Source organism: Cricetulus griseus, chromosome 5 (assembly GCF_003668045.3).
Source record: "Cricetulus griseus strain 17A/GY chromosome 5, alternate assembly CriGri-PICRH-1.0, whole genome shotgun sequence".
Lineage (NCBI taxonomy): Eukaryota > Metazoa > Chordata > Mammalia > Rodentia > Cricetidae > Cricetulus > Cricetulus griseus.
In genome coordinates this window covers 37,876,363-37,936,918 of record NC_048598.1, presented here as the reverse complement: position 1 = coordinate 37,936,918, position 60,556 = coordinate 37,876,363, and the positions used below count along the sequence as shown (strand labels likewise).

At 42.7% G+C, this 60,556-nt stretch overlaps 1 protein-coding gene across 1 annotated transcript; it reads right to left on the bottom strand.

Moving 5' to 3' along the window:
- Window positions 1–20,689: 20,689 nt before the first annotated feature.
- On the bottom strand, window positions 20,690–58,916 carry Rgsl1 (regulator of G protein signaling like 1). Its single transcript, XM_027417350.2, has 16 exons — window positions 58,776–58,916; window positions 57,449–57,610; window positions 54,767–55,734; window positions 52,888–52,950; window positions 51,810–52,035; window positions 51,131–51,238; window positions 45,074–45,173; window positions 37,108–37,301; window positions 34,891–35,008; window positions 34,172–34,283; window positions 32,318–32,447; window positions 28,373–28,550; window positions 24,888–25,026; window positions 24,539–24,663; window positions 22,852–22,961; window positions 20,690–20,971 (listed from the first exon to the last, which is right to left on the bottom strand). Exons 1-16 carry the CDS (start codon window positions 58,873–58,875, stop codon window positions 20,856–20,858), a joined length of 2,949 nt encoding a protein of 982 aa, XP_027273151.1. The 5' UTR covers window positions 58,876–58,916; the 3' UTR covers window positions 20,690–20,855.
- Between the last annotated feature and the right edge of the window lie 1,640 nt (window positions 58,917–60,556).

Genomic DNA, 60,556 nt, shown 5'->3' with positions numbered 1-60,556 from the left:
AAAAATACATATATACTTTGAGTCGATTAGTCACAGAAAGAAAGGAGAAACACTACAATGAGTAAATGAGCAGCAGACACTCCCTGTCCCACTCAGCTCTCAGTTGTCATCCTATTGCTAATTTTGTTATGTGAAGCCATTTTACTTATGAGTTTTCAGCTTGTAGGCTTTCAAGAAATTAAATGGGTAAAAATTTTAAACCTCACCTCTTGAGTATGTTAGGAAAAAACTATCTCTTCTACCTTGAGTACTACAAATGAAGAAACTAAAATGATACCACAAATAAGAACTATACAGGGGGAGACGAAAAGACGTACATGCCCAAAGTGTGGGTATAAGAAATATTATCGTTTTAGCAATCATTTTATGCTTATAGATAGAAAAAATACTCGTAGAAAAATAGAATTTTAAATATTCTTTAGATAAAACTGGGATGTTTTGTGTTGGTGAAACATCCTTGCTAAGAACAGGCCCCTGTATAGTCAAGAGAGACATCCTGCCAAACAAGGCTCCTTACAGGCAAGAGACCTCACTTGCAGGGGAACTGAGGCACTGCAGAGGTCATACAGCTCTCGCAGAATGCCCCACACTGCCAGTGTCACAGGAAGAAATCTTTCTAAATGTTTAGTGCTTTACTTAAAATTTTTTTGAGATTATAACTACGTCATTTCCTTCTTTCCTTTCCTCCCTTCAAACTCTTCCATATACCCTCTTGCTCTCAAATTCATGACATCTTTTACTCATTTTCATACATACATATAATACATACATAATAATACATACATACATACATACATACATTTCCTAAATTCACAAACACACCCTGCTCAGTCTGGAGAATGCATGTGTTTTCAGGACTGACCATTTGGTGTTGGATAACCAACTGGTGTGCTCTTCCCTGGGAAAACCATTTCTCCTGCTCTCTGCATTTCTTGGTTGCTTGTACATCTTTTTTGTAGGGTTGAGACCTCATGAGTTTTCCCCCTTTCAGGTAGCATGCCCATTGGTGTCATTACTGTTCATCTCATGTTTAGGTGACAGAAGGAGTACTCTGAAAATCCTTCTAATATCACTCTAATACCAAAATCAGGTAAAGAAACAACAGAAGGAAACTACACCAATATCCCTGATGAATATAAATTCAAAAATACTCAGCAAAATACCTGCAAACAGACTATTGACACATCCAAAAGATTATCCATCATGAACAAGTTGGATTAATCCTGGTAATGCAGAGATGGTTCAACATATGCAAATTGATAAATGTAATAAACAGCATAAATGTGCTTACTTAAAGATGAAAATCACATGGTTATCTCTACAGATCCAGAAAGTATTTGTCAAAATCCAACATGACTGCATGATAACTGCATGTAGGGACTACATTTTATTATTATTATTATATTATTATTATTTTATTACTACGTTTTATTATGTCAACATAATAAAACCCACATTCAACGTCATCCTAAATAAACAAAAGCTTGAAGCAATCCCACTGAAGTCAGGAATGAGACAGGACTGTTCACTATTCCCACACCTCTTACACACTATGCTCAAAGCACTAGCTGGGGCAGTAAAGCAAGTGAAGGAAACCAAGGGGAAAAGGAGTAGAACCATCCTCGTCTACAGATGACATAATATTATATGTGAGAGATGCCAGAGTCTACAAGAAAACTCCTAGAGACAATAAACAAATTCAGGGTATGGTTTAAGGAAGGGCACCTTGTTCTTTAAAAATGTGAGAAGGACAAGTTGGGAAGGTGGCTCAGTGGGTCAAAGTGCTTGGTGTGCAAGCATGAGGGTTTGAGTTCAATTCTCAGAGTTCATGTGTGAGCCAGGTATGTAGGGCAAGTGTCTGTAATCCCAACATTCCTACCTGGAGATGGGAGGTGGAGACAGGAGAATTCCAAGAGGCTTTTGGGACTGCTGATGTTGTATTTAAAGCTAAAATAAAACAAAGGCCCTGTTTGAAATGAGGTGGACACACACACACACACACACACACACACACACACACACACACACACACACACCATTATTTCCCTGAGATATTTGGATAGACATTGAGAAAAAAATTTCATTCAGTTGTCACCATCACAGACATTTCATTGGGAATGTAGCTCACATTAGTTACTGTGCTAAGCAAGGCGTGGTTGGCCTTGTCATGCAGAGGTACCAGTACATGTTAAGAACTTGCTGGACAAACAGTATAGATGAGAGGGCAAAAGTTATAAAGCTACCATTTTCCAATCTTGCATTTTCTAGTGCCCAGAGCCTTTGTGTGTGATATCCAGAGATGTCAATGACTATGCCAGAAGATGCTGTCACTCCCATTATGTAGAAGAGACAACTGATGCTCGGAAAGTATTGCTGGGATGCCATCATTTGTACACACAGTAAACAGAAATGTCAGGATGGCCACCCAAGTTGGTGCGGTCTTAGAAGGTAGTCTTTCTGGAATAGCAAATGTGTAAATTGAGGCAGGTGGAACAGGTCATGTCTCTGTTCAGATATGTGAGGATTTTCTCAGTCCTTCTCCTCAGCAGCTGTTAGGTGACTATTTCTGGGAAGACAGGAACAAACGCCTATCCACCCCAGATAGGGCAAAGATGACAGATCTAAGAAACAATCCCATCCAGGTATAGCCTCATGAATTAATGAGTTTATTGGGGTTAAATACTAGGCATGGGTGAAGAACTACTTACAGAATTATGGGTGTCTCAAAGGCAGCTGTGTTACAAAAAGAATCCTGCCCCCCATCATTGGGGATGGCTCATAAAAGCTGGCAGTCCCACAGAAGGGTCTCACTCTCCCAGGAAATTTTTACTGTTTATATGGCCACAGCAGAAGGTTTCTAAATTTCCCAACTTTCTAAATCTCCCAACTTTCTGAGTCTCCCTCCTCCTTTCAATTCATAGGAAATGACTGGACAACAGCGGCCTGAGGGTCAAGGCTACCACTGCCTTTCTTATAGTGTGTGTGTGTGTGTGTGTGTGTGTGTGTGTGTGTGTGTGTGTGTGTGTGAAGCACATTCACATGAGTGCAGGTATCTGTATGTATGGTGTGTGTGTGTACAGGTCAGAGGACTGCCTAGGATGCTGGTCTTTACTGTCTACATTGCTTGACAGGGTGTTTTTTTTTGTTGTTTTTTTGTTTTGTTTTGTTTTGTTTTTAATCACTTCTTTGTACCCAAGGCTAGATGGCCTCCAAGTTTGTAGGAATTCTGCCTCAGCTACCATCCTAACATAGAAGTGCTGGGTGTATAGATTTGGCTTTACTTGGTCTAGGAATTTGAACTCAGATCCTCTTACATCAAGGGTTATCTCTACTGAGCCATCTCTCCAGCCCAATTATGCTGTTCTGAATCACCATCTTGGGCTGAATGAAGTATAAGCCCTCAAACCTCCAGATGGTGTTTGGAGATGAGGCATTTAGAAAGCCGTTAGGGTTAGAAGAAGTCTCAGGGTGGGATCCTCCTCACGAGATCTGTGGCCTAATCCATACAAAGGAAGGGAGAACAGTCTTTTCTTTCTCCTTGCCAGAGGGTATAGAGAATGAAGACAACTTCCTGTCCACCACAAGGAGAATGAAATGGCCAACAAGTACTTCTTGGACTTTCAAACCTCTAAAACGGAAAGGAATGTAGTCTGTTTCAGCCACCCAGTCTAAGTTGTTTTTATGATAACACCTAAACTGGTATGTGCCCTGGTTTTTCCTCAGGTTGCGTGACTATTTTACCTTTTTACCTAACTGACAAAAACAACCACTTAGCACACAACAGGCCAGCCCCATGTTTATAAACTTCCTCTTTTTGGTCACAGGAAACAAATATTACAGGAAAGAAAAAAATGATGCAAGCTCTCATCTCAAGCAAACAGTGTTTGTAGTTTCAGGTCACCTTATGGTCTGTATATGAACCTCAAATACTCTGCCAAGGGGGCAGGGCTGGGTGGGAAGAAACAAGGTGATTGGGTTGTTTGAGACTCTAGAAAACCTCTAGCAGATTGGATGTAAACAATGTTTATTTTTATTCTTAAGGCAACAAAAAACAACACCATTGCTATGCTGGTCACCATATTGGTATTTCACATTGAACCCATGAGTCCCAAGGGGATTTGAAATCTATAGTAGTGTGGGCACCAACCTACAAGAAATATGGAGATTTCCCCTTTCTATTTCCTCAAAAAGGCTCTCTTGCCTTTGAGTATCAAGGTGTCCTTTTCTCCATGGTGTATGTTTTATAGCACTGAGGTAATCAGTGCTTTGCTTGCCTTTTTAAATAGAGACCCAGGGATAATGTCTCATACAGGCAGAAGGTTTGCTTCTGGTCTGTGGGAGCCTCCGTGGCTGGGCAGCTCAGGAAGTAAGAGAATTATGTCATGAGTCATCGACAAAACAGGCCTATCCTGCCCTCAGTGTTCAAATATTAGATATTTCACAGGGTGAAAATCAAGTCCTGACCTCTGACCTCACAAAACCTGTCTAGGTGTGGGGCTGGGGCGGAGGTGTTAATAAAGGTACGGTATAGAAACAGTAAAGATATAGTTTGCTAGATGGGAATAATGAGCAGGAAGAAAATTTAAACATGATAGACAGGGGCTGGGCAGTCAGGGCAGATGAAAGTTAGTATGACCTTGACCCCTTTGCTTATCACTCCTCCCTCTCTATAACTGGATTCCAGGAGTTTGTCTCGTGCTTAGCTGTGAATCTCTGCTTCTGCTCCCATCTGGGTGAAAGCTCTAGGATGGCATTTAAGGTGGTCATCAAATCTCATTATAGGGGAAGGGCAGTTAAGGTAGCCTCTCCACTATTGATTAGATTCTTAGTTGGGGTCATCTTGTAGATCTCTGGACATTTCCCTAGTGCCAGATTTCTCTGTAAACCTATAATGGCTCCCTCTATTGATGTGTCTCTTTTCTTGCTCTCCTTCTCTATTCTTCCCCCAACTCAATCTTCCTGATTCCTCATGTTCTCCTCCCCCTTCTCCCCTTCACTTTCTCCTCCCTCCCTCCTCACCCCCCATGCTCCCAATTTGCTCAGGAGATCTTGTCCCTTTCCCTTTCTCCTGGGGACCATGTATGTCTCTCTTAGGGGCCTCCTTGTTTCCCTGAGGTTGTGGATTTTAGGCTGGTTATCCTTTGCTCTATATCTAATATTCACTTATGAGTGAGTACATACCATGTTTGTCTTTTTGTTAGTGGGTTACCTCACTGAGGATGATTTCTTCTAGTTCCATCCTTTTGCCTGCAAAATTTCAAGATTTCATTTTTTCCCACTGATCAGTACTCCATTGTGTAAATGTACCACATTTTCTTTATCCATTCTTCAGTTGAGCACCATTTAGGTTGCTTCCAGGTTCTGGCTATTACAAATAAAGCTGCTATGAACATAGTTGAAGAGATGTCCTTGTTGTATGAATGTGCATCCTTTGGGTATATGCCTAAGAGTGGAATTGCTGGATCTTGAGGTAGACTGATTCCCATTTTCCTGAGAAACCACCAAACTGATTTCCAAAGTGGCTGTAAGAGTTGGCATCCCATCAGGGAGTGTTCCCCTTTCTCCACATCCTCTCCAGCATAAACTGTGTTGGTGTTTTTGATTTTAGCCATTCTGACAGGTATAAGATGATATCTCAGAGTTGTTTTGATTTGCATTTCCCTGATGGCTAAGGATGTTGAGCAATTAAGTGTTTTTCAGCTGTTTTAGATTCAGAAACAGCTACCCTGAGCAAGTGGAAGTTCATGGACCCCAGTCTGACAGCTGGGAAACCAACATAGGACTGAACTAGGCCCCCTGAAAGTGAATGGCAGTTGGGAGGCCTGGGCAGTTTATGGGGCCTCTGGCAGTGGAACCAGTATTTATCACTAGTGCACAAACGGGCTTTGGGAGCCCATTCATTCCCTGTGGAGGGATACTCTCTCGGCCTAGACACATAGGGGAGGGCCTAGATCTTGCCCCAAATGATGTGTCAGATTTTGGAGTGTCCCTGGGGAATGGATGGGGGTGGGATGGAAGGTTGGTGGGGGGCATGAGAGGACAAGAGGGAGAGGGAAGTGGGATTGATATGTAAAATAAGATTGCTTTTAATTTAAATAAAAATATATTTTAAAAAAGAATAAAAAGAAAGAAAGAAAGCTAATATGGCAGTCAGCTGAGCTGCAGCCGAGTGAGCTAATTAAGTGAAAACCTGAAGGAAGCAAGAGAATAAGATGCAGAGACATTGGAGCGATCAAGGAATTGGAGCAGCAAGTTCAAAGGTCCTGGGCCATGCTCACACCCAACCTGCTCATGGAATATAAAAGCATGGTTATCACAGAAAGGGCGTTTCAGAGAGGCTCGCAGCAATGAGGAAAGGAAACCAGTGAGCTTGGGCTTCTAACATGTGAGATAAGAAGCCGTTGTGGACTGTGGGCAAGGAGTGCATCTAATGAAAAGAAGGATACATTTAAATTGCAAGAGTGGGGGCTGGAGAGTTGGCTCAGAGGGTAGGAGCACTGACTGCTCTTCCAGAGGTTCTGAGTTCAAATCCCAGTAACCACATGGTGGCTCACAACATTGGTAATAAGATCCAGTGACCTCTTCTGGCCCGCAGGTATACATGAAGGCAGTAATAGATAAACAATATTAAAATAAATAAATTTCAAGAGAATCACTTGGGCTTCACTGTGAGAAGACTGCAGTGGACAGGCAGGAAAACAGAAAGGTCAGTTAGAGACATTAGATGATAAGATCCAGTGCCCCCTTCTGGCCTGCAGGCATACATGAAGGTAGTAATAGATAATCAATATTAAAATAAATAAATAAATATCAAGAGAATCACTTGGGCTTCACTGTGAGAAGACTGCAGGGACAGGTGGGAAAACAGAAAGGTCAGTTAGAGACATTAGATGGTTGGTTCACGCAGAGGGTTTGTTTGCTAATGCTGGTTGAGAGAAGGGGCGTTGATTTCAAGCAGTCAGACTGTGCATGTGTTTGGAAGGATGTGTCAGTAGGATTTGCTGATGGAGGCAAGGCTGGCAGGAGGGATGGGGAGTGTGGGTCAGTTGTGGGTATGCTGGCCTAAGGGAAGGGAGACAGTGGACTGCGCTAAACTGCATGGAAATGATTTTGGAGGAGTATGTTTAGAGGAAAGACCAGGGCATCCATTTGGGATATGCTAAATGTGATGATTAAGAGCAAAGGCCATTTGGGACAAATCAAGAGTTCAGAGACAGGCTGGTTGGGGACATGAGTCAGCTAATGGCATTAAAAGCCTGTGTCAATAAATGATTATTGAGAGAGTGAGAAAAGGAAGGTATGTGACTTTTTCCCTTCTGCTTTCATCCCTATCTCCCCCTATCTGGCTACAGAGAAGGTTGAGATGAGTTTCTAGTGGCTGCCTGACCAGGGACCCAGTTCAAAAGCGGCAGTTCTGCTACTTAAAGTAAGAAGAGGACAATGAGCAATGACTTCCAGCCCAGAGTTTTCCAGTGCATCTAATGAGAAGACAGAGCAGGCAGCCATGAGGAAGCGGCAAGAATGGGAAGAGCAGGAGAAAGATGCTGACGGCTGAGATGGAGGTACCAGGAAATTAAACAAGATGTGATGAGCTGCAGGCAGCTGTGACACATTCTGTTCTCTCTAGACAAAGGCCCTTGGTCCCAAGGACATTTCTAGAGAGTCACACAAAAGTGCCATCTTGCCAGAACTGGTTATGTAATGAGTTATTTAACAGTCACATTCTTTTTTGCATACTCATGGTTGGTTCTCCAGATATCATTAGCTGCCACCTTAACTAAGTTGTTTTGGATATCCATACTGGTGCCGTGTTATCTAAACGCTTCTGTGGCCCTTAAGGCTGTTATTCCTGTCAGGTGCTCTGTGGATGCATAGAAACTGCCCTTAGAAGGTTCACCATCTAATCAGGGAGGTGGTCTATGAATCAACAGCCATTTGGTGTGGTGGGTGTGGTCCTAGGGGACAGAAACAAGCTAGAGGCTCCATCTTCTGGTGTTGGAATGCTAGGAAGCCTCTGAAAAGAAAGCAAGCCCTTGGGAGGAATAAAGTCATTGGTGTAGATGACGGTTCATGCCCTTGAGGCAGAAGATTTATGGTGCAAAACAGTTTGGACTGACTGGAGACTAGGATGGTGGATGGAGGAGGTAGGAACCAGGTCCTTTGTGGCCTTAGATACTGTGCAAAAGACTTTTTGGGTTTCATCTGAGATCAACAGATGGAAGTGATACACTCACATTCGCCTTCAGGAAAATCACAGGGAGGAAAGAGATAGGAGGAGGTGGGAAACAATGCCTCGGGCCACTTTCCTTTAGTTTTCAGAGTAGGAAGTGTCCCACTCCTAAGAGGCTCACACATCTGGGGTTAGCCTAAAAATTTGTTCTCTTCACTCCTTGTGTAATCATCACAGACAACCACCTCTTTGGTTCCACTTCTAAGTCTGATCTGAAAGACATGACTTCTGATTTTGTATGTATGTATGTATGTATGTATGTATGTATGTATGTATGTATGATGTATGCATGCATGCATGTATGCTGTCCTTCATGAAGAGGAGATCCTCAGAAGACCTGAGTAGCACATATCTGAAGATTAGGAAAAGCAGCAGAGGACTACAGCTGCAGATGGGAAAAGGAGAGCTTATCAGGGAGCTGTAAAATAAACAACTGAACCATCCAATACGACAAGCTTGGTGACATCATCTTTAGACAATGTGATGACAGCAGCTGGGGTCTGATATTAGGAAGGACATCACACATGCTGGTCAACAAGGCAAGATTCATGAATAACTCCCCAGAACTAACAGCAAAGTGGCATGCGGGACCAAGAGGCTTACTGCAGTATCCACAATTTTAACTAATTTAGAACTAAATCTTGATGACAGGTCTAGAGTCTTAGCAGGTTCTTTGGGAGCCAAATTTGAAGGGTTAATGACCCCTCACACTGTGTCAGGAAATAGCCAATCCTTCTTGAGTCCCCACTGAGTACCTTACCATGTATTTGATGTTTATAACATGAGGCAGCCTTACTCTCTGTGTATCAGTGCTGTTAAGACAGCACTTGGAAAAAAAGAAAAAAAAACAGCACCTGGATATACATTTTGGATATAAATAGTCTTTGGGGATAGGCACCAGGGTCCCCATGTGCTCAGAGAAAGAAGAAAGTATGTTAACTGTGTGATATTTAAATTTATTAATATTTTCCTCCCAAAGACTTCAGTCTATTTGGCCAAAATGGGTTTGCTTTAGGGCCCTTACCTGTTGCTTTTCAAGTTGCTCTTTCTCTCCACCAACCTTGCTACTGAAGAGTTATATGGTAAGCAAGAGTGTCCTGATATATCATGTTTTTGAGCCCAGTTCTGGGCAACATGTCCTATGAAATGGGCACTCTGGTGACTTTTGGCTCTTTGTCTAGAAGCTTGAATGAAGCCAGTAGCTAGATCTGTGTAAATTAAAGCATTTTATAGCCATTGCTGTCTGGAAAAGGGTCAACATAATAGTCTTCAAGTCCTGTGTGATTGGACAGCTCTGTGTATCTAGCTCTGTGTGGGTCAAAAAATGCACCTAGAAGCATGAGTGCAGTTCACGTTGGGATACAACCACCAAGGCACTATATTTTAGGCATAATCCATTCTCCATGTCCCATCATACTCTATCATCTTTACATCTATCTGAGTCTTCTGGACCCTCAGGACCCGGTCCACTGTTTAGGCTGGGAACAGCACCTGTACCTTAGTGAAGTCATCTGCTCTCCTATTTCTAGGGCAGAGATCTTAACAAGATACATGTACACACATGAGTACATGTACACTCAGTGATGTCTGTGGATCATGTAGCTCTTCCCACACTTCTTGCCACATGGAGACTCTGGAGAGGGGCTTTCCCAATGTAGATAACCATTCTGCCTCCCTCATGCCATTCTCAGGGTAAGCCTCTGTAAACAGCCCAGGACCATGGCTCCTGAGCTTCTACTATCCACACCACCTGTAGCTCCACTCACTGGTTGCTCTGATTTTCTCCTGTGTTAATCCAGAATGAGTGGCAGTTATATTGCCTCTGCATTCCAGGTTCTCTCTTATTGGATCTGAAGACCAATAGGCATGGGAATGGTACTGGTGGCTGCTGGCTGGAGAACTTATTTCTAGGTTCTTGATATCTTGTTCAAAGAATTGAACACACACACACACACACACACACACACACACACACACACACACACACACACGCACACACTTAACACAGCAAAGTATCAAGGTTGTTGTTTGTTTGTTTCCCCAGAAGCAATGTGAAAGCACAGAGTAGATAAATTTCAAGAGATCAGCCAGCTCTGGGCAAGGCTTACTCAGGAGCCCCTGATCACTCCCTGGGGCTTCCTTTTGTGTGTGCAGGAGAAAAAATGGTTGCTAGGGGCAGGTGTAGGTGGTTTTGTGTTTGGATGACTAGGCTTGGATTGTGTATGTCTCTTTTCACCATGTATATTTTTTCCCATGATGCAACTGGTTTTCATCAAATGCATTCCCAATCTTGCACAGGCATTAGACAGTACATAGGGGGTTTCCCTAAAAATGCACTGAGAGAGAGGGCATGGTGGCTTTAATCCAGCACTTAGAAAGCTGAGGCAGGTGAATCTCTGTGATTTTGAGGCCAGCCTGATCTACATAGTGGGTTCTAGTTACATAGTGCGGTCTCATCTAAAAGACAAAAACAAAACGCAAATTCCCTCACAACACACCAAAATAGTCCAAGCTGGATCAGCCCATTGCCTCTAGCTCTGGGATGTGTTCCAGGATGTATTTGTCCACAAAAGGGAGAAGGGACCATTGCTTTGTTGGGAGAAGGATATACATGTAACTTGAGGCAGGTAGAGGGGCTTTGGATTGCCAAGTGAGTCCCTTTACCTGACTCATGGATGGACTGACCACCAACTCTGGCTGTTAATACAAATGCTGCTAATCAAAGTGGGAGTCTGTGGTGCAGCAGGAGGAGGCTGAAGAAAGAGGCTTCTAAGTGTCCCTTTATAGGAAGGCCAGTCCACACTGTGATGGGTAAAGTCATGGTCAGTAGTTTAAGGTATTGCTAAAAATTGTTTGGGGGGATATGCCTGTTCTCAGTTCCTTTTCAGAGCTGTGACCAAGAACCTAGAGGTACTTTTTGTCCTTGTTTTTGCCAGAGAATCTACTTCATACTATCATCATTGGTGACAAGTCACTGAACTGGTAGAGGAATGCCAAGAGCCTGACCCTTTTATTTTCAGATGCTTCTTGCTGGGATATATAACCATTCCATACATGGTTATATTGAAAGACCCCTGTCCCTTAGCCCTTTCTTTCTCAAGTTTGTCTCCTCTTCCTCCTGTCGGCGGCTTCCCCGATCCCCACCCCCGGTGGCCTTTCCCCGCCCGGCCCGAGAACAAGCACCGGGTGGGGCCGGCCCGAGAATGAGCACCAGGTGGGCCAGCCCGAGAACGAGCACCGGGTGGGCCGGCACGAGGGCGAGCACCAGGTGGGTCAGCACGAGAACAAACACCGAGTGAGCCGGCCTGGAGCCCTGCCCCTGAGCCCCCGCCCCGCCCGAAGAGAAACACTCCGTCCCAAGGTCTCCGCCCCCAAGGTCAGCCATCAGGAAGGGGGGGGGAATTGAGTCTGCTGTACCAGACACCAGACACCAGACCTTGAGAATATGCTGATCTGGAATGGCTCTGTGTCTCATTTGAACCATCCAATGGAAATGATTCTGTATTTCGCCTTATTTGAAAGACTCTGTGTTTCACCTCATTTGAATAACTCTGTACTTTGCCTTATTTGAATAACCCTGTATAGCGCCTCATATACATTGACCAATGGGAATAGCTCTGTATAATGCCTCATTAGAATTATCCAATAGAATCCCTGCTCCTAGCTTGCGCCTTTTTCCCTATATAAGGACCCCTTTCCCTTGGCTCGGGGCGCTTAGCCACACAAAGGCTAAGTCGCCCCGGGTACCCGCGTCTCCAATAAAGCCTCTTGTTTTTTGCATCCAGTTCGTGGCCTCGCTGATTCCTGGGTGTGTGGGTCTCCCTCTACGAAAGTACCTCTTCGGGGGTCTTTCAATATATCCATTCTTAGTAAATAGACTAGGCAGAGTCTTACTGAATAATGACAGTCTTTTAATAACCCAGGAGCCCCCCAGATCCCTAGCCATTCTTTACTTCAGGATACATGGGGAAGGGCTGTATTTTATCCTGTCCCATGCCTTGAGTCAAGTGGTTCTTATCCAACCAGACCAGGCCTGGGAATTTCATGCTGGTCTGAGTTCTGAGTTCCAGAGCTTTATGGAGTTGACTACTCAACTTGTCATATAGAGTGAATTCAGTCTCCCATGAGTCCCCTTATCAGGTAGCATGACATCATTGATATGACAGAAGCAGATCTTGTCAAAAGAGAATGAGAGAAAGGTGAGGCCGGCTTCCAGCCATCATGCTGAGACATTGATAGGACTGTGTAGGCACACCAAGGCATGCCTGGAATGCGCCCTGCCTTTCTCTCCTGCGTAAACACAATCTAGTTTCACAGGTCTGTAGTTATTCTCCAAGTTCTAGCTGGATTTTAAAAATTTTATATAACCTATCTAGAGCTATTGAAGGTACTAAACATGCCATAAAATCTCAATCTCCTTTAATTCTTTTATAGTCTCTCCAATCTCTACATGCCTACCTGAAAGTTTGCAGAACCTGCTGTTTACTCCCTAGAAGCCATAAAGCTAATAGCTGTAAAGCTAGTACTTCTCCATCAATATTGCCTTTACTACCTGAACTTTGAGTCCAACCCTACCCCTTCTTCCTCCCCGATCCCAGAGTTCTGCACCCGTCTTTCCCAAGAGAAAAACCATCCCAGAGAGTTTTCCAGGACAGGGACATTAGTGCCAAATACAGAGTTGGGGTTTTCTCAAGTGCAACAATGCTTGTTTTATTCTGATGGCCTTCCCTTGATTTTGAGGAGCCAGCAAACAGAGAGATATTGGTCTCTGGTCATCCCTACAGTCCTTATTTTGGGGTGACTTCTGTACCATCTCCAGTCACAGAGGATGAGGAGATTCATCCTCATAGCCAGCAGTGAGTGCCAGAGGGAAGAGACAGAAAAGACAGGTTGTTTGAATTTAAGTTTTTTCCATGAAACTACCAAGATGTTCTTAGCTTTCCCTGTCTGTTCTTGGGTGGTTCTGGTGCGAACCAAAGAATAGGCCATCTGATTTCTTGATATCCTAACTGACTCATTTCTTTTCTTTCTCATTTTTAATTGCTCATTTTTTTTTTCTGACCAGACTTTGTACAATAGGCCCTCTGTCCTCAGCACATTTCCCCTCTCTCAGGCCAGCAAACAGCCTTGCCTACATCTTACGTGTCTTATTCAACAACTGGGCTAACAAAGCAGAGAAAGGGGACATACTAGTCTTTTGAAAGATAGTTTCTTATTCATTCTTTGATAATTTCATAATGTACAGAATATATTTTGATCATATTCATCTCCCCTTCTCTCTTCTTATTTCCCTCTCACTCCCTTATGGGATCTCTCTTCTTCCCAATCCACCTCTCTCCTACTATTATGCATATATTTTTAATAACCCAGTGAGTTTAGATAGAGTTGCTTGCATTGTATGGATGTGGGGTTATTTACTAGATCCTGGGCAACTTAACAGTGGCTACACCTCTGGAGAGGACATACAGTTCATGAGGGAGTGTCATTTTATTTTTATTTTTTATAATTCTAGTGTAAAAATGAGCTATATTGGTTCCTTGAAACTCCTAAACATGAATGGCTCACTGCATGTCTGGTTTCCAAGGAATGCTGTGGACTTCCTCAGTGCTGTTCTATGGACTACATTTCCTGTCGGTCCTCTTGATTTGGCTATGCCTTTCTCATGCTTAAGCTAATTCAATCTCAGCAAGTACTCCAGCAAGATAGCTGTTCCCAACCCCATGGCAATGATAGGGTATCCCATAGCCACGAGGCAGGCAAAAAGCACTTAACATATAACATGCTCCTCCAAACACAGTATAAAATGGAAAGTTGGAAATTTCCCAGGATGCTTTCTTTGCCATGCTCATTTGCTTGGTCTCCTGGATGGCTTCCCACATGCTCTGTAACAAGCTGGTTGCCATATGGAAAGATAGAGGCAGACAGACAGATTCCGAGCTGTACAGAATCCAATCTATAGGCATCTTGTTGACAAAAGCCTGGCCCTGGGCAGCAGGAAGACCAAGTGAACCTGTGTGATTTGAATCAGAAAAATGAGAACGTAGAAGTGGTCAGGGCAAGAGTGACTTCATCCCATCCTGAATGTGCCTGGTTTATCTCAAGCTCACGTCAAGAGTCAGGCAATTTGTGGGCACCAAGGGCTGGTTGTAAAGCTCCAAACACCAATCTAATGGTTCTGTGTATTTGTAAAACGCTGAGAAACTATTCAGGGGAACTGGCCAAAGTTACAGAAGCAGTCCTGATGGTTATGTTTCAGAGAAGATTCAGTCATATACCCAACGTCCATTTCTTATACACCAGCAACGAACAAGCAGAGCTGGAAATTAAAAACCTGGCACCATTAATATTAACTCCTCCTCAGATGAACTGCTTAGTTACAAATAATAAAGTACATGAATAAGAAGCATAGGGGGAAAACTCTGAAATCAAAAGAGAAAATTATCCCATGTTCATGGATAGGTAGATCCACCATTGTGAAATGTTAAAAGTTGGACATAGTACAAATACTGTTAGGACAACAGTTTTTTCTTCATCCTTTATAAGAGGTCCCTTTACTCACTGGCCTGGGGTTATCCTAAACTGACAACAGCATTTCTCTCCTTCCTATGTTTTCTTGTGGCCTCTGTCCTTTCCCACATGCGTGCTTCCAGTTCTCAGCATATGAGTAAATTTCTAAATGTTTGGACAAATGACTTGTAATGGTATGTATTTGTGGGACACAGTGTGATATTTCAACTCACATATATAATATGCACTGTCTGTGTCAAGTCATTCTCATGTACATGGCCTGATATTTATTATTTCTTTGTTGGGAACATTCAAAATCTTTTCTACTATTTAGAGGTATATTGGTATCAGCTATAGTTACCATACTACATTATAGAATTTTTGGACTTCTCTCTTTCTATTTAACTGCACTCCTGTACCTTCTGCTAACCACCTCAAGTCACCCTGATTTCCCAGCTTCTGGTAACTGATTATCTTAACCCTTATTTCTGTCAGCTCAACCTCTTTAATTTCAATATACGAGTGAGAATGTAGGATAGTAAATTGGGGGTATCCTTTATTCTGGCTAATGACCTACAGCCCTGATTACTGTGTAGGGGTTAGGGATGGCACCCCAAGGTACTGTACACACATGTCACTCCCTCTTCTTGAGGAAACATCTGGATCCAGTGGCAGTAGAAATGGGGGACAGATGTCATCTCACCCTTCACATCGCTCTGTGATGTGTGAACAGGCAAAGACTCCTCTGAAGGTGGAGGCAAATACTTCAGTCTCTCTTGCCTTTCTTCTTTCCATCTCTTTTGGTCACTCCTTAATCTGAATGGGATGTATGAACTTCCTAAAAAAAGAAAAATCAAAGCTCTCAAAGCACCAAGAATTACTGGACTATAAAGATATCCACAGAAGAAACAGTTCTTGCTGTTCCCTCTTTGCTTTGTCTAGCATGACTGTGATTGATCACTGATTTATTCTCCAGTAATAGGTCAGAAAACTCTGGTCAGAAAAGGCAGAAGTGTGACTTCATGGCTTATTGTTTCTACTATCTCTCCAGCAGTGAGCTCATTTCATTTACTTGTGTATTCAGGACCTATTGATAAGGAAATTACTAATGTGTCACTGTGTCAGGTACTGGAGGTACAAAGAAAAATAGGACATGGCCTTTGTTCTATAAATTATACAGCCCACACCTCTAGGCAAAGCTATAGGAGCTTATCCCTCTGTTAATGATCAATGAGAGAACAACCCAAAGATCTTTCTCTCAAATGAAGGAAACACATCTTTCCTTTCCTCAAGTGAGACTCATCTACTGCCAACATGTAGGATTTCAGTCATGTCTTAATCCACCTGGAGGGTATCTATCGTGTAACCCCTAAGTCAGCATTTTATTAGACCCTCATCTGTCACCTTGTGGGTACCCTCACATTCTCTCTGGTCTCATGCTCAGGCCTCTTGCTCTTTTTTGATTAAGTTATTTCCTGGGACCTTAATTCCTCTTTATTCCTTTCCTGGGATTTTAATTTTAATCTGATTTTTAACAATTAGAATTCTGTTTCACCATCATTATTTTGTTATGAATTGAAGTCTTCTTCTTAAGCTTCAGCCCTGTGGGGCAAGCAGAGCCTCATTTCTTTCTTCTCAGTCTTTCTTGTGCTGAATGCCTGACTTGGATGGGCCGTCTTGGGGGGCTTTGAGGCACTCTTACTTGAGCCTTACCTTCCTCTGACCTCCTCTGAGGCCAAGTGTGCCTACTGTCTTTCTCTACCTGCATCAACCCCAGCCTCATTAGATGGCTTCAGTCTCAGGCGTCATAAGCCCTGTTGTAACACCATAATGTGCTTCATCCTATGCAAAAGTTCAGGGTAAAGGCTACCAGTATTGGACACTTCTGCGGGGATTTGAAAGGATTCTCTAGTAATTGTAATTACTTAGTAATTCTGTATTCTGTAATGCATAGAACCACTGAGATAGTTGTTCAGTTCCTTCCAGTTGAGGGCCTGTTCATAAATTCCTGTCATTTTACTCCTGACATAGAATAAGTCTAATTGCTCTAAAATGAAGGCCATTGCTTAGGTGCTTTGGTTAAAATATGTTATGAAAATCCATTAATTGCCATGTGAACAGTACTCAGGGAAGAGCAACTGTTTCCATGCATGGAAGCTGCAGGGATGTTTACCATGGGATGAGAACACAACAAGGAATGGAAAGTGGCACATTTGGAAGTAACACACTGGCTTCTTCGCCCATCTAAAAGTCAAGATTTACTGAGACAATGGATGGGAGTCATTGTGCAAATGGAGCTGAGAGTCATAAGCCTCACTTCCTGTGGTACTCAGTGACACCATCCATCCATCCATCCATCCATCCATCCATCCATCCATCCATCCATCCATCATGAGATTTCTCAGCAACTCAGAGCTAGGACTTATACAAGGCTATGGAACTGTAATGTTTTAAGTCCAGGTCAGGTGACTTAACCCACCAACTCATAGACCCCTCCAGCCCCCCAGTCTCATGGAGGACACAGGGGCTGTCTCTCATACTCTCTGCCCACATCTTACCCATTGCAGTCTGATCTTGCAGTGTCTGGGTTGTCCCCAATCATTCTCCTATTTGATCTTTGCAGATGGTGCCAGGACATTTCATTTCTGACCAAAAAGGGTTCTTTCTGTCCATGTTGGAAGGCTGCTAAGGAATGATTTGCCTCTGTTCTGGCCCTGACTTGATTAGTTTCTCTCTTTTTGGATGTAGGGCAGTTTTATTCTAAAAGAAGAGACAAAAGGGGGAGCAGGATGAGGCTGGGGAGATGGTTCAGTTATTACAGTGCTTGCTACCCAAGCATGAGGACATGAGCTGGGATTCTGAACATCTATATCAAAATCCAATTGTGACAGCGTGTGCCTGAAATCCCAGGGCTGGGGAGGCAGGGACAAGATGATCCTTAGAACTCACTCACCAGCTTAGAACTCATCCACCAGAATGGGTGAGATGCTGCTCAAAAAAAAAGAAGGTGGAAAGTGACTATGGAAGGTACCCAGTGTTAGCCTCTGGCCTCCACATGCTCACCCACAAATGTGCACGTGCACCTGTACACATGTGCATATGAACATGAAGGTGTATACATACATCAGAGAGAGAGAAAGAGAAGCCAGCCAATAAATTAATAACTGAAATTACACAAATGCTGGCGTGTTGTAATTTCCTTGGAAATGGCAATAATCATAAATGAAAATACTTTGAAATGCCTGTCCTAATGGGAGGTGAGCAAAAACCCCCACAGAGATCTCTCTCCCTGACTGCGGGGATGCCAGGTATGCTAAGTTCCATTTGGTTCTACGTGCAGGGAAGTTGTCGGAACATGGAGCTGCACTCTGGGAAACTGATCCTGTTACCCATTGTGCATGTAGACAGAACATCTCTGGACCAAGGGTTTCTAGCTCACACCTACCTCAGGGCAGAAGGAACCAACTGCAAGGAAGAGATGGCAGGTCTGCCTGGCTGGGTGAGGTTGCTAGATGAAGCTTAAGACAGATGCAAAAGGGAAAGTCAGAATGCATGGCACATGTCACATTCCACCAGAAGGAAGCCCCCCGCCCTTCCCCCCGCTGCTCCTGTACTCTTACAGGGATCAACTTCTGTGAATAGATCAGAAACTTTTTTTTTTTTTTTGGCTTCTAATTGATGTTTATTTCTGTATTCAATTATTTTCTTGCCATTTGAGAAAAGATTTTTACTTAACAGATTATGTGCTACATTTTTAGGTTGTGGCATATGATAAAACTAAACAGGATGATGCAATTGATGATTATAAACATCATCTAACCCTCTGTGTCTTAGTCACTGTTCTGTTGTTATGAGGAGACACCATGGCTGAGGCAACTTATCTAAGAAAGCATTTAATCAGGGCCTTGCTCCCAGTTTTGCAGAGTTAGTCCATGATCGTCATGGTGGGAGGTAGCTAGGCATGGAGCTGGAGCAGTAGCTGAGAGCTTTACATCCTGATCCACAGGCAGCAGGCAGAAAGAAAGACACTGGGCCTGCCATGGTTTTTGAAACCTCAAAGCCAACACCTAGTGACACACTTCCTCCTACAAGGCCACACCTCCTAATCCTTCTTAAACAGTTGCACTTCCTGATGACTAAGCATGCAAACATATGAGCCTATGGGGGCCATTCTCATTCAAATAACCACAATGTAATGTGTTTTGGAAATACTTTTTTTTTTTTTTGCTTTTCTGAATACCAAGAGGTGCCATGTTGTAATAGCATTATAACATGAATATCAGCCCTTATACTTTTATTTTTTGGTTGCTTAAAAAATATACTGCTATTCTGGGAAGTAAAATAAATAAATGTTTATGAATGAGTATAATTAGGAATATTTTTTAATCTAAAGTTTAAAGGGTTCTTCTCTTCCTCCTTCTTCTTCCTCTTCTCCTTTTTGAGACAGTGTCCCTCTATGTAGCACTGGATGGTCTAGACCTCACTATATAGACCAGGTTGGCCTCAAACTCACAGAGATCTGTCTGCCTCTGCCTCCTGAATGCTGGGATTAAATGCATGCACTACCATGGCTGGCTCTATTTTATTATTTTTAATTATGTGTATCTTTGTGTGTGTATGCCATGTGAGAGCACAGAGAGAGAGAAAGAGAGAGATGTCCGATACTCTGTAGCTGGAATTATAGCAGTTGTGGGTGCTGGAAGTTGAACTCGGGTCCTCTGTAAGAGTAGTACATGTTCTTAATCACTGAGCCATTCCTCTTGCCCAGCAATATTTCCTATTTGACAGCTATTAGGATCTAAATTTAGTGGTATCTTCATTCTATATAAATGTATATTTTTATAAAATAGTATGACAGTAATTTTATGACTTTTAGGTGTTGTATTATAATGGCCTCATACATGGTTTAAATCAGTAAGTTTCTTGGGTTTGAAATGTATTGTTAGTATAGAGAGGGTACATTGTGTTAGCTTCTACTTTTGTAGTAAGACACTTTTAGGTGCAAAGTTGCCTGCTTTCACTTTCCAGGGAAGGGGCTTGGTGAATGAAGGTGAACTCTAATGCTGAAGGGGTATCCTGAAGACTCGTATTGTGGGATTCACGTTTTCTTCTATTAGAAGATCTTTCATCTGGATGTAGAGGCCATAATGTCAGTCATATAAACCCATGGGAAGTAAATACGGAGATCAAAAATGAACACTTGAATCACATTTATACCGACATTTTGCATCTTAGAGAAGCAGAAAAGAGGTGACCCAACTTCTTCCCCAAACAAAAGCTAATAATTGGGAAAGAATGGGAGGTCTTCTGGGAGATGCTGTGTAGAATAAAGGCAGTGTGATGCTCAGGCGTGAAACTGACTCCTAGAGCTGGAAGATGGGAAAGAAAACGCATGTACTGTGCTCCCGACAAGGGAGGGGAAGACCAGCGGACTTGCTACAACAATGAGGAGCTCAGTAGCGGGAGTCTCCAGGAAGCAGGAGGCATGGGATAGAGGTGCTAACCAAATCAGTAGGCAGACCCTGTGTAAGGAGAGAGCATGTGGTGGTCTCTTAGCAAAGATGGCTTGTGATGCCTGAAATGAAGAGGCACGGAGAGCCTCATGCACCTTTCTCAAGGGGCTACAAATGAACCGCAGAGACATGATTAGTTAAGTGGAGGGGTGCAGGCCAGAAGTACTCCTCACCCCCTCTACTGCTCCCAAACAGTACAGCCTTGAGCAATTTATTTCCATTGGAGGACCTTAGTCTTTTTTTTTTTTTTTTTTCTGCAGAATTTTTTTTATTTGAATTAGAAACAAGATTGTTTTACATGAAATCCCAGTTCCCTCTCCCTCCCACCTCTCCCCTACCCCTCCCCCCCCCCCCAACTAAACCCTACCTATCACATATCCTTTCTGCTCCCCCTGGACGGTGAGGCCTTCCATAGGGTGTCAACAGAGTCTATCGTATCCTTTGGGATAGGGCCTAGGCCCACCCCCGTGTGTCTTGGCTCAGGGACTATTCCTCTATGTGGAATGGGCTCCCAAAGTCCGGACCTTAGTCTTTTTACAGGTAATAAGAGAACGGGCTGATTTGGACTCTGAAGCCCAATCCAATTGGCCAGAGAACTTGTGCAGTCAGTGAAGCTCCAACTCACAGTTTTGGATTGAATTTGTCAATACGTCCCGCGTCTGTTGAGGTCGAAACCATTCGACACCTCTGAGCAAGGTGAACCTTAAGACAGCATGTTCACCTGGAAAGAGAGAAGAAAAACCATCACCCCAAAACACAAAACAAAACAACAAATCTTAAGTAAGGGAAAAGCTCTTGTTTAACATGCACAGGTTATGATGCCAGTGATGAAGCATTACTGGCCACAAGCCTTTGTACCTGTGATGGGGGTTCTGGGCTGAGAATGGGAAGAGGACCTCAGGACGCCTCAGCTCATGTGACTATTGATGTCTAATGAACTGAGCCTCCACTCTCTGCTGACCCCCCCTTGAATCAATCCCATTTGTGGAAGCTTCCCCTTGTTGGGGTATTTTAGGGGCAGAAATTTCCTTAGGCCTTTTCCTTTCATGAGTTGCCAGCTTTAGCGGGGCAGATCCTTGCCATGAGGGACCCCCCTCTTTATCTCAATGCAGACCAGGCCTTCCTTAGGTCTCCTTTTCTCTTTTAGCTCAAGACTTAGGTCCAACAATAAATTTCTGGGGGGCCAAAATTTCCATAACCAAAAGCAACTTGGGGAGAAAAGGGTCTATTTCATCTGACATCTTACAGTCCATCATGAAGGGAAGTCAACAGGAACCTAGAGGCAGGAACTGAAGCAGAGGCCGTAGAAGAGTGCTGCTCAATGGCAAGTGCTCACTCTGCTTTCTTATACACCCCAGGACCACCTGCCCAGGGGTGGCACTGCTCCTACTGTAGTGGGCTCTTCAGAATCAATCAATAATCAAAAAAAAAATGCCCTAAAGACTTGCCTACAATAGCATTTTCTTGTCCAATGGCATTTTCTCTATTGAGGGTTTCTTTTCCCTGATGATTCTGTCTTGGGTGAAGTTGAAAAAACAAAAAACAAAAACAAAAAACCCCAAACCTAACCAGCACAAAGACCAAGAAAATGGTACCCGAGGTTGAGAGGGCTAAAGAGGTAGAATGTTGTGTGTGTGTGTGTGTGTGTGTGTGTGTGTGTGTGTGTGTGTGTGTGTGTGTGTGTGACTTTTATATTGCTGTGATAAAATATCATGACCAAGGCAACTTATAAGTGTTTAATTTGGCTTACAGCTACAGAGGGTTAGAGTCTATGACAGCAGGGTGAAGAGCTCACATCCTGATCCACAACCATGAGGCAGAGGTACACTGGGAATGATGAGTGACACATTTCCTCTAACAAGGCCACACCTCCTCCAACAAGGCCACACCTCTTAGCTTTTCTCAAACAAATAATTCTACCAACTGGTGACTAAGCACTCAAAAATATGAGCTTATGGAGTCCAGTCTCATTCAAACCACAATATATATGTGGTACATACACATATATACACACACGCATATATATACATACTCACATACATACATGTGTATATACACATATATACATGCACATATATATGCTCTTTATATAGACTAATAATAAATATATCTCATTAATAATCATAGCACCCAGAGATAATCCTGCCAATACTTTTGTGTTTCTCCTACATCTTCATAAAACTATGTGTGTGTGTGTATGTAGGTGCATGCATGAAAGCATGAACATTTATTGCAATGTATCTAGTTTTCACACCTAACTCTATAAAATAGATACTTCTTGAATGGCAAGTTTTCCATGGTGATAGTTGGATCAGAGCCTCTCAAACAACAGCCGAAGAGGTTCACCACTGCCAGGTGATCAGCATGAGGGTTGAGACAGGTGTGCCCAGGAGCATTGTGGGAACCCCTTCTAGGTTTTGTCTGGATAGCACTCCTCATCACTGATAGGACACATGTTAGCACCAGTACTCCTGTTTCTCAGAGGACCAAGTTAAGATGCTGACCACTGCACTAGGCACCGTCTTTGTGCTGTTAGGCCTTAGAGTTAGCTCTTCACATCTTTGGCTGGAGAAATGGGGCTGTGGGCTGAGGTGGACTCACCTCCACTCCATGGTGGGTATTTGTATGTAGACTTGATAGGAGTTCTTCCATCCTTAAACTTCTTCCCCATGTACTCCACATAAGAGCGTGTTGCCCTCCAGACACAAAACCTGTGGGAAGAATGGTTTCCGGTCACATAGAATGGCTGGAACAAAGAACAAGAGGGCAGCTTGGGTGGGACCAGGCTTTCTCCTGACTACTTTAGCATGTCTGTTGGTGTTGTCCTGTCCTTGTTCAGCTCATGTTTGAACAGTCATGTTGGTTAGTCTTTATGGGTGTAGCTTCTGGTGTTGCTAGGAGACATCATCTCACAGAAAACAATACCTTTATTTTAGTGAAGGGTGCGTTTTAAAAAATGTATTTTTATTTATGTGTATGTGCCTATTTGCCTGTATGTGTAACATATGCACCCAACGCTCACAGAGGGGGCAGAAGAGGGAGTCATATTCCCCATAAGTAAAGTTATAGGTGGTAGGTGGTTGTAAACTGCCTGATGTGGAATTGATTTCAGGTGTTCTACAAGTGCTTTTAACTACTGAGCCATCTCTCCAGCTCCAAGGCCACAATTTTTTTTTTTTTTAAAGAAAAAGGGAACACTAGTAGCTAGATTTGCAATATGATGCAAGCATCCTCATTAGGCTTCTGTGATGGTTTGAATGAAAATGGCCCCCATAGACTCATAAGGAGTAGCATTATTGGAGTTGTGGCCTTTTTAGAGGAAGTATGTCACAAGGGTAGGCTTTAAGGTTTCAGATGCTAAAGCCAGGCCCATTGTCGCTCTCTCTTCCTGCCTGCCAATCTGGATGTAGAACTCTTAGCTACCTCTCCCACACCATGTCTGCCTGAGTGCTGCCATGCTTCCTGCTATGATGGAACAGACTAAATCTCTGAACTGTAAGCTAGCCCAAATTAAATGCTTTACTTTTTAAGAGTTTCCATGGTCATGGTGTCTCTACAGCAAGAGAAACCCTAACTAAGTTACCTCCCCTGGAAAATTTTGGCCAACCCTGGTGTCATTGAAACAGCACATGGGAAACAGAAGAGGGCTCTGATAGAAGGCCAGAGTTGACCATCATCTGAGATATCTGAGGCCAGACTCTGGGCACAACTCTTGGCAGGACGGGTTATGAAGCAGGGGCACAGGTTGTGTTTAGTCTGTAGATATTTTGCTCATTTAAGTTTTGAATTTTGGCCCTCATAGACTCCTTGTCATGTTTTCATTTTGAGTTAATTGATACATTTGTCACTTGAATTTTGGGAGAGAGGTGACATAAAACTGAATATCTAACTTTTCTCCAAGGAACTGTGCCTCAGTGGTGATTATGAGAATTGAACAGAGTGGTAGATGCTTTGGCCTGTTTGCTCCATGAGGTTCTTTATTATAAACAGTTCCTGCCTTGACAGACTTTGTCCCTCAGGAGCTATGGTCTACTTCATGCTTAGTGGGAAAGTCTGGGCTTAAGTACATCTCATACTCCTGATCCAAGAAAGCACAAGAAAAGGAAGGTTGTTGAACAAGCATTCTGGTGTTGTTCTCTTCTGTCCGTCCTTAGCTCAGTGTGGGATGGAGTATAGTGGGTAGGGTAAGAGCAGCCATCTTGGTTCCTCACAGACCTTGAAATTGTAGGACACAGGAAGACAGAAAACTCTTTGACTTGGTAGTCACTGGGTAGGAGGATTTAAATACCTTTTCCAGAAGTACATAATGACAGGGAAGATGGACATGATAGCCCCATGGAAGATGGTCCGGTCTAGGTGGCCTTCTGTAACGGCAGCAAGAATGATATCCTTCTGAGACTCAGAGATGTTCACCTACCCATAGGATGGGAACATGTCACCATTAGAGGCTCCAGGAAAGGAAAATGACTTCTCTTGACCCTTAACATCCCCTGAAACACCACCTCTCCAGAAGGCAGTTTCCTGTGCATTTGCTAGGCAACGAGCATCTTGTTGACCCAGGATTTAGGAGGCACCAGGAGAATGAGTTTTAGGGTTTTTATGGGAAAAGGGTGACAGTGCAGCCGGAGACTCCTTACCCTCAGCTTTGGAGGGACATCAGAAATCAGGTAAAGCTTTAGAATAATGTTCACTTTAGACCGCAGCAGGATAATGTCATTCTCGTTGTATGTTCTGTTGACCTGCAGCACATGAGCTGAAGTCACCAGGTCGTTAAATCTACAAGAGAGGGAGGCATATGAAATAAATCAACCAGAGAAGATGAGAGCAGGTGCTGGCAAGGGGGCCTGGCTCAAACCTGTTTCTGGCACAAAAAGGGGGGGCAGGGCTGTTTCTGAGCCAGATTGCAGATTGTGATGCCATTCACTCAATCTCAAGACTTCCATTAGCAAAAACCGAGCACAGACCAGACGTCAGGTCATATGCCATGCACTCTGTCTAGTACATTTCTTCACCACAATCCCCGCCTCCACTCCTTTATTTCATGGACCCCTCCTAATCTGGAAGCATGTCTCACCTATCACTAACTCAAGAACTTCAGGACTCTTCTGCTGGTGCCTCTCTGGGCAGGCTAGAGGCCAGCCCTGAGATGCAGGTGGATTCCCCTGGTATGGAGCACCTTAGGCAATGGCTTAGACGTCACCTCATTGGTGATGGGAAGTTACCAGAGCATTCCCAGCAGAAGAGTAACCACTGGTTTTGTGCTTTTATAAGTGTCTCTGGTTGCTCTACAACAGTGGTTCTCAACCTTCCTAATGCTGCCACTCTTTAAATACAGTTCCTCCCTCATGTTGTGCTGACCCATAACCATAAAATTATTTTTTGTTGTTACTTCATAATTGTAATTTCACTGCTCTTATGAAATCACAGTGTAAATATCTGATATGCACCCCCCTGTGGGGTTGAGATCCACAGATTGAGAACCACTGCTTTACAAAGACTAGTCTGCAGAGGGAAAGCAAGGAAGCAGACAGGATGGGGGAAAGAGTAGGAGCAGCTGCAGAAGTAGCTGTGTACTGGTTGCTCTCTCTCTCTCTCTCTCTCTCTCTCTCTCTCTCTCTCTCTCCACTTCCCATGGCTTCCCTTAACAAACTTGCTATTATCTCATTAGCCCCACTCATCCTTCACAGTTCAGCCTGTCTCTTGGCTCCATGTTGGGAGCTAGCTGGGGCTGGAGGCAGCCGGGAAGGCCTGATGATGACAGTGGATATCTTGCTCATCACCTAGCCAGAGCCCTACCAGACAATGCAGGCTTTGGACTGGTGCCAGGGCCTCGGTGGTGGGAGGGCATAGTCCAGGAACTGGCACTTGACAGTTCTCCGGTACGTATGTAGTCAGATGTTCCAGACACTGAGATGTAAAATGCTTTGTTGGCTGCTCCAGAATGTAGCTTGCTCAAGGGGAACTTGAGATATTCTGAGCTCCCTACAGTTCTGCTGTCTAATGAATGATCTTGACTGACTTGGTGTCTGCTTCTCCATTTGAGGGGTATAAAAGCGAGCTGTGCTGTTAATACACTTGCTGGCTTGGGTCAGCCTCTGAAGCAGCCCCACCCCCAAGCCTAGCTCCTCTCATTATCTCTTTATTTCTCTTTCATACTTGGTCCTCTCCCTGGAGACCCTGTTTGGAACCCTGATAAGGCTGATCCAGGTCAGCTTCAGGAGCAAGACACTATGCCTGAGGACACCCATTTATTTAGCTATATTCCCCATACCCAATTTTATCTAGCACCTGTCATCAAAGAGACTTCCCCACCTTCTATGTGCATCCTGTATGCATGAGTCTGTGGGCTGATAGACATACATGTCTATGATGACAGAGCCTGTGCTCAATAAGGAGGAGACAATCAGTGAACGTGTTTAGAACTGAACTGAGTCCCTCCGTGGAGTGTGGTGTGTCAAACTCCCCCGATGTGTGAATACCGGACATTCTGCGTTTCTGAGAATCATCTGGCATGATGAGCATAGACTGGGGAGCACCTTTAGTTCACTTTTACACTTCTCCCAATGGAGATGTTTTCCAGGGGTTACTGATTTTCCTTCCAAATATTTTTCTCTGTTGTACTTTTTACTCTAAGCTTTAACTCATCCATATGACACAGCTGAGTCTAAAAAGAAAAATATTTATTGTTTCTAGGAAAATAAACTAGAGCAGGGTGTGCTGGTGTGCACCTGTAACTGCAGTCTTGGGAAACAGGAGAGTCTTATGTTCAGGTCAGCCTGGGCTACTGAGTCAGACCAGCCAGAGAGAATGAGAAGGAAAGAGAGAGAATATGGGGGAGCAAGGAAAGAGAGAAGATTCTCTGAAATGTTGTAACAAAGACAAGTATTATAGCTTATACACAACAAAGGAAATTTAAATAATTGAAAAAGTTAATTTGAAAACTAGAAAGATTTGACCAGGAACATAACTCAGTTCTTCAGCTCCTGCCTTGTATGGGTGTGGCCCTGAGTGAGATCCTGCCCCATCAAAATACAGACATGAACAAACAAACAAAATCCAGAAATCCTGAGTTGTTTTGGAGCGATCTTTATATTTTCATTCCACTTTTGTGTTTTGGCTGTAAGTCTGGCCTTTAAAGCCTAAGTTATCTCTCCAGCCCTTGCTCCACTCCTAAAAAATTGAAATTAGAATTGGTTGACAGTATTTGGAGTATAATTTAGAATTCATACAAGAAAAATATATGGATTGGCTATTAGTAGATTGACCTTAAATTTGAAGTTTGGCAGGTAAGTGAATATGCATTAGCACATCTGACTTAAAAGTATCTACTAAATGGTGCGCAGACAACCATGCTCTCTCTCTCTCTCTCTCTCTCTCTCTCTCTCTCTCTCTCTCTCTCTCTCTCTCTCACACACACACACACACACACAGAGTTTTCCTTATAACAGTCTCTGCTTTTAAGGACTCTTGGTCCATGGGTGTTACATGAGTAACATGAGACAACTTGTTTCATATTTATAGATAGAGAAAAAACACCACTTACTGTCAATGCATAGGTGCATTATAACCTTGGAATCCCCAGGACATTGAATAAAGAGACTCTTAGGACCCAAGAATGATGGAAACTGATAGAGTGACAGAAGTCCAAGAGATTTTCAAGACCATTTTCTCTGACAGAGCTAAATCACTGGGCTTCTCACATGCCAATCACTGGGCTCTGATGTGTCAAGCCAACTTTTGCTGGGAGGTGTATGTGTGTGTGTGTGAGAGAGGGGGGGGCAGACACAGACAGACAGACAGACAGACAGACAGACAGACAGACACAGAGATAGAGACAGAGAGAGAGAGAGAGAGAGAGAGAGAGAGAGAGAGAGAGAGAGAGAGGAGAGATGTTTCACGACTTCATCACTCTCTGCCTCTGTCTCCCACTGAACCTGGAGCTGGCCTCGGGGGAACCTCTGACCTCTGTCTTCTCAGTGCTAGAATTAAAGCTCTGCACTGCTGAGCCCAGCTTCCCCTCACCCCACCCTACAGGTCCTCATGCTTGGGAGGTATCTCTCCATCCCCTGCGGGGAAATTTTAAATGTGAAAGCTACAGGAAGAAAGAAAGTTGGGGACTTACCTCTCCATTTCAGAAAAGAAATATAGATCATTAACGGCAAAATTGATAGTGATGATTCTGTGGCCAAATATCCGGCGTTTCATGATGATCATATCTCCATTTTCTTGTTCTGTGCTCCGGACACTAGGGGATACCGGGGTGTGACGTACTGATGTGTTGGTAGGTGATGCAGGGAAATCTAGCAGAGAAACAACAAGGAATCACTACCTGGTTTGATCACATTTCTCTCCGGTTCTAAACCTTCCCCTTAGGTGTGACCACTGTGTTTTGTATTTATTGTAAGTGTCATGCCCTATGCCTGGGTGCAGCCTCTTACTCATACCTGAATGACTGCTGAAGAAACCATCTGCTTAGGTGTATGACAGCACTCATATCAAAAGATAATAAACAAATTTATTACAAGAGCAATTGAGTGTTGAGGGCTGCTTTCATCTCCAACAAATTGTGCTAGCATAACTGAATGCTGGCATGTTAGAAGACTGAAGATAGATTCACGTCTATCGCCATGCACAAAACTTAAGTCCAAATGGATCAAAGACCTCAACATAAATCCAGCCACACTGAACTTATTAGAAGAGAAAGTAGGAAATACCCTTGAACGAATTGGTACAGGAGACCGTTTCCTGAACATAACACCAGTAGCAGAGACACTGAGATCCACAATTAATAAATGGGACCTCCTGAAACTGAGAAGCTCTGTAAGGCCAAGGACACTGTCAACAAGACAAAATGACAGCCCACAGATGAGGAAAAGATCTTCACCAACCCCACATCTGACAGAGGGCTGATCTCCAAAATTTACAAAGAACTCAAGAAGCTAGTCTCCAAAATACCAAATAATCCAATTAAAAAGTGGGGTACAGAACTAAATAGACAGTTCTCTATTAGAACTAATTTAGAAGAATCTAAAATGGCTGAAAGACACATAAGAAAGTGTTCAACATCCTTAGCCATCAGGGAAATGCAAATCAAAACAACTCTGAGAAACCATCTTGCTCCTGTCAGAATGGCTAAAATCAAAAACACCAAGGACAGTTTATGCTGGAGAGGATGTGGAGAAGGGAACACTGCTGGTGGGGGTGCAAACTCGAACATCCACTTTGGAAATCAGTATGGTGGTTCCTCAGGAAAATGGGAATCAATCTACCTCAAAATCCAGCAATTCCACTCTTAGGCATATACCCAAAGGATGCAGTCATACCACAAAGACATCTGTCCAACTATGTTTATAGCAGCATTATTTGTAATAACCAGAACCTGGAAACAACCTAGATGCTCCTCAACTGAAGAATGGATATAGAAAATGTGGTCCATTTACACAATGGAGTACTACTCAGCGGGGCGGTGGGTGGGGGAACAATAGACTCTTGAAATTCGCAGGCAAATGGATGGAACTAGAAGAAACCATCCTGAGTGAAGTAATCCAGTCACAAAAAGACAAACATAGGTGTGATGACATTCAGGGATGTAGGTGTGGACTTCTCCCAGGACGAGTGGGAATTTCTGGACTCTGCTCAGAGGGCTTTGGACATTGATGTGATGTTCAAGAATTTCTGCAACCTGGACTTTGTGGAGAACTATAGAAAATGTGATCCTGTCCATCACCATGTGAAGACTGAAAAGGAGTCTTGTCAGTGTAATGACCTTGGCAAAGTGCTTCATGATCCCTGCACTTGCTTAATAGAAATAATCACGGCTGTGACCATGCTAGTCCACAAGGCTCTGCAGAGACAGCAAAAACTGTGCATGCAGACTCAACTTTTCTTTCTTTTTTTTTTCTTTTAACAATCTACTTAACTTTATTTTATGTGCAATGATATGAAGGTGTCAGATCCCCTGGAACCAGAGCTATAGACAGTTGTAAGCTGCCATGTGGGTGCTGGAAATTGAACCCGGGTCCTCTGGAAGAGCAGCCTTTGCTCTTAATCGCTGAGCCATCTCTCCAGCCCCACCCCCCACCAGACTCGACTTTTTTAATGGGAGTGTGGTTCCGATCAATAGTTATTCAGAGTTTTTTAGGAAGGAATCAAGGGTTATCGTCTCGGAGGGAATTTGAAAAACAACAAACATCATAACTAAAGAAAAATTTGTTAAAGGGAAAGAAAATAGAAAGCTGAAGCAAAGAATGAAGATCTCAAATGTAGGGTTCCAGGGAGCCACTGAGACAGACTGTTGGGGGCTACACATTTATTAGGAGAGCTATTAGCACCTTGAGTGGGTAGAGAGATAGACAGCAGCATGGCAGGGACTCTAAGCAACTCAGGCCATGGTGCCACAGGCAGAGAGCACCAAGGTGGGTTAGAGTTTTAAAAATACACTATAATCTATGCTGGTGAGAATATGAAGACTTAAACCCCGATTATAGTCTTCGCAGAAGTATAAATTAGTGCAGTGGTTCTTCAAGGTGTTTCTTCTGTAGAAACAGTGTATGTTTGAGAGAATGTTATAACTCAGAAGATCATGTGATCTGTCACTGCCAGTTTCTTCCAAGTCATCTCAGGTACTTTTCCCATCTCATCTCTAGTCCAATCAGTCTGTCTGAAGTTCTAGGTTGTACCACCCTCTTCCTCGTTTTAGGATCCTGTGCATACTCTTCCCTCTTGTTACACCCGCCTAATGGGCTCATTCCCAATGGCACGGCATGTTTTTGGAAGAGTTCTTCTCTGACCATTGCCAGTGCTAACTAGGGTCCAGCCAAAATCATTATTGAAGCCACTCATCACACTCACATAGTAGTGACAGTAGGCTGGTTAACTATTCTGTTGTGAAGTACTGCTAAGCATAGTTCAAAGATCCCTAAGTTATCACCTCACTTAAGCTTCGCAAGAGCTCCAGGTAAGGATGGTTATTCCTATTTTACAGACCAGGAAATGGAGGCACACAGTTACCACTCATTCAAGTAAAAGTGGTAGGTATGATCTTTACCACCAAAGTCTCAGCACCTGGTGAAGTACACACACCCTAAAGCATTCTTAGCAATGGTCACGAATGAAGGAATTAATGAATAAATCAGTTAAATAAATCTATACAATGGACACTTTATGCTAGTCAAAAGCTGGACAGACAGAGGTGTACTGATAGAAAGTCATGTTCAATATAAAATACTAATGAAAAAGGTAAGTTATAAATGGAAAGTTTAGATATATATGTATATTTATACACACATATATGTGTATGCATGTATAATCAGAATGTAGGCTTCAAAGCATTGGCGATGTTATCTCTAAAGGTTTTCATGTTCTTGGAATTTTGTTGCCTCTTTATTAGTAACATATATTAATTATATAGACAGGAAAACTTCAAAGACTTTTTAAAGACCACATAAAACAGCATAAGGAGATATTTTTATAAAAAGTGGGTCCTCTCTGGCAAGATAGCCATGCTATAGTGGATGGCAGCATGAACATATGAGCAGCACAAATTGGACTTGGTAGGTTATAAAAACACAAAGAACATGAAGTTGAGGAGGGGGTAGAGAGGAGGTGGAGAGGAGGGGGTTGGATCTGAGAGGAATTAGCAAGAAGCTAATGATCAAAATATAGTGTACACATGTATAAAATTCTCAAAGAATTAATAAAAATATTATATATTTAAAATGTGAGCTTTCTGGCCTCACCCTCCCTGGGGAGCAGAAAGGGAATGGGATAGATAGGGTGTTAGTGGGGGGTCAGGGGAGGAGGGGAGGGAGAGGGAACTAGGATTGACATGTAAAACAATCTTGTTTCTAGTTTAAATAAAAAAATTGGAAAAAATGTGAGCTTTCTAAGTGCCTTCATGTTTTCCACACTTGCTGGCCCTTTGAGAAGTACCACTCCAGGCAGGCCTGGGAAGGGCTGGCCACCCAGGTCCTGTAGTCCTTGTTCACTGGGGCCAATGAGACCTGACACAAAGCCAATAGCTTGAAGTCCCACATGGGCTGACCATGATAGTAGGGGAGTGACTCACTCTCCTTGGTGTTGTACATTTCCAGGTGGATGAAATCTATAAACTGTTGGCGTTTCTTGGGATTTGTGACGAATCTTCGGTAACTGCAAAAGCTCCTGATGAAGCTCATCATTTTCACCCATCCTTTTCTCTGCAGAAGGAAAGCGTATCCATTAGCATGGCTGCTGTTGACCAAGAACCTACTGTGTGTCACAAACCTCCATTAACATGGCTGCTGTTGGCCAAGAGGCAACTGTGCCACAAACCTGCTATTGGTTATACTTAGAATCTTCACTTCTACAAAGGAATACTTTTTGAGTTCCCATTTCAAGGGTGGGAAAACTCAAGTCAGTCTGTCTCAGATCAAGTAGTTAGTGACTAGAAGAGCCCAGCTCCAGTCATCATAGAGCCTTGACTCAAACTCATTCTACCTCACTGCCTTCCAGCAGCAAGGGCCAGCACTGGAAGGCACAGGACTGAGGCCAGTTTCTGCTCACAGGAGGAAATGTCAGCTCAGTAGATCTTAAAGGTCTAAAGAAATAGAGAAATGAGCAAACCCAAGTCCTTCTGACCCTTAAGAAAAATTTACACATACCCACTCCCTCATTCATGCCTCTCCCCGACACAAGTAAATACATTCCGTTTCTGCACACCTTTACTAGGTACAGGGAAGCCATTCTCCAGCTCATTTGCCTCTAAAAATTTGATACACCGATCCAAAAAACATCTTGTTGGTGAGAGTGCCCACTCCTGTACCCCAGTTCTCGGAGAGAGAAGATGAAGGCAAAGGTGGCTTCAGGGAGCCAGTAGTGAAGCACTCGAACTGGATTCAGGGGCTAGAAACTTTTCCAGTAGAGCATAGCTTCTCCATAGATGTGCCATTTGGGTCAATTTACTTATGTAAGACAATTTACTTTGTGTAAGACAAAACTAGTAGCCTTCAGGGTTGTGGTGAGCCTTAGTGTGTATAACGAAGTGTGTGGCCCACAGCAGGCAGTAAGAACATTTGGTTTCTTTCTGTCTGACCTGGAAGAGCTGAAATTGAAACAGAACTCTCTGGTTCTACATATATTCTTTCGAACATCCAATTATTTGTGGTACCCTGCCAGATCTGTATCATAAACAGAGGGAGTGGAGAGGGAAAAAGAGTAGCACTTTTTCATGGCTACAATATTGGGGTTAAATCTTATTTCCAGCTATATCTTAACTTCATCTTTGGAGTTGGATAGAATCAGGCTCAAACTTTTCTGTCTAACCAACTCAACATGCTCCATCAGTGAGTTTATGTGCTTTTCCAAACCACATGAAAAGAATTCCCTGAGGACCCTTCCCATCTTCCCCTGTTCTCTCTTCCCACTGGACACAGGGTGAGAGGGGTAGCTGTGCTTGGGAGAAGGAAGTGGCACTCTCAGTGCCAACCACTGACACTGTCTCTCTGGGATTTACTGGCCTGTGGGACACCTGTTTCTAGGTCTATGCAGGGGGAGGCTTACATTGCCAGGGATTGGATGTGTAGATCAGACTAATCTTGGGGCAGAAAGATTAGCAAACCATTTGGCCTAATGGCCAATCCACACCCTCCAAATGACCATGGGCAGCAAAAAAACTGACAGTTTCATTTACGTGTATCTAACCTTTGTGCCTGTCACTTAGTTGGTGACAGAGGCAAATCAAAAAAGATTCCCCAGTATATTTTCTTCTGAGTCTCAGATTGCCCTTTTGTAAATGCGGCTTAAAACATGACCCTCACACCCAAGACTAAGTCTTCCAGTGTCATATCAAATGGCCTAACAGGGATAATCTTTTGTATAGCCTACAGAGCCTAGACAATGACCTTCCTGTCTGTAATGTCGTTTTCTCTTCCTCCTCACTGACCTGGAATTCCTGTATGTGTGCCATTTGCCTGGAGGGCTTCCTAGGGAGAGACTGTGTTTCAAGTTCCGCCTCCAAAGGACGCGGTGGGAACAGGTCTTGGTACTCTTTCAACCTACCAGAAAGGAGACCAAGAATATCAAAGACAAATTCATGGTGCGTGAAACATAGCAAGACAGCCTTGTTTCAAAGTCAGCTTCTGCACTTCTCCTGCTGTCTTAATTCTTATATAAAGTCAGCCTGTCTTCACAACACTGTATTCTTTCTTATCCTGTATATGTGTGTGTGTGTGTGTGTGTGTATGTTTGTGTATATGTGTTTGTGTGTATGTATATTTGAGGGTGTGTATGTTTGTGTGTATAATTCTATGTGTGTATGTGTGTGTTTGTATATGTGTGTGTTTGTGTATATATGTTCGTGTATAGGTGTTTGTGTCTGTGTGTTTGAGGGTTTATGTGTATGTGTGTTTGTGTATATGTGTATGTTTGTGTATGTGTGTGTGTATTTGTGTAGGTGTGTGTGTGTGTGTGTGTGTGTGTGTGTGTGTGTGTGTGTGTGTGTAGCACTGGTGCTGGCAGGCAGGAGATTTCCAAGTAAGTTTGGTGTTTCTCTTGGAGGGCTCTGTCAGTACACTATGAAGACTAGGAGACCTTTGCTTAATATGGCTTTTCAAAGCCAGGAAGCAACTCCAGAAGGCACCTGTCTTCTCTGAGCATGCTCACCACTTTTCTTCCAGAGATTTCATCACATTGCTCTGGAGCATCAGCAGTGTGGTGGTGGTGATGTGACGCATGTGAGCAATTTCTTTGATAAGCGGAGTATCACATTGCAGCAGTTCCTCTAGATGATGAGAGAGAAGGGGAGGGAGAGACAGAGAGACAGAGACGGGGGAGCGTCATTTCTGTCTACTGCTTCGTGGTTCCATGTGAAAATCTCATGGCCCTCTGTTCTCACTCTGAGCCTTCTACAATTCGCAGGTCTCTAAAGGATATTTCAAATGTTATGGGAAACTGTTTTTGTAGTCAAAATGCTATTTTTCTTAGTCCCATTTCAAAGATGAAAGCTTAAAGGGACACAAAATCTTAAATTTTAAACTCGCTTCTGCAGCTGGGGTGAAGTTTCTCAGTTTCAGGGGAGGCTTCGGAGGAAAGGAGGGAAACACAATCTTTGGGTGCAGGAGAGTCCAAGACACAAATCTCAATGCTGAGTGCGGTGTGGTGCTTCTCGTGTTCAGAAGTCAGAAGGTTTGTTAACAAGACTTGAAAATGCATCAGAGGAACATTTGGGTGCTAGACTCCCCCTCCATAGCTATATATAGAACTCATACCGTAAACCAGCAAATAAATATTTCATATATATATATATATATATGTATATATATATATACATATATATATATATATCAATGCATTATGAAAAAATATCTCTTCCATTCTAAGAGACAGGAACTTTGGCTGGACCACACAGAGTTAACAATGTACCTTGAGGTCACTTAAGGCTTAAGACTACTACTGCTGTGTACTTACTTAGACCATTAACCTGCCCTTAAGAGAACACTGTCACAACTAACATTCCTTGCCTTAGATTTCCCCTGTAATTAATTGTAACAAGGGAAGCTAATACAGAGCTGCAACTTTAAGCGTGTACTCTTCCATGCCCTGTCCCAAGAAGAGTGCATATGTGTATGTATGTTATGATAATCATTCGCTGAGGTCAGAAAAATAGGACCAAACCAGATTTATAAACTGAATGCCCACCATAAATGTCAGGAGCAACGTATGGATATTGCATGATAGTGTTGGATTGTTTGTTATCTGGGTTGGCTGGGCCCAGTTAGAATCAGTGACTCCATCATTTGAAGACTGTTAGACATTTCCGTAAAATACTCCATTCCTTCCCCACATGGTGCTTTCTGTGCTATCTAATAAGAGAGCAAAGTCCTTTGTTAGGGAACACTCAGACACAGACAGCAGGACAGATTCACAAGACAGCATGCAGGCAGGCACAGTTTCAGACTCAGATAGAGAGAGGACGATGGAAGACACAGGGAACAATTAGAGAATTCAAATCTTGGCTCCCTCTTGTTTAAGTTATACCACGGGTAAGTGTAAGTGCTTTTTAATTTCTTATAATTCCTCAACATGACACTGTACAATATTGGTGATTCCCCTGGGTTCATTATTACCACATTCGAAAGCACCTACAAATTGTGACCTACAAATTGTGGCGTGCTGGGCTGGGGCATGTCTGTAGCAAGTGGCAGCCAGAAGTGGGAGGTATGAGAGCTTCAGGCCAATCTGGGCTATATAATAAGCTTCAAGCCCTGTCTGGAATATGTGGCAATACCCTGTTTAATAAAAAACTAATGAACTAAAGAGACTGGTTCATTTTAAACCTTTTCTATTTACACTCTTGTCTTGGATAACTATGAACAAAACCAAAGCAAGCAAGCAAGCAAATAAAAACCAGCCAATAACCAAGCCCCTCTCCACCTACACAAACTCTACCCCCTCCTCCAGGACAGACACAAAGCTCTCTGTTTTACCACTTGCCTCCAGTGGGACACCGGCTCACCCTCTTTTGTGGAGTTATGAGCCAATACTTAATTGTAGTTAAGCTAGTTAACTTCAATGAGTTCTACTTTCTTTGTTTAGAAAACACAGTTCTTTGTCCCTACCTTACAGGGATTAAAGTTTTGATTTCCAACATGAAGTGAGATTAATGAGCATGTATATGAATGTATCTTATGTGGCTCCTTTCACTAATATTATGGCGTTGGGCTTAACGTTGTTTTCCACATTCATTGTCACTGTCTCAATATTGCCCCCATGAAGCGACTCCCTTGTTCCGCTCTCTTGGGGTTTTCGTGGAGCCAGGCTGTTTCCCAGACTTTTCCTCCCAAGAAACTGAAGCGAGAATTAGGAGAAAGAGAGGCATACCAGGAGGGATCTTGCTGTGGAAGTAAGTCTTGACTATACTTTCCAAACCAGTCTTATAAGCTTTATCATTGGTCTCCAACATGATCTTCTGTACGGCTAACAGGAACAGCAACGGGGCTTCAGCCTTCCGCTCTTTGAGGAACTCCCGGAAGTGCTCCAGGTGTGGGGTATTTAGGAGGACTTCCGTCATGTTCCTGGAAAAGAGAGCACTATTGGTAGAGGGGGAAAGGATAATGACTGTGGAGACTGTTCTCCACGGAGCAGTGAACGAACTGGTTACAGTGTCTGCGCCTCAGCCTGTGAGATCCGCCTGCCTCTGCCTCCCGAGTGCTGGGATTAAAGGCTTGCGCCATCACCTCTGGCTGCTCCTTGAATGGAGTTAGCTCTAATGTTTCACCCACAGTCCTCTTTCCTTTTCTCTCAGTCTTTTCTGAGTGGGCTGTGCTCCCTCTGGGGTTTCATCTTCACTGGCATGGCGCAACTATATCTCTATTTGCTCGATTCTCCAATTTTAACTGGCCACTTAATCTCATTTTATGTCACAGTTCTCATCCAAAGCTCTCTGCATGGGCCCATCTTTTGACCAAGTTACCCATCTCCTTTATGTACATATAACATTTTGTTGGATATTAGCTATAGGTTTTTGATAGATATCCTTTATCAGAATGAGATAGTTTTTTCTAGTCTCATTTTGAAAGTTTTTTTTTTTTTTAAATCATGAATAGATGGCATGAGAGACTTAGTATCAACTGAGATACTCAGAAGTTTTCTACCTCATTTATTCAATGTGATACACGTAATAGTTAATCTTGATTATCGAATTGATTGGATCTGGAATTGATTTAAAAGGCAAGTCAATAGGCCCTGCTGCGAGAGATTTTCTTGATCGGATTATTGGAACCGAAAAGGGCCATCCTAAATATAGGTGGTACTTTTTCAGTGTCAGCCCAGATGAAAGGGAAATGGAAGAAAAATTTTGTTCTTGTCTCCTTGCCTTCACTCTCACTGCCAAGTTCATGCATCCAGTTGCTGCTGCATTTATTTCTTCACTGATATTAGAGTCAGTTTCTTCAAGGTAAACAAATGAGTGAAAACCAGTGACTCTCCAGAAATCCTCCCTGTCTTCAGCACCAGACTGGGAGTCCTGAGGCCTATAAACTGAACGACCACTGGGTTCTCAATCTCTTCAGTGTGAGAAAACCATTGTTGGACTACACCAGCTGTATTGTATTATACAATCTAAAAAAATCTCTTTTTAATATACACTCATTCTAAATATTATTTTGACATTTGAGTGTTAACTCAATCTTGTGTTACTCAGATAAATTCTATTTGGTTATGCTACGTGAGACTTTCATTTGTTACTGGATTTAGGTTACTATTCATTGAAGATTTGTATGCCTAGATTCAAAGAGAAGTACTAGTCTGTGTGTTTTTATGATGCCTCTTATTTGGGACTCAGGACGATACTGGACTCATAGGATAAGTGAGAGTTACTTCTGTTCTCTCAAAGAGTGATTGTAATGTTGGCACTGCCTTTGCTTTAAATAGCTCACAGAGTTCTCCAATGATACTGCTCATGTTATGCAATATGAAAAAATCAAATTATTAAACACCTACCACTTATTTTGAGGCTGGGTCTAACTGTGTAGTCCTGGCTGGCCTAGTAATTGCTTTGCAGATGAGGCTGGCCTTGAACTTTGAGAGATCTGCCTGCCTCTGCCTCCCAAATGCTGGGATTAAAGACGTGCACCATTACACCTGACAAAAATACTACTTCTTGATGGTGCTTGGACTATGTTTTTAAAAAAATTTCAATTATGTTGTTGTTTCTATAGATTTACTAATACGTTTACCTCGCTTTGAGTCTGCTTTTAGAAACCCAGGCATTCAACATTACATTGTTGAATCTGATCCTCCCATTTCCTAAAAATCTCAATTTCTGTACAGTCCTCTCTTTTCCATCCTTATTTTTTAACAAAATTTAAGTTATATTTGTGTCCTTGTATGTTTGTGTGTCTGTGTCTGTCTTCCTGCCTGTGTTGTATGTTACACAACACAGAGATGGAGGTCAAAGGATAACTACGGGGAGTTGGCTCCTTCTACTGTGTGGGTCCTCATCCTGCAGACTACTAGATAACGTCCATCGAGCCGTCTTCCAGGTCCCTGGATCTTCCTCCAGATTAAACCTTCGGATTCTGTCTAGCAAGCTTTTCACTCAGTTACTATGCTTTTCCTACCCCAGATCTGAATTTGGTTGTTTTATAATTTGTCTCATTATTGATTTTCTCTAGTTCATTAATGATTGCTGCCATATGTTCCTTCAACTCTTCAAACATAATTTCCTTTAGTTTGTTGAATAGTTTCTTAGATGTTCTTGACAAGTCCAAATAGGAACCGCTTGAGAACCACTTTCAATCTGCTGCCTGATACATTCCCGCACACATTCTGTGCTTCTCTGGTTTTGTTTTGTGTGACTATTGCAGCAACTCTGGAGGTGGAGCCCACTCTCTCTCTCTTCACTTTCCTCAAGTCTTTGCTATTGATGGTTTTATTTGCTTTTCTTCTAGTTTATTTTCCTTAATTGACTCACGGGGGTGAATTCTAGAGAGCACTGCTTCCCACAGTGTGTTTCCACAAGGTACCTGCTATGTTTTTTTTATTTATTTAATTTTTAATTTTTTTTTTTTTTTTTGGTTTTTCGAGACAGGGTTTCTTTGTATTGTTTTGGAGCCTGTCCTGAAACTTGTTCTGTTGACCAGGCTGGCGTTGAACTCACAGAGATCGAATTTTTTAAAAAAGTTTTTCCCCCATTATTTTTATTTTATTTTAAACATTATAATAAAAAGGATGCAAATAGGCTCTGAGCCTCCTCAGGCCTGGGGACTGTACACGGTGAACCAGGCCATCTAGAGTCTGTTGACATTGCAGTGCTAGTCCCACCTCCACCCACGGGAAGAGGACAGCCATTGGTGTATTGGACCTGCTTGCACCAACCAGAAGAGAACCTTGGACCCATACCCACCAGGAGAGGGAGAGACCCCACTGGCATCCACTAGAAGAAGTGATGGGAAGATGACAGTATAAGAACACAGTCAACAGCAGAAAGATCAATATGATGCCATCGGAGTCTAGGGACTCCACACCAGCAAGACCTGAACATCCCAAAACAGATGAAACAGAAGAGAATGACTCTAAAACAACTTTGTGAGGATGATAGAGACCTTCAAAGAGGAAATAAGAAAATCCCTTAAAGAAATGGAAAAAAAAACACAAAAATTTCAAGAAATGGAGAAAAGACAACCCAAAAATTGCAAGAAATAAACAAATCTCTTAAAGAAAACATGGAAAGTCAAGAAAAAAACAACCAAACAATTGAAGCACTGCAAGGCTTGAAAGCTGAAATAGAGACAATAAAAAACCACATTCTGAGGGAATGCTGGAAATAGAAAAGCTGGGTAAACGATCAGGAACTACAGATGCAAGCATAACCAACAGAATACAAGAGATGGAAGAGAGAATCTCAGGCATTGAAGATACACTAGGAGAAACAGATTCATCGACCAAAGAAAATCTTAAGTCCAACAAATCTCTAATGCAAAATATCCAGGAAATATGGGACACTGTGAAAAGGCCAAATCTAAGAATAATAGGTATAAAGAAGGTGAAGAAGCCTACCTCAAAGGTACAGAAAACATATTTAACAAAATCATAGAAGAAAACTTTCCCAATCTAAAGAAAGACATGGCAATAAAAGTACAAGACACATATAGAACACCAAATAGAGTGGACCACAAAAAAAGTCCCCTGGCCAAATAATAATCAAAACACAAAGCATACAGAATAAAGAAAGAATATTAAAAGCAGCAAAGGAAAAAGGCCAAGTAACATAAAGGCAAACATATCAGAAACTCTGAAAGCCAGAAGGTCCTGGAGAGATATCCTATCAACACTAAGAGACCAAGGATGCCAGGCCAGACTACTATACCCAGCAAAGCTTTCAATCATTATAGATGGTGAAAACAAGATACTCCATGACAAAACCAGATTTAAACAATACATATCCACTAATCCAGCCCCAGAAAGTTCTGGAAGGAAAACTCCAACCCAAGGAAGTTAACTACACTCACAAAAAAATAGGCGATAATCCCACTTTTCCAACAGCCAAAAGAAAACAAAAGGGGAGATCCACACACAACACCACCATCACCAACAAATCCAAAACAAACAAGAATTAACAATCAATGGTCATTAATATCCCTAAATATTAAAAAAGACACAGGCTAACAGAATAGATAAGAAGGCAGAATCCATCCTTCTGCTGCATACAAGAAACACACCTCAACTTCAAAGACAGAAATTACCTTAGAGTTAAGGTTTTGGAAAAGATTTTCCAATCAAATGGACCCAAGAAATAAGTGGGTGTAGTAATCTTAATATCTAACAAATTAGACTTCAGACTAAAATCAATCAAAAGAGATGAAGAAGGTCATTTCATATTCATCACAGGAAAAATCCATCAAGATGAAGTCTCAATTCTGAATATCTATGCCCCAAATACAAAGGCACCCATGTTCATAAAAGAAACATTACTAAAACTCAAATCACACACAAAACCTCAAACATTTATAGTGGGACACTTCAACACCTGACTCTCACCACTAGACTGGACTACCAGACAGAAACTTAACAAAGAAACAAAGGAACTAACAGAAGTTATGACCCAATTAACAGACATCTACAGACTATTCCATCCAAACCCAAAAGAATATACCTTCTCAGTGCCGTATGGAACCTTCTCTAAAATTAACCACATACTCAGCAACATAGCAAACCTCAACAGATACAAAAAATTGGATTAACCCCCTATTGGACCACCGTGCTTTAAAGTTAGATTTCAACAACAACACAAATTGTAGAAACACTACAAACTCATGGAAATTGAACAATGCCCAATCGCACCATTCCTGGGTCAAGGAAGAAATAAAAAAAGAAATTAAAGACTTCCTAGAATTCAATGAGAATGAAGACACAGCATACCCAAACTTATGGGACACTTTGAAATCAGTGCTAAGAGGAAAGTTCACAGCACTAGGTGCCCACATGAAGAAACTGCAGAATTGTCACACTAGAGAATTAACAGCACAACTGAAAGCTTTAGAACAAAAAGAAGCAAACTCACCGAGGAGGAGTAGATGCCAGGAAATAATCAAATTGAAACCAATAAAGTAGAAACAAAGAAAACAATACAAAGAATCAATGCAACAAAGAGTTGGTTCTTAAAGAAAATCAACAAGATAGACAAATTTTATCCAATCTAACCAAAAGGCAGACAGAACATGCAAATTAACAAAATCAGAAATGAAAGGGGGGACATAACAATGGACACTAAGGAAATCCAGAGAATCATCAGGTCATACTTTGAAAACCTGTACTCTACAAAATTCAAAAATTTAAAGGAAATGGGCAATTTACTGGATAGATATCACCTACCAAAATCAAATCAAGAACAGATAACTAATTTAAATAGACCTATAACCCCTAATGAAATAGAAGCAGTCATCAATATATTGTCTTCCAACCAAAAAAAAAAAAAAAAAAAAAAAGCCCAGGGCCAGATGGCCTCAGTGGAAATTCAAAGAGCTAATAACAATACTCCTCAAAGTGTTCCACACAATAGAAGTAGAAGGGTCATTGCCAAACTTTTTACGAGGCTATAATAACCTTAGTGCCCAAGCCACACAAAGGCACAACTAAGAAAGAGAACTATAGTCCAATATCCCTCATGAACACTGATGAAAAAATACCCAATAAAATACTGGCAAATCGAATCCAAGAACACATCAGAAAAATCATACACCATGATCAAGTAGGCTTCATTCCAGGGATGCAGGGATAGTTCAACACACAAAAATCCATCAATGTAATCCACCATATAAACAAACTGAGAAAGAAAAATCACATGATCATCTCACTAGATACTGAAAAAGCCTTTGACAAAATCTAACACCTTTTCATGATAAAGGTCTTGGAGAGATAAAGGATAACAGGAACATAACCTAAACATATTAAACCCAATATACAGCAAGCCGACAGCCAACATCAAATTAAATGGAGAGAACATGCCTCAACATAATAAAAGCAATATACAGCAAACCAACAGACAACATCAAACTAAATAGAGAGAAACTCAACTTGATTCCTCTAAAATCAGGAACAAGACAAGGCTGTCCACTCTCTCCATATCTCTTCAATATTGTACTTGAAGTTCTAACTAGAGCAATAAGACAACAAAAGGAGATCAAGGGGATACAAATTGGAAAGGAAGGCATCAAACTTTCACTATATGGAGATGATATGAGTGGTTACATAAGTGACCCGGAAAAACTCTACCAGGGAACTCCTACAGCTGATAAACACCTTCAGCAAAGTGGCAGGATACATGATTAACTCAAAAAAATCTATAGTACTACTATATAGAGATAATCTCCCATGCTCTTGGATAGTTAGTATTAACATAGTAAAAATGGCAATCTTGCCAAAAGCAATCTACAGATTCAATGCAATCCCCATCAAAATCCCAACACAATTCTTCACAGACCTCGAAAGAACAATACTCAACTTTATATGAAAAAACAAAAGATCCAGGATAGCCAAAACAACCTTGTTCTTTCAAGGTCTGTGAAGAATTGTGTTGGGATTTTGATGGGGATTGCATTGAATCTGTAGATTGCTTTTGGCAAGATTGCCATTTTTACTATGTTGATCCTACCTAAGGACATGGGAGATCCTTCCATTTTCTAGTATCTTCTTTAATTTCTTTCTTTAGAGACTCAAAATTCTTATGGTACAGGTCTTTCACTTTTTTGGTTAGCACTACCCCAAGATATTTTATGTTGTTTGTGGCAATTGTAAAGGGTGATGTTTCTCTGATTTCTTTCTCCATGAATGTATCATCTGTATATAGTACGGCTACAGATTTTTTTGAGTTAATCTTGTATCCTGCCACTTGCTGAAGGTGTTTATCAGCTGTAGGAGTTCCCTGGTAGAGTTTTCCGGGTCATTTATGTAGACTATCATATCATCTGCAAATAGTGAAAGTTTGACTTCTTCCTTCCCAATTTGTACCCCCTTGATCTCCTTTTGTTGTCTTATTGCTCTAGCTAGAACTTAATATTGAAGAGATATGGAGAGAGTGGACAGCCTTGTCTTGTCCCCGATTTTAGAGGAGTTGCATTGAGTTTCTCTCCATTTAATTAATGTCTCCATTTAATTTAATTAATGTCAGCTTAATGTATATTATTTTTATTATGTTAAGGTATGTTCCTGTTATCCCTAATCTCTTCAAGACCTTTATCATGAAGGGGTGTTGGATTTTGTCAAAGGCTTTTTCAGCATCTAGTGAGATGATCATGTGGTTTTTTTTCTTCAGTCTGTTTTATGGTGGATTACATTGATGGATTTTCATATGTTGAACCATCCTTGCATCCCTGGGATGAAGCCTACTTGAGAGAAGAGGAGTCATAGTGGTATAGCCAGTGGTACTTGGCCCTTGCTCAGGTAAATAACTCTTAGCTATTCTCATGAAAGTAACTCTCTGTATAGGATCACACACACACACACACACACACACACACACACACACACACACACACTGGTTAAAAAAATAAAACTAGAGAACAAGTTAGATGAGAAGGGAATAATAGAGGTTATATATATTATAGATGGTTTAACTATATATATATATATAAACAAATAAAACTTTTAAAACATTGTCTGTGATAGTTTAAGTTTTAGGAAGTTATTTTGTAATATATGTCATACAATACTTTATAAAACAAGCAACTTAACATTCACAGTGTCTTGTTCAGATGCATATGATCTACAGAAAAAGGTCTGGGAACCTCCACACACAAATGAAGTCTGTGCCTAGAGATGTTGCTGTAGCCAGATTCCCCCATCTTACCTTGGTCTCAGGGAAGGCTTCCTTATGACAGCTTTCTTAAAGGATTGTTTCCTTTGTGTGGTTGCCTGTTTTGGCTGCTTGACAATTGCCACTGTAAACCCTGAGAAAGACCACAAAGTTAGGTAATAATATTTTATAAAGAGATAATAGTAAGGGACATTTTTCAGGCATCAGCTACAACTATTGTATCAGGCCACTGGACACCCGGACACTGTCATCAGGTCAAGCTGTCTTAGATGCTCATGTTGGCCATCAGGCCTAGAGCCCACCTTCCTGAGAGACTGCTGAGACCAAGTCCACTATACTTTTAGGTACATTACTAAGAGGAGATGCCACCTGCTTTCCAATCTGACCTTTTCATTCAACCACAATGCATGTGCTGTTCTGTCTTTGTTGACACCTTGGCTCTCCTCTCAGAAGCACTCTGCACGCCATTTGAAAGTTTTGCTTTGTAATCATTGAACTTACTGACTGTTGTTATCAACTTTAAGAGGCTCCAATCAACTTCTTTCTTTTATTAAAATGGTTTTCTTTCCAAAGATGTGGCATTGCAATGGTATTCTGGCAACCCCCACACAATTCAGAACAGGTGCCTTGCTCTGTGATGCACTTTAGGACAGTTATTCCAAGAAATGTATTTTAATGTTTTTGAAAAATAATGGATCCCACAGATCTCACCATTATCAAATCCCTTTGGGGGTTTGCGATGGCATTTGATTGACAGAGTCCATGCCCTGCCTTCATGAAGCCCTGGGCTCAATCCCCAGCACAATGTGATGTTATTGCCCAAATTCTAGAATTTACAAAGTGGAAGTAGGAGATCTGAAATTCAAGGTTATTAATTACAAACCAAGTTTGAGGCTAACCTTGACTACCTAAGACTCTTTAATTTTATGGAAGAAAAATGCTGACTATAAAATCATCAAGGTAGAAACAGAGTCATCTCTGCTGGGCGTTGGTGGCGCACGCCTTTAATCCCAGCACTCGGGAGGCAGAGGCAGGCAGATCTCTGTGAGTTTGAGGCCAGCCTGGTCTCCAGAGTGAGTGCCAGGATAGGCTCCAAAGCTACACAGAGAAACCCTGTCTCGAAAAACCGAAAAAAAAAAAAAATGAAACAGAGTCATCTCAAAATCAGAACATGACCCAGTTATAGTCAATGGCTTAATATGCATACTAAATAGAATGTGCACACACAGAGTATTTTTGTGTGATTTGATAATATTTCTGTGATAGGCAGCATACAAAAACTATTGAAAGTCATAGGTATATACATTGATTCTAAATAAATGCAACTGAATGATTTAAAAAATGAAACCCAGACTGTAGAAGACTTGATATAACACAAAAAGAAAATCCACCAAGTTATAAAAGCAAAATACTTGAGTTAAAACAAAAATTCTAAGCCATAAATAAACCAATAAGAAATTCAGTTAAAACATAAAGGTTAGAAAAATAAAGATGGTGAAAATGGGAAGAGTATGTTGAAATAATAATTTTTAGTGTTTAATCCATAGTGAACATAAACAAAGTTCCAGGCTTGAAAAAAAATAGAAAAACTTCCCATGCTACATTTTTCTTAAGATAGCTGGCAATTTTGTAAATGCAAGAAGTTTAAAAAACTGGACATTCCTTTAAAAAGTAAAACAAAGAGGAAGACCCTTCCCTCTTGACTTCAGGTGTGACTCATTTTCTGAGTTCCTGCTTTGGTTCTACCTGAATTGAAAACCCAAGAACCCTGGTGGAAGTAGAAGCAGACACCCACAACTAATCACTGAACTGAACTGGAATCCAGTTACAGAGAAGAATGAGTGATGAGCAAAGGGGTCCAGACCAGGCTGGAGAAACCCACTGAAACAGCTGACCTGAACAACGGGGAGCTCTTGGTCACCAGACTGATAGCTGGGATACCAGCATGGGACTGATGGAGACCCCAGGAGCGTGGGTTCCAGTGAGGAGACCTTGAAAATCTACAGGACCTCCTGTAGTAGTTCAGTACTTTTCCCTAGCATAGGTATGGACTTTTGGAGACCATTCCACATAGAGGGATACTCCCTGAACCAGGACACACAGGGGTGGGCCTAGGCCCTAGCTCAAAGGATATGATAGACTCTGATGACCCGCCCCCCCATGGAAGGACTCATCCTCCCTGGGGAGCAGAAAGGATATGTGATAGGTAGGGTTTTAGTTGAGGGGGGTGGTAGGGGAGGAGAGGAGGGAACTGGGATTGACATGTAAAACAAATTTGTTTCTAATTCAAATAAAAGAAATCTGAAAAAAAAAGAAAACCCAAGAACCCTTTTCTCCTTTAGAGCTGCCCCCCTTCAGGTATTTTATCATGATGGTTAGAAAGAAAATTAAAACACCAATGGAAAGATCAACATTGTTGCCTGGATACCCAGAATGTCATCACAGACTCTCATTAGAGAAAGTGCTTGTCAGAATTAGGTTTAGATGGAGTCCTGGACCAAGTCCAATTCACACTATGTCCACGGATCTTTATTAAAGTCATTTCTCCAGTCCCTAAAATGTCTACTTGGAATGGGGTTATTTGGCAATCAGCAGGATGGCTATATCATTTCTTTGGTTTGAGGAGTGTTGTAAGAGTAAAAACGACAACTGAAACTACCTAGAGCACTCTGCAAGAGTAGCAAGTGCCCTTAACCCATCAGCAATTAAATTATATAAGCATTAGGGGTAAAATCAAAAACAAGTTAGGTAAGTGCTAACACCAAAAGGGGGAATGAATCACAATGACCCAGCGGGTTACCAGATCCCCAGCACAGTCAGAAGACCTTCCCTATAGGAAGCTTCTTTGCTCTGGCTCAGACACTTAACCAAGGTGGACAGAGGATCCATAGGAAGAAGGGCCATACATCTGGAGCATGCAGAACAGAAACAGAAACTGGAGGGCATCACAAAAGGCTGGCACAGTGTGAAGAGTCCAAGTGGGCTGAGAAAGAATGTCTGTATTAAAGGAAAGAAATCAAGCCAACACGGATCAACATTCTACCTAAGCCAACAAGCTTAGGCAGAGTGAAAGTGATCTCCTCTAGGGGTGGGCCCACATGGGATGTCAGAAGCTGAGCAAATTGAGGCTATCCATGTTAAGGGGTCATTGCTTGTGGGGTAAGAAAGTCCAGGCAAGTATGAACAAGGCCTTAACAAGGATAACAAGGAGAATACATACATCCCCAGGAAGGGATAGCTGGGTTAAAGGTGTGTCGAGCCAGACTAATTTGTCTGTACTTGGAGGGAGGCATGTGGATTGAGAAATTGCAGGTAGAAATAACAGAGACACAAAAGAAATAGACATAGGATATATTCAGCTGGGCTGTCAGTGAATACTCTAGCCTCGAGTTTATTTTTTATAGCCCTTTTCTACCCCAAGCCCAAGGGGAGGACACATCTTCTTTTCCATGATACAAAGAACAATTACTTCCTTAATATTCAACACATTTAATAGCAATGCCCTAAGTCAAACATCCTGTTATTAGGTCTTCAGGAGCAAAACATCTAGTTGCTACACCTTAGGCCGAATATCCTGTTTGACCTTGGAAGGAGCCAAAACAAGCTTGAACTCTCTAACCTAAGTCAAAAAGGAATCAAGACAGAAGTTGGAGTCATTATGAGCTCCCACAAAGGTGGTGGTCAGAACCTCAGTGTCAGGTAGAGTGACTACATGCAGTGATGGCCTGACATAAATTGTTAGATGTGGGAAGCCAGACTGACCTAAGAGGCCTCAAAGGCCCTCATGAAAGGACAAAGTCTGGTGCTGGGCTGGAACCAGTGCCTTGTAGGATTCAACATTGTGGTTTCCGGGACCCCAGTTCTTCCTCCTGGGCTAGGATCATCAGTGCTTAGACAGCTGTGACTGAGGTATCCCGTATTCTCTTTGCCGACATTGTCTGACTTAGCTCCCTGCTGACCTTGGTTGTTTTACCTTTTGCAAATAGTATATATGATGCTGTGCTTCTTAATAAACTTGCTTGGCATGATGCATCAGCTTATGCAAGGCATCTTGGTCCCAGCTATTGATTTTCTCTTTATTTCTCATCTTTGGTCCTCATACTTGACACCTCGACTTGGGACCCTTATTCCTGCTAGGTGGAGTCAATTAGAGCAAGCCAGATAAGGAAGGTTTTCCCTCAAAGGATCAGCCTGACAGTGGCTGTGGAGTTCTTGCAAAGTAAGGAGTTCCTCAGGCATGAAGGTGCCAGTGCAAAGCACTGAAGACCAGGAGAGGGGAGACTGGCATTTGTGAAAACAAAGGTGCAGGGGTGGGGAGAGGTAGTAAAGACAGACTACTCACGGGATGGGACTATTAAAAAAATAAGTAAATTTAAGACAGTGGGAATCTCATGATCAGAGAAGGGAAGCATAAACATGGAAAAGGAGTAAAATAGAATGAGCCCAACTATTTGGGGATAGTAAGATAAAGGGACAATTTTGTGCTGCTCTTTGGTACTCCTCAGCCCAATATTGATGATACATCATCAAATGAAGCAGCAACAGCCAGAGAACTCATGACAAAGTGGATCTCAGATACATCAGGGATGAAAGGCTAGGTTATTCAGCCCTGCCTGGTAGGTTCTCCAAGACCAGCAGAGGTGCTGGTTGAGGGAGATGAGAGCCCAGCACAGGGAGCAGAGGAGGGAGCGGAGAAGCCTTCCTCTCTATACACATTGCAGTGGTTCAATTTTCTTTTAGAATATGTTCCCCAAGAAACCAAACTGATCTCTGGAGAAGCTGCTCTAAGACCCAATGGCATTTCTATATGAAGCAATCTTCCCTTTAGGACCAAAGCACTCATTCTCCCAGCAGTGTTGGTTACTGATAGCCTACAGCTCCCTCTGTTACCTGAACCACAGGAAACCGAATGACCCAATGTTGTAGTATACCTTGATCTCCACCCCCACGAAGGCAAACCCATCTCATCTGGGTTAAGGTGGCAGTACAAAAGCCTAGGTACTTTCCTTCAGTGAGGGACAATTAGAGCCATCCTAACTTCGGAGCTTCCCCTGGTATCTGGAGAGTTCTGATGTCAAAGCCTCAATGCTTTCCTCACTCAGAGCCCCCATCCTAACAAACATACTTCCACAATTCCAAAAGAAACAACAGCAAAATCTTTGACTCCAGGAAATTTGGCAGAAGATGAAGTCACATTACTTTAAATGTCTATTAAGTAATAAAGAAGAAATGAATGATTGTTGGGAACATAGCATGAAGGTCCTTGAGCCCACAGATCTCTAGAGAAACCAGGAATGTTAAGCACACAGGATTGTCTATACAATGGGAAAGATGTAAAACCTGTTCTTCCACCCAGAAAGCTGAGAATTGACGTGATTAACAGTCTGGTGATCTGTGCGATCTGTTGGGCCAGGCCATATTAAGCTCCTACAAACAGGACCAGGGGTGGCTAGTAATCTTAATGACCCTGATAGGCAGAAGCTCTCCCAAGCTTCCACAACCAGGACCAGAGGTGGCCAACAGCCCAAATGACATCTTTGCTATCTGTAGAGGACAGACCCTTATGCCCTTAAACTAGTACAGGTAGCCTAGCTCTAGAACCCATCTTCTTGGAAAAATGGCATGTACCCTGAGTTGAGTTTAAATTTAATTATGCTTCTTTGTACACCAGGGATTGTATTTTACCCAGAAACTTTTTTTTCAAGTTGTATTGGGCTTAAAAATATTGTGAATAAACCACCTGCCATTATACTCTCTGAAGTCTGATCCAGATTGATGAAGTCAGTTGGCACCCGGCTTTCATTCTTATCTCTTTGTGTGATTCACTTCCCTGTAAGACACCTGCAGGGACCCCCTCAAATGATTTTAATTGTTACCATCCTCAGTGATTTATAATTGCCTTTGGTTTGCATCACACCCTCTAGGACTCTGTAAGAGTGAGAGTACATGGTGATTATCTCTGGAGAATTATCTCCTTGCAAACAAGATATGATTCCTCTTTTGCCTTAGGCCTCTAGAGTTTGGAAATTCTTAGATTTGAAAAAAACAAAAACAAAAACATTTGCCTTAAACATAATGGTAGCAACTTACCTTTTGCAGGTGCCTTTTCGCAGTATATTTTGTAATCTTCACTGATCTTTTCTATGGCCAACTTTGGATTCTTATAGGCAAGCTCCTCAAAGGACATTTTGTTTACATCTGTGAAGGAAAAATAAAGACAGAGTTTAGACGTCCATTTTAGGGTCAAATATCCATGTACTTTATTGAAGACATTGCCTTTAAAATATTATTTGAATCAGACAATAGTGTTTAGATGGGGGTACTTACACAAAGAATACAAACTTTCTAAGTTAAGTTGGAATCACAGAAACAGACTCCCCTCCATTCTAGAATGGGTATGTTCTGCCTTCTCTGCTAGTATCCAGTTTAAGAAGTTACTCATTTATCCAAATGGTTTTTGATCCCTTCAAAACAATCACCTCTTAAAGGAGGAGATGCAAATGAATTTTGAATATTCTGCTATTGCATTAACTTTTTTACATACATGTCAAATAATTTGCTAAGGTTTTTCTTGGTTTTGGCTTTGACTTTTTGTGAATTAGTTTCAGAACTAGCAGCTCATAGGTCAGGATCTTGTAGGGTTTTTGAGAATAACAGGACCTTTCATGGTCCAGTTATGTGTGACCCAAAGACCTAAGATGCTAGATACTGAACCATCACGGAAGATCAACCTGGACAATGGAAGCAGAAAGCAGCATCTTGCCCTTACCATCTATGAAGATCGGAGACGTCGTCAGTTCTACCTGGAGAGAGCCGCCCTGCTTCAGGCTCTCAGTAGCCACCTTTTGCCACTGCAAAGACTCCATTTCCTGCAAGTTAGCCAAACCCTGGCTTAACACCAGAGATTGCTGAATCCTCTTATAAAGAAGAATGCTCTCTTCTTTGCTTGTGGCTTCTTTTTTATACCAGCGGGTTTTGATGAAGCGTGCTTGAGTCTGAGAGGAGTTGGGAGAAGAGAAGAGACAACTGTTGTGGGAGTCAGCCAGAAGCAAGAGATTTGTGACAGCTCAGTCTTCCATCTCCAAGCCTCCTGGTCACATTGACTTTGCCTGATGGTCTTTGGAGATACATGTCATGCCCCTTCACCCCTCATAATACAACTCATTTTCCCTAAGAGAGAATTGTACATGAATATAACTTCCTTAGCATTAGCTATGTATTGAGTCTTTTTCCTTGAGAGCTTTATGTTATTTTATTTATTTATTTATTTATTTATTTATTTATTTATTTATTTATTTTGGTTTTTCGAGACAGGGTTTCTCTGTGTAGCTTTGGAACCTATCCTGGCACTCGCTCTGGAGACCAGGTTGGCCTCGAACTCACAGAGATCCACCCGCCTCTGCCTCCCGAGTGCTGGGATTAAAGGCGTGGGCCACCAACGCCCGGCATGTTCTTTTTAAAAATTTGTATTTTTATCTCTCTTTCTCTCTCTCCGTGTGTGTGTGTGTGTGTGTGTGTGTGTGTGTGTGTGTGTGTGTGTGTACATGCATGTGTGGGTTCGAAGGCCAGAAGAAGGCATCAGAGACTTTGGAGCTGGAGTTACACACAGTTATGGCCTATCCAATGTGGGTCTTGGCAACTTGAGTCCTCTGAAAGTTCATTAAGCGCTCTAAACCTCTGATCCATCCTTCCAACCCCAGAGGTTTATCCTCTTTAGAATATCAGGGACAGTGTCCACCTCCAGTTGCCCCGGGAGAGGGGGGGAAGTCCTAACTTGGCTTAAGACTCTAAAACAGAAGAACTTTCCCTTCCCTCCTGAATTCTCCACAACCCAAAGTCCCTCCTACTGTGAAAACGAGAAACCAGTAGTCCTCTTCTTTCAGGAATTCATCGTACCAGGGACAGAGCACCTGAAATTCAAGAACAAAGTGACTATTAGAAGATGAGCCCTCAGCTGACTAAGGCTTCCCAGCTGTGGCTACACCACACAGCAGATTGCAGCGTCTGGCTTCTTACTTCCAGATCTAGTGAGGTGGCAACATCCAGTGGACAGTCCCTCATTTTTTTTTTTTTTTTTTTTGGTTTTTGAGACAGGGTTTCTCTGTGTAGCTTTGGAGCCTATCCTGGCACTCGTTCTGGAGACCAGCTGGCCTCGAACTCACAGAGATCCGCCTTCCTCTGCCTCCCGAGTGCTGGGATTAAAGGCGTGCGCCACCAACGCCCGGCCCCTCATTTTTTTTTTTTTTTTTTTTAAATATAGCAGCTCTCAGTAAGTCTCGGAGAATAGCAATAAATACACACTGAAAGGGCAAAGTAGCTCAGAGCACTTAATATCTGCAATCTGCATGCTGCCTAGTGCCTTCCCAAAGCTCTGTCTTTGTTTCTCAAAATGGCATTGAAAACCAAGCAACTCTGCTCTCATACCCCCAACTTGGAGACATCTCATACTTGTGAGTGCTGTTTCATATTTCAGGGAAAACAAAACCTATGAATTGGTGTTAGGCTGAATTTATTTACCCACATTCTTTCTTTACTTGGCAAATATTTGCCAAGTGCCTCCCATGTGTCAGGCACTGTGCAAATTGCTACCCCCAGACTTGTTCCAAGGAGCCAACCTCCCAGAAGGGTGAGCATCAGTGTGGTACTTGCAGCATATGCGTGACTGTCATGCAGACAGGGCATTCTGGGCAGTAGGAGGCACTTAGCAAAGGCACAGAGTGGAGAAAGGGTGTGTTGAAGGACAATGGGTATTCTCTTCTAATGAGCCTGGGAGATGGAAGCATGGCAAGAGATGAGGTAGAGAAAATGGGTTAGCACTCGCTATGAGGGGGTTCAATGACTGGTTCAGTGACATGGGCACTATTTTGAAAACGGTGAGGTGCCTATGATGTTTCTGGAAAACTGTCTGATGAGCTCTGTAAAGCAGGATAGGGAGATGGCTCAGTGGTTAAAACGCTTGCCACTGCAATCGAGGGGACCAGAATCTGGATCTCTGGTGCCCACACACATACCATGGAGGTATGACAGGTGGCCTGTAATTTCAGCCTTGGAAGACGGAATCAAGGGGCACCCTGAAGCAGCTGTCTGTCAGGACTAATTCTATCAGTGAAGAGCAACTATCTGTGAGCTCTGGGTCTGGTTCAACATCCTGGTCTCAAAGAATAAATTCTGGGAGTGGGGTCCACTGGGACTATGTAAGTGAAGAAATCTCCCGAAAGCAAGCAGACAGCATGGATACATTTGTTCTCTCTGCCCTTGGTTGTGGATGTGAGGCTTTAAGTTCCCTCCTTGACTTTCCTGAAATAATGAACAGCAACCTAAAACTGTAAGCCAAATAAACATTTCCCCCCTGTGTTGCCTTCTGCCAGGGTGTTTTATTACAGCACTGGAAATGAAATTAGAATGAGGAGACTGCTTCCCAGTGTCTAAGACTTCTGTACTGTCCTCTGAATTTCGTGGTTTGGGGAGGCTGCACTTGAAGGACTGAGAGGCAGTGGGAGGCAGGTATTGACCACATATTCAGCCATTTAACTTTGGAGGTTTTGATTGTTTCAAGAAGTCACAAAACTTTTTACCTTAGAAAATTAACCAGACCCCCAGTGTATGAAGGTTTGTGTGAATAACTCTAGCATTAACGAAGTGAGTATAGATGATCAGACGGTGTTTTTTTATTGGCCTTGACCTAATCTGCCAGATGCTAACCCATTTCTTTGAGACACATCCTACCTTGCAGATTTCCTTCTGGGCTTTAGGGATCCAGGGGTTCACATCCCCAGAAGGCAGGAGTTTCTTTAGGCCCTGAATGATCTGAGGTTTTAGTGGTAAGGGTGGCCCAATATGCTCATTCAAGTAGAGCTCACAGATTCTGTTACCCAGCATGTGACGGAAGAGCGCGTTCCCATTCTTCCTGTTACTCGTCAGAACACCGAGGAAATGCTGCAGGTCCTGCCAGAGGTCCAGGAGTTGCACCTCCACCTTCAAGTTCAGCTTCTTCAGGTAATAGCGGAAGGGACTCCCTGCACAGGCGTCAGCAGTCAGGGCCCAGTGAGTGTACCCAAAGGAGATGCCTCGCTTGAGGGACTTCTTGACTGCCAGCGGGGCAGTGTGATTGATGACAGGAGTGGATATTCTCAGGTAGTTGGAGAACGTTGACTCAAAGATACCCTCCATGTGGAGCTGGAGCTTGGATTTCTTCTTCACAATGGGTTTTTTGGCAGACTGAGTATCCTTGTTCAGGGAATGGCTTATTGACTCCTTTGAAGAATCTACTTCCAGAGAAGGCTTTTGTAAAATTACCTTTTCTGGACGACTCGTTTCTTGTTGGGCCTTCGTGGAGACTTCTGGCTTGGGGTCTGTTTCCAGAGACCATAAGACAGGATCAATTAACTGCCACAGCTTCCTCTTGGCCTTCTTGCTTGAGTACTTCCTTTGGGCGTGGCGGGATTTCTTGATGCTCATATTTAAAGGGAGCCCACCTTCGTGTGTGCAGCAAACACTGCACAGGCGGGTCTCATATTCCTGCATCAGGCCATGACATGCTTCCTCGTTGGCCATTGTCATCTTGGCATGGGTGTAAAAGTTGGGGAGCCAGTAGCTCTGGATTTTGAAGAGGGCCACTTTCTGCATGTGGCTTAGGATCTCCCTTCTGGTGGTGGACTGGTTGGGATGCCAGATGGAGAGGTTCAGGAGGGACTCTGGAAGGATAGAGAGGTAAAGGGTGAGAATGAAGTGGTGACAGCCATGACAGTGTGGGGTGTTGGGGGCCATGGCAAAAGTAACCTTGGACCTGTAAGAGACTTGGGCAGAAGCTGCCAGTATAAACACACTACTTTATAAGAATAGCTGCTTCCAATCCTTTCTTCCCTGATACATAAAGTCTGGGCTCATGAAGTAGCTTATAGAACGAAAGATACATTTCATGGTCAGGTTACCTAGCAACTCTTTCCCCCTTTCTAACCCACTGTCTAACACCTGCACCCTGCGACCTTGGTAACCTCCTGCACTCTCAAGGACTCATGCACAGGGACATTCCTTAGCCTGGTTATCAGGCAAGTAGCCTCAAATGACCTCTCCCTGCCTGCCAAGCTCCCCGCTTGGCACCCCTATATAAGGTCCCTGTGAAAAATAGAAATTGGCAGCTTGATCAGAAACCTGTCTTGCTGTCGTTCTTTGTTCCCCCTGACCCTTCTGTTCTAGGTTCTTTGGTGACTGCAGCACATCAGGGTGTGAGTTCGCATTATTCCCCGCAGGTCGGGGCGGGGGGTGGGGGTGGGGGTTGAAGAGTCTCTGAATATCTGTGTGTAGTATGTGGCTGGTTCTGGGTGGAGCCGTGGGAACAGGAACAGGTAGAACACAGTGGCATGCTTTTGATGTCTCCCTAGCACACAGTAGCTACTTTTCTCTCATAGCTACTTTCTTCTTCCCCACAGAAGAAACCCATTTTGTGGGATTTCTTGAGCATATTTTAGATTGTATTATAAACAAAAGCAAAAGATACAAGAAAACATGATTTTAAGAGAATGAGAATATACACAAGTGAATGGGACTCATGATTCTAAATGATGACCAGAGAATTTGGACTGGATAATTCCAAGGAGTCAAATCCTTCAAATAATATCCAATCCTTGCTAGCCCTGGATTCAATGTTATCAATTTTTAAAATGGTCTCATATAGCCCAGGCTGCCCTTACTGTGTGGCCAAGATGGCATTAAGTTTCTGATCCTTCTGGCTTTACCTCCCAAGTGCTGAGATTGCAGGCATACATACCCACACACCCAGATAATATCATCAATTTTTAATTATTGTTAGGAATGAGAAGATTATGATTAGTCACAAACAGCATATCTTCTGGAACACAGTGATATTGTGTTCAAAATCCCTCTTCGGTTTTCATTAAGACTAATAGGGATGAGCCTGATAGTCAAGAGAAAGAGTTTAAACAATGTCTCAGAGTCCAGACAGTAAGTATTTTAAGCTTTGTAAGCTAAATAATTTCTGTTGAACTCTAAAATTTACAGTCTTTGCTTGCAAAAGCCACAGGTACTCCCTTTAGTCCATGGGCTGTTATTTGTTCTAGAGAATCTCATTAACACAAATAACAGAGCCATGCAGACTCAGAAGATACAGTAATTTCCCAGCTCTCCTGTCCCAATTCTCGTTCTCTTCTTCCAGGCAACCTGCACTGGCCAGCTGGATCTCAGGAAGATCTAAGCATCACCCTAAGCATAGCTGCTGTCTTTCAACCCTTTCTCTGTTACAGGTTGTGAGTTCCACTTGCATCCCTGACATCGAGCATATGGAGAAGGTACCAGTGTGGAAAACAAAAGAAAGGAGAGAGCAAATGCCAGACTGAGCTGTTGGTTACATCTCACAAGAATTCCATTTCACATATTTTCTGTAACTCTTACTGATGTCCATGTTGCAGAGAGTCACCACTCGGGAGCTTTCCTGCAGATGAGTGGCCTTGAGCACCAGCAGGAGGGACAGGTAGTAGTCTCTCACTTCTACATCTGTCTCGTCTATGCTCAGGATCTTCTCAGCAAGGATCCAGAAATCCAGCAGCTCTTCACCTACAGGTCAGACAGGGCAGACAGGAGAGACACAGAGCTGCACTCTCATCCGGCCCCTTTGGTGCAGCTGCTCATACCCCCCAAGGCTTGCTCTGTCTGCTGTACCAAACAGCATCACTAGCCAACTTCCAGTTCAGACAGTGTCTCCAGAAAGTCTCCAGTGTGTGAGCATGGGGAAAACGGACTAGTGGGAAAGAGTCCTTTATGTCTTTCTTTGGTTTTGCTTTTAAAAAACAAAGTCACTTTAGAGGAAACCAGGACATCATGGAATATTGTGTGTTATCAGAAAAAGAAGGGAATAAAAGATCTCATGGAAAAGAATATTCCCCAGATCATGAACTCTGAGGAGCCTACAGATGGGCCACAGTCCAAAGGTGCCAAAGACCATGTTCTCTATTTTATAACTTTGACAACTCCTAATTCTTACTGCTCCCCAGAGATCCAGGGTTTCATCCCTAAAACTAGGGCACTGAATGAAACTCAGTGTGCTGGGCTGGAGTGTCATCCTGGGCTGGTGGCCTTCCAGTACCCTGACACTACTGGACCAACACTACCAATAGACCAAGGAGTAGTGTTTCCCACTCTCGACACAGGCTCCCTGTCTGTTTCCTACCATAGTGGGAGCTTTAAGAAGCAGAAACTTACTGGTCAGTGGTGGTGCCCTTTGGTCCCAGTACTTGGAAGGCAGAAACAGGTGGATCTGAGTTCAAGGCTAGCCTGGTCTACACAGTGAGTTCCAGGACAGTCAGGGCTACAGAGAGAAACCCTGTTTCAACAAAACAAAACAAAACAACAGAAAAAAAGAAGAGAAGGAGGAGGAGGAGGAGGAAGTGGAGGAGGAGGAGGAGGAGGAAGAGGAGGAGGAGGAGGAGGAGGAGGAGGAAGAGGAGGAACATATGGCCCCTGTGCATCTTTGTATTCCATCCAACTAGCATAGTGACTGCCATGTAGACATGATTAGCAAATACTGTTAAATGGATGAGTGAAAGGGACTTGCATTGCTTTTACTGTAACTTATCTTATGGATCCCAGGTTCTTTAAGGCTTTTTTTTTTTTAACCCAAACTGCACTATTAAATATATCTAGATTTTCTCCAGACACACATAATTGCCATCTGGGGTTTGGAAACCCTGGAAACTGTTAAGATTCCTTTTCAGAAACCCACCTGCACTGTCCACGAGGTAGGAGCAGAAACGCCATATCCCTCTGACTCCAGCGATACATTTTTCCAGAAGCCACTGGTCTGCCATTTGCCATCTCATCATCTTGGCTGCCAAGAAAAGTCAATGAGAGAGGGAGCATGAACTCTTCCCTCAGCCTTGCACACAGCTAGAGCCCCATTCATGCAATGTGAGTCATTTATATGAACCAGGCGGGGGCGGGACGGGAGTGTCCTGATGGGGTGACTTTGAAACTAGTCACTGGACCATCTAGCAACACGTGTCAGGGGCATATGCAGGGTCTTCATGCATGCATATAATCCACAGCTCAAAAATACCCTCTCCCCCACTCCAGTCCCTACCTGACAATGATATTATTCTTAATGTCCATTTGACTCTCTCCTCTTTCCTTGTCTCTGTCTCCCTCCACTCTATGTGTGTGTAACGTGTGTGTGTGTGTGTGTGTGTGTGTGTGTGTGTGTGTGTGTGTGTAATTGAAGTGATAGTTGAGCATAACAGGTGGCTTTGTACAATATTTGGCTCCACAGATGCCCCTGGCCATAGCTTCCTTTGGCTAGTGAGTCAAAAGTTGTCAATTCAACCCTATGTGGAAATTTTGTTCATTCATTCAGCAAATACTGATTAAATGGCTACTAAATGCCAGGCCCTGTTCCAGATGCTTGGGATACCAAAGAAAAGTTCCTGCCCATGAGGAATTTATATTCCTGTGAAAGAGATGTGCCAAAAATATGTATGAATACATTACTCAATAAGACCGAAAGTACTAAGAAATGTGGTAGAGCAAAGTAAAGCATGCTGGGAGTTCTGGGTGAGCAGATGGACAGGATTCTGTGGGATCATTAGAATAGCTTCCGCTGGAGGTGAGATTTGCACAAGCATTTGAGAAGATGACAGGGAGAGCCCTGTGGATATCTGGGGGAGAGCATTCCAGGCAAAGCAGAGCAGTGGGAAGGTACGGAGCATGCTTGAGTCTGTGAGGTTGGAATGGAGTGATTGGGGGCAGGGAGAAGTGATGAGACCCAAGATGAAAGGGAGACTGGTCTGTAAGGCCCCTATGGGTACAGAGTTGCTGGATTTGCACAGATACAGGAACCATTGGTGTGTGTGGGTAGATGTTGGGGGTGGGGCACAAAGGCCTTGAGCAAATGTGTGTGCCTGATCTGAATTACATTTCCCGGTCTTCATTGTATTAAAGTCCATTTAGCAGAATTACTATTTTAAGTGTACAATTCAGTCACATTAAATACATTTGTAGTGTGCAACTGAAATGACCATGCATCTCCAAAATGCTTTCTTTTTCTAGAAAAACTGCAATTATAACCATTAAATAATAACCCCTCACTTCTCAGTCATTTCAGCTCCTGGCAGTTACCAACACACTTCTCTTTCTGTGGTTTTTGTTTTGTTTGTCCAGACATGGTATCTCTGTGTAGCATTGGAGCCTGACCTGAAACTCACTCTGTAGACCAGGCTAACCTCAGACTCACAGACACCCACCTGCCTCTGCCTCCCATGTGCTGGGATTAAAGGCCTTCACCACCATCACCAGGCTTTGGCTAGCTCTTTTATTCTTTTAACTTAAATTAACTTGTTTCTGTTTATCTACCTTTTGTCTCGGGGCTTTTTATGTTTCTTTTTTTAAAGATTTATTTATTTTTATTATGTATACAGTATTCTGCCTGGATGCATGCATGTATGCCTGCGTGCCAGAAGAGGGTGCTAGATTTCATAACAGATGGTTGTGAGCCACCACGTGGTTGCTGGG

Bases quoted from the DNA above. Each gene is read 5' to 3' on its own strand.
- Rgsl1 (XM_027417350.2), bottom strand. From the start codon at position 58,875: ATGATGAGATGGCAAATGGCAGACCAGTGGCTTCTGGAAAAATGTATC. The intron at 24,664-24,887 runs GTAAGGAGTCTC...TCCTATGGGTAG, and splicing joins ATGTCCCTCCAAAGCTGAGG to GTGAACATCTCTGAGTCTCA. The intron at 20,972-22,851 runs GTGAGTCCACCT...CTCTCTTTCCAG, and splicing joins ATACCCACCATGGAGTGGAG to GTGAACATGCTGTCTTAAGG.